Source organism: Arachis hypogaea, chromosome 14, assembly GCF_003086295.3.
Source record: "Arachis hypogaea cultivar Tifrunner chromosome 14, arahy.Tifrunner.gnm2.J5K5, whole genome shotgun sequence".
In the NCBI taxonomy this organism is placed as follows: domain Eukaryota; kingdom Viridiplantae; phylum Streptophyta; class Magnoliopsida; order Fabales; family Fabaceae; genus Arachis; species Arachis hypogaea.
The window spans coordinates 28645482-28717570 of NC_092049.1; the positions used below are offsets into that span (position 1 = coordinate 28645482).

At 34.2% G+C, this 72089-nt stretch overlaps 1 protein-coding gene and 2 long non-coding RNA genes across 3 annotated transcripts; 2 read left to right on the forward strand and 1 right to left on the reverse strand.

Annotated features, from left to right (window-relative positions):
• Positions 1-16053: 16053 nt before the first annotated feature.
• Positions 16054-18328, forward strand: LOC112741880 (uncharacterized). Its single transcript, XR_003171697.2, has 2 exons — positions 16054-17388; positions 17919-18328. It is a non-coding gene; the product is annotated as an uncharacterized lncRNA (long non-coding RNA).
• Positions 18329-21049: 2721 nt separating this feature from the next.
• LOC112741881 (uncharacterized) lies at positions 21050-24005 on the reverse strand. The gene is made up of 4 exons (XR_003171699.3): positions 23713-24005; positions 22551-22696; positions 21852-21919; positions 21050-21300 (listed from the first exon to the last, which is right to left on the reverse strand). It is a non-coding gene; the product is annotated as an uncharacterized lncRNA (long non-coding RNA).
• Positions 24006-42386: 18381 nt separating this feature from the next.
• LOC112741882 (uncharacterized) lies at positions 42387-46779 on the forward strand. The gene is made up of 9 exons (XM_025791048.2): positions 42387-42639; positions 42824-42948; positions 43745-43810; positions 44291-44344; positions 44428-44490; positions 44749-44811; positions 45864-46028; positions 46219-46383; positions 46483-46779. Exons 1-9 carry the CDS (start codon positions 42459-42461, stop codon positions 46618-46620), a joined length of 1020 nt encoding a protein of 339 aa, XP_025646833.1. The 5' UTR covers positions 42387-42458; the 3' UTR covers positions 46621-46779.
• Positions 46780-72089: the final 25310 nt, after the last annotated feature.

The window sequence follows — 72089 nt, forward strand, 5'->3', positions numbered from 1 at the left end:
AAGATTTTGATTAAGGAATCCTAGAGATACTCATTCAATCTAAGGTAGAACGGAAGTGGTTGTCAGGCACGCGTTCATAGTTGGGAATGATGATGACTGTCACGATCATCACATTCATATTGAGGTGCGAATGAATATCTTAGAATCGGAATAAGCTTGAATTAAATAGAAAAATAATAGTACTTTGTATTAATTCATGAGAAACAGCAGAGCTCCACACCTTAATCTATGGTGTGTAGAAACTCTACCATTAAAAATACATAAGTGATGAAGGTTCAGGCATGGCCGAGAGGCCAGCCCCCAAACGTGATCTAAAGATGAGACTAAAAGATAATCCAAAGATGTAAATACAATAGTAAAAAGTCCTACTTATACTAAACTAGTTACTAGGGTTTACAGAAATGAGTAAATGATGTAGAAATCCACTTCCGGGGCCCACTTGGTGTGTGCTTGGGCTGATCATTGAGCTTTACACGTGTAGAGGCTTCTCTTGGAGTTGAACGCCAGTTTGTAACCTGTTTCTGGTGTTTAACTCCACTTTGCAACCTGTTTCTGGCGTTTAACTCCAGAATGTAGCATGGAACTGGCGTTGAACGCCAGTTTGCGTCATCTAAACTCGAGCAAAGTATGGACTATTATATATTACTGGAAAGCCCTAGATGTCTACTTTCCAACGCAATTGAGAGCGCACCATTTGGAGTTCTGTAGCTCCAGAAAATCCACTTTGAGTGCAGGGAGGTCAGAATCCAGCAGCATCTGCAGTCCTTCTTCAACCTCTGAATCTGATTTTTGCTCAAGTACCTCAATTTCAGCCATAAATGTAATTTTTATTTAAAAACTAATAAAAATATACTAAAAACTAACTAAATTATACTGAAAACTATGTAAAAACAATACCAAAAAGCGTATAAATTATCCGCTCATCAGTGGCTACCCCAGTTGCACTCCGTTATGTTGTCCATTCGAAAAATTGGAGCCATGTGGACAGGAGATACTTTGTTTATGGTAGTTGGCAACAAGAACGCCATTTGAATATAGAGGATGAAAATCCTCTTGAACATTAAGCGATCTTGATTGTTGTCAACACCGATATCCATCATCTGATCGGTCAGATTCTTTAATGTTTTCTCCTGGAATCTTTTAAAAATTTATTTGTTCTCTTCAAAAAGTTCTTTAAAACTCACTTTCTTGGGAAATAGGTCTCCTATAAAAAAGAAAACCAATTACAGTTGAAATCACTTGAAATATACCCAAATACCAACCATATACACCTAATTTATTTCTTGATTACATGAGATCAGAATAATATATTACAAAGAATAGATTACAAAGAATGCAAGTATAAAGGTTTTTTTGTAATCAGTTACTTGATGCATTGAGGCCAAGGGCAGCTCCTATTTTTTTGGGTTTAATTTTTAACGAACCATGCCTTGTGTCCAATTTGTTTTTTGTCTAAATTAAAGGAATTAGCCAACTCCTTCAACAGTTTGTGTGGCACATTCATCGGCGGGATGTGCATCAGACCACCAAATCCTAATTCTCGAACGATGGCCTTCTTTGTCTCGCTCATTTTTTCAAACTTTTCATTCAATAGTCGCGTAGAGCATCTCAAATCCTTGGTTTGCTATAAACAAAGCAAAACGAGAGTCATTTAAATAAGCTATATTTATACTACGAAAAATTGACTTGGTCTAAGATACATATATATGTGTGCTTACATTGTATTTTTTTCACCTTCGCTCTTTCTTGTCATTTTTACTGTAAGGAATAAAAAATATTGTTAATAGATAAAAATACCAGCCAAATAACAATCACATATACTCAAATACCAGCCACATACCTACAAATACCAGCAACATACACCCAAATAACTGCCAGATACACCTAAATACCAGCCCCATACACCCAAATTCAGTCCCATACATATTTATTATTTTTTCAATTACACGACATTATTTGAGTTCAAAATGATATTTCAAGTCAACCAAACATGCATACAATGACACTACAAGCTCAAGCACAAGTATAACAGTATGAGTTATACTTGAATACTCTTGATATATATACCAGACAAATACACCTGTATTTTTTTTGGATTACATGATATTATATGAGTTCAAAGTAATATTTAAGTTCAAAATATCACTAGAACCACCATTCACATTCGAATTCGATTGATATACACCCAAAAATTGGTCATATACACCCAAATATGAGTTCACTTGAAATACAGTATAAAGTTTATATGTATACAAACTCACTTCTAAATATGCAAACATGCACAAAAACATATGGAAAAAAACGTTAAACCATTCACAAAAAAGTAAGTAAAACAATATAACTGACTTGAACAATTTCATCAAAAGCATAATATCTACTTTAAACCAAGAACATATAATGAATCTACTTAATAAAAGAGAAATACGATGATATAATACTTCGCCTTCGAAATCAGAAAGAGAAATTTGAAAAACCTAGAAGATTAGTGAAACAGTAGCTTGAATAATGTTTCTTCTTTCTTTTCGGTATTTTTTGATGGAGATTTTGATGTTTGCTTGTTGATTTTGTCGACTGTTAGCGAAGAGTTTGAAAGTTTCTTCAGAGTTTTTGAACGTGCCTTGAATCTCGACGGTTGTGGATTTGATTGAGGAAGAAGAAGAAGAGTTGTTCATAATAGTGAGTAGCGCGCTTGGGAAACGGTTGAGAAATACGCATGTTTAACATGCTTGAGTTGGGTGAGAATAGTTTTTGTTGGGTTTGGCCCAACTTATAAGATTTGTATGTGTAGTATAACTGAATAAATTATTAGAATATTAGTAATTACTTAAGCTAATAATACTTGTTCTTTTGCTAACCGTCCAACTATGGCATGATAGTACCAAAAATTATTAAAATTCATGTTATAATTCAAAACACAAATACAATTTCTCTTATTTTGAATTAAATATTTGTACATTATTAAATCAGGAAGTTTATGCTCGAATCGAGTCTTAAAAGGTCAACAGTTTTATTTTGAACCGACCTAAAATAAATTGGATCAATTCAATATAAAATTAGTATATACAAAGAGCTGACATTGGGGTCTTTCAAAATTTAGATCTTTCAAATTGCGGTACGCTGCCAGAATGTCTTGATCTATCACTAAATTGATGCTGAGTAAATTGTCCTTTACCAGAGTATCGCTGTTGTGACCTGTCATAACTCGAAAATTGCCTTCCTCATCTTGCAAATCTTCCTCTTCCTCTAAAATCTCTCCTAAAATTTTCTCTTTGAACTAGATTTACTTTATACTTAAAATTTTCTTGGGACTTCTCTTGATTTTCTTGAGACACATATTTGGATTCAGCCACATTAGCATACATTAGGTGATCAATTTCTGTTTTTCTAAACCTTTCTAACATACTCTCATGAGCAAATAATATTGCTTCTAATTCTTCTACTGTAATTCCTTGTGATCTTGTCAAAAGTGACGTTAACAGCGACGCATAGTCTTCAGTTAATCCGTAAAGAAGAGCATTCACATAATCACTCTCACTCGCTATCTCTTCTACCGAAACCAATGCAAAAATTGTACCTTTAATTGCTAACACAATCATTCACAGATGTGCCTATTTTAATTACACTTAACTTGTTCCTCAATTGCATAACCCTAACTTTAATTTGAAAAGCAAAATGCGTCTCAAACCTGTTTCAGATCTGATAGGTAAAAATACATCCAACCATACGGGTAGTATAAGGCTTTGTCATGGAAGCTAAGAGCCATGACTTGAGTAGCGCGTCTTGTCTCTTCCATCTCTGAAAATCTAGATTGATTTCTCCATTGATGAGCGTTTGCTGTGGAATCCCCTTTCCAGTGATGTGATTCAGTAGATCATTCCTTTCAATCATCACTTCACCTTGATCTTTTCATTGCAGGAAATTATTACTATCTAATTTCATATAAATTGGTGTTGCTGTAAACCCTGTGTGCTCGCCGTTTGAGCTGAGCTGTAATCTGGTGGTGCGGCCATGGCGTCTTAGCTTGCTTAAAACTCTGATACCATGAAAGATACTAAAGTAGTGAGTGGGAGAGAGTAAGAAAAGCAAGAAATCAAAAAGAGAGAAGAGAGTACTAGAGAGTACTAGCTATTATTTGGAGATGATGAATTGAACCACAGAATCAAGTTATGGTACTTCTCTTACATTATTTATAAACACAGATTAAAAGTCTCTAGAATATAACAAATTCAGCTGGCTCAGTAGAGACTTAACAACACTAGTAAATACTAACAATAATGCTTAACTTGACAGTTATGTGTAATTGATTTTCTCTTGTTCATTCTCTCCATCACAAATAATTGAATTTATTAGTACCTCGTCAATATTGGTTTAATGAGCTTAATCAACTTAAAAGACAATAAATGCCCTAAACAACTAAATATTATATATGTACTCTCGAAATTTGTTTGAGATGGAATTTCAATTTTGCTTTTTTGCAAACATATATATTATTAATTGATTAAAAATAAGATTTTTTATTCTTGAATTTTGATAATTTATTTAAAAAATATTTTTTTAAGTTTTGTTTTTGTTAATAATGAACTAATTAAAAAATTATAAAAAAGGCTATAAATCGAATTTCACTCCATTTTTTGTACACATTTTTTAAATAATTATATAAATATTCACATACACGAGAATTTATGTTAAGTTCACAAATTTCTTAACAAATACAAAATTTATTCGACGTTTATAACATAATTGTTTTTTAGTTATTTTTGTTAGGTTTTTATTTTTAATTGTTTGTATTAATCTTTTAAAGATAATTTGTCATGTTTTCGATAATTTACTCTTTCAAAATTAATATTCAAGTTGGAGACAAAATTCTTTTCTAGCTCCATAGGTACTCCATCCAGTGAATTTGGTATAGTCCAAAATTCTCTCTGAATAGCCAAGAATTTATATTTTAAAACTGTTTTATCAAATAGAGACAGTTTTAAATTACCGCAAATAAATTTATCATTTAGCAAGTAGCAATGGTTAACAGTTGCTGAAAATTGTTTCAAATCTTAATAATCTCCACGTCTTAAAGGATGACATTCACTGTAATTTATTTTACAGCAGTTTGAAGCCGTTGCAAATTGCTAAAAAACCCTTCGCAAATTCCCATATCTCTTGTAGTGATAATCACCATGCATATAGACACTTGGTCAGCATGGAACACGCGCACCTGCCCTTTTTTTATATATATATATAAAATCATTTTAATTATTTATACATTAAAAGAATATATCAGAAAGTATAGTGCGCTCTCAAAATTAATTTTCATTATTATAGTTAGCACTTGAATTTATTGATGTTGATATTAATTAATTACGCTAGAGTTCATTAAAGTGAGGAGTAATTTTGATTTCATAATATAAAAAAGTGAGCGCAACACTTTAGAGAGAAGTTCTCGCAAATATATTACTAGTTTAACCTTGTAATTTCACAGTTGAATAGAATATATCTTATAAATTTATTCAAATAAATCAAACCTATAAAAGATCCCATATGTTCGGAAAAAGTCAAATAAAATAAAATAAAATAAAATTCTAAAGAACAAATTCTTGTTCCACTCTCCTTTTCTTGCTCTATCCCAAAGATTATATATTATTCCCTCGGAAAAGAAATTTCGCACTGAAGTTGATTGATTAAGGGTTAGTTTGTAAAATATTTTTTTTGGAAAGTAGTATATTAAAGTTGATTTGTTGTGAATATAGTTTTTTAAAAGTTATAATACTTGTATTAAATAAATCAAATTAAAATTTATTTTTAATAAATATAAATAATAATATTTGTATTTGGTAAAATAATTTTAAAATTTTAAAAATCATAATAGTTATAATATAAGAATAAATTTATATATTTATTAACATATGAGATTATATTAAATGTTTAAATTTTAATAAATACAAATTAATCTTAAAAAATATTTTTAATATATTTTTAAAAATATTTTTAATTTTTAAAAATTATAAATATAATTATATAATTTTTTTAATTTATTAAATGGAAAATAAAATATTTAATTATTTTTATAAAAAACACAAGCACCTATTAAAAAGTTTAACCTAGTTAAAAAGTTTAACCAAACAAATTCTAAATATATATAGGGAGGAGGTGGATACCATATATTCAAACCTAGTCTATATGCTAGTTATCCATAGTGCCAAATCCAAATATCCAATGTATGTATCTTTATGTGCTTATTATAAAGGAGGGGGAAAGGAGTTCAATAATTACTATTAATACAACTAACTTGGTAAATAATAAAGTTGGTTACACAACCGAAAAAGAAAATTAATAAATTATAGAACCATATAATCTCAGAAGTTGTGGATGCTCCAAAGAATATAATGATTAATGAATGATGATTACTATATACCCTTTTAGTAGGGAAAAAAAAATCTATCATTACGTCTCTAAAGGTATATGATAGTGAAATGTCAAAAGAGTCAAAATGAGATATTGGGGATTTGCACATATGCAAGCATCAAATTCATTGACATAATTACTATTAAGCCCCGGCCCTCCTTCTTGCTATATATTATATATAGAAGGCATCATCAACCAATCATATATTCACCATGTATACAATAACTAAGGGAAACAACATACGATGAAATTTAGAATTGAAGTTTCCGATCTAAGGGTCTTTCATGTAGAGGTCGAAAGCGAAATTAAGCCAAGGATGACTTGCCGGCAATGATTATATTTGCTATAGGAAAGGCAAGCTTCATTATTTGCGAGATTATGCCGGCAAGTTGTTCTTTGGCTATGTTTTGCTTTCTTTTTCTCATGTAAGACTCTAATGATCTCATATAAGAATATTAATTAAGTGTGTGATTTATAAATGCATATGGTATGCTTGGTTGCATGCACATGAAAATTCAATACATAAATTCTGTTAGATTATTTACCTTATGAATATATATATATATATATATATATATATATAATTATTTATGAACAATTTACGTACATCCACAACATTTCTTGTTAATCTTATTAATCTTATTAGTCTTGTATATATGCGGGCTAGTTTAATGTCATATCTATTTCTAATATGTTTCCCCTAAATTTTAAGATTTAAAGGAGATGAATTAAAGAAATTATTTTGAGGTAACTGTTAATTACTAGATATTGTTTTTAAGTGTCTGGTGATTTGTTTATTTTCTTATTTTTTTTATTTAGGATGATTGATTATTCCGGTGGCCAGTCATTGTATATAGAAGTACGTATCTGTTATCTCATAAAAAAAATTTGTTATATCGCTATAAACAAATTTAATTATTTGTCTATTACATGTTTCATTATTCTTCTATTATCACATACACATGTTTGATTATTCCGGTGGCCAGTGATTATTTAATTAAAAAATATAATAATATATATAAATATTCACAAATATATAATAACTAATTTAATAATTGATAAAATATTTTGTCAGAAACATCACTAACTAACTTCTTGATTCTGTTGCTAGTAGGGGGAGTGTTTTGGCGTGGAGATTCCAATTTGTACCAAAAAATGAACATGAGAGCTTATTATGTGAATCAGTGAATGTATCCAGTAGTATAGAGTTAGTTTTTGTCGGTTAGAATTAGTTATTCTTATTAGCTGGATTAGTGTTTTAGAAAGTTAATTAGTTATTGTTTTGTCTATTTTTAGCAAATCGATGGTGGTTTGATTCTAATGGTCTGGAAGTGAAACCTACTCCTCTTTTGCAGGTACTAGTTTTTTCTATAAGTGCATCAAAGGTCCTCGAATTAGATGAGCATTAAAAGAGAATTGAGTTTGAAAAGCGAAAGAACTGAAAAAGTGCAAAATAAAGACTTCGAAAAGTAAAACTGACTGAAATCGAAATTGTTTGAATTGAATTGTAAATAAAGCAATTAAAATGCCTCCGACTGGGTTAACGGACTTTCGACATGAAAAGTAAAAGTACTGAAATGTAAATTTGACAATGAAATTAAAGTTGCTCGAAAGGTAAATTGAACATAAAAAATAAAGTTTTGCAGGAATTATAAATGGAAATTTTAAAAAAGAAACAAGTGGAAGGAACCCTATAGAAATTTGACTCGAAGCAGTCTCAGAAAGTCGCTGGGATGTGAGTGTGCGTGAGTAATTTCTGAAGTAAAGTTCCAACCCCGATCTCCTAAGACCTACTAATATTTATAACTCACTTCCATAACCGACCATTAATTGCACGATGCTGCCTTGTGTGCAGATTTCTAGGTAACCGTTCCCGCTCTTTTGCCTATGAGTGTTACTAACAAATCTTTAACTCAGAGAAAACCTCCGACTTCTCCATTCACGTAACCGCTTATTTCTTCATTCGAGAAACTGTTCGATTCTTCATTCGAGTAACTACTCGATTTGTCTAAGTATTGAAATCGAATCCATGTCAAATAATTTCCATTCAATGCTTGCACATGTGTCCTTTTGGCCTCTACTTCCCTTTCAGCTTAATCTTTCATATTATTCGAGTGCATTTGCCCCTGGCCATTCAGATTATTCGAGTTATCAACTAAAAAATCTGCAATAACCTGGCCTTTCATAGCTCTTGTTGGGACATACTGCAAATCAAATTCTGTCAAAGCTAACATCCATTTCCCCAAACGACCTTGTAACATTGGAAAACTCAACATGTACTTGACAAGATCAGTTTGTGCAACAACTTTGACAGGTTTAGCTACCATGTAACACTTTAATTTCATGCATGCATAGTATAGGGATAAACACAATCTTTCTATTGGGGAATACCTTGCCTCGATTTTAGTCAAAACTCGACTAAGGTAATAAATCGTCCGTTCATATCCATTCTCATCATCTTGGGCTAACATACACCCAATTGTGTTTGTAGATACTGCAATATACAATTTCAAGGGCTCATGTGGGCGAACATTCGCCATTATTGGAGCATTAGATAAATAGCCTTTACGATTCGAATGCCTGTTGATGCTCATGTGTCCATTCGAACTGTGAATCATTCTTTAGTTTTACTAAAGGTGCAAATACTCGAGTTCGATCAGAAAGATTCGAAATAAACATTCGAAGATAATTTACTCTCCCCAGAAACGATTGCACTTCTTTTTTTGATTTAGGAAAAAACAATGCTAAAATTGCATCAGCCTTACTTTTATCGATTGCAATCCCTTTTTTGTGAATAACAAAACCTAGGAAGTTCCCTGCCGACACACCAAAGGTGCATTTTAAAGGATTCATTTTTAATTCCTTTTTCCGCATAGTTACAAATGTCTTTCTTAAGTGATCAATGTGTTGATTCACTGAATTTGACTTAACCATGATATCATCAATATATACCTCCATAAATCTCCCAATATACTGATGAAATATGGCATTCATTGCAAGTTGTAAGTTGCACCAGCGTTTTTTAAACCGAAAGGCATAACTACCCACTCATAAGTACCTAATGCCCCGAGACAACGAAAAGCAATTTTGGACACATCATCTTCCGTAATGAAGATTTGGTTATATCCTAAATAATCGCCCACAAAATTTAAAATGTCGTTCCCTGCTGCAGAATCGATTAACATATCTGCTATGGACATGAAATATTCATCTTTCGGGGTGACATTATTCAAATCTTTAAAATCAATACACACCCATAATTTTTCATTTTTCTTCATCACAGGAACAATATTCGAAACCAATTCAACAGAACGTACGGTTCGAATAAATTTTTCTTTAATCAACCGTTCTATTTTTTTCTTAATCTTTTGATTGATTTCTGGAGCAAAACGTCGAGGAGTTTGCTTCACAAGTCGAGCATTTGATTTCAGTGCTAATCGATGTTCTATGAGAGAACGATCGAGACCAGGCATCTCATGATAATTCCAAGCAAAGCAATCTTTAAATTCATGTAAAAGATGGAAAAGTTCAGTTCGAAAAGGATCCGCAAAATCTTTACAGTATAAGTAATTTGAACATCATCAACAGATCCCAAATTAATTTCCTCTAAGGGATCTTGGGATTCAAATCCTTTTTAAGTGATCTTCATCTTTTACTGGATACTTTTCAAAACCCAAAGATTCTAAATCATAGATGCAATCAAAAGAGAAATCAACAGATTCATTAGGAATAGAATGAACTTGATTATTTGCTGGATTAGCAACAGCTTCATTTTCGATACAATGAACTTCTGCTATTTTATTAGCAGTTTGACAAATAATATCATTTGAATTGCATAATGAAGAAAAACTTAAGTCATGACTAAATTCGATTGAAAACATCGAATTGATGCTACTAAAAGAAGAAATTACGTTCCTAAATGATTCAACTTCATCAGAAGAACCAACTTTATTCTCTACTGAAGGAAAATTACTTATATAATTATTTAAAATTACTAGGTAATCTGAGACATCTTGGGCATGTTCCATCGAACCACGTCTCGAATAAGACAAACAATCTTAACCAGTTGGGGGCACAGTTAGGTGTGGATGGCTTACCAACTTTCATTCGAGTAAACTGTTCGATTCTTCATTCGAGAAACTGTTCGATTTTGTCTAAGTATTGAAATCGAATTCATGTCAAATAATTTCCACTCAATGCTTACAAGTGTATCCTTTTGGCCTTTGCTCCCCTTTTGACACTTCACCAACATTTCGAATCAACTTAATTTTTTGAAAATAAATATTTCGACTAACAGCTGTCTATTTCAAGTTACTACAAGCTTTTCATTATGTAATATATATTTATGTATATAAAAACCATCATTAGTGAATGAATCACTCGCTTTTCACCATAACCACTTGTTCTAGTAATGATAGAATAATGTTAAAGACATTTTTTTCAATAAATTTTGAATCGAACACTTTAGTAATTTTCACTTTTTATAAGTTTTTAAGAATTATTTTTGTAGAATAGATTAGTATCTTTTATTTTAAATCAAATTTTTAATATTTGTATTGAACAAATAAATTTATAACAAATTTTATTATTATAAGACAATTAGAATTCAGAAAATATAATTATAAAATAAATTAATTTTTTTTTTAAAATATCGAAGAATCAATTTAATAGAGATCATTTTCGAAAAAGGAATAAAATATCTAATCTAATTTTTTTTTAAGACTGATTTAAATGTTTATTTTAAAATATCATATTGTGGGGAAAAGCCTTTTTCTAAGGCCTATGTAACTTGTTATTTTCTTTTTAGTTATATAAACAAATAAGATAGAAAGTCACAAAAAAAAAAAACAAATAAGATAGAAAATTTGATTGGTGACATTTGAAGATCACAAGTCTCAAGATTTAACATTGATATCATTTTTTTCTTTTCATTTACTATATGCAATGATGATAAAACATAAAATGAAAATGTCTTGAAGACGTAAGTAGAAGAATAAAATTTGTGTTAGGATTAGATTGGAAAGTGAAAAACAGTGTAAAACACTAGAGACATTAACGAGGTTTTACCCATTGTTTAGACAACAACGCACTCAATGCTTTATAGAGATTTCTTTTGACCATAAATAAGATGCCAAATTATTCGGTTAGATTGGTTTTCTGCATGAGATGCAAAAAATTTTATTCGGCAACTTTATTGATTCCTCTGTACCTTTTTGCTGAAATTGGTGATGATTGGTTCAAGTTATCCCATTAGAGTATCTCATTCTTAATTTGGAAAATATTCCAGAGGGCCACTACTACTGACTCCCACGCACCCCGCATGATCAAATTTTATATCAATCCAACTAGATATCATTTAAATTAGTCCTTCATTCAATTTTTTTATTACATTAATTTAAAAAAATTAAAACAAACACATTAAAATAAATTTATTATTTTTTTAATTTAAAATTCAAATTCAAATTTTAAATTTAAATCTTATAAATTCTAACAAATCCCAAATAAGATCCTTAATATTCCAAATCTAATTTTTATCCCTAATAAAATCTTCCATCCGTACAGATCTAGAACTGCAGCGCTTTCCCCTCCTCATCTGGAACTGCTTTTGTCTTCTCCCGCGTTGCACGATCTCCTCCTTTGGCGACGCACTCCTCCTCGCGACGCGCACCTCCCTCGCGACGTGCGCACATCCCCGCACCTCCTCCATCGATGAGATCCCCTGTCTCTTCCTCTACATCGCACTTCTTCTCTGTTTCTAGTAGTTCTGCTTACAAAATTTTAAAAAAATTTGGTTGAGTTCATTCATGACCTTTTTTTCCAGTTAATAAAAGGTTCTATTTTTTTCAATTTATGTATAATATTGAATATGTCTGTGTTTTATTTTTTTAAATGTGTTTGTGATTATAAATTTTTTTTTGCATTCATATATTTGATTTGGAAGTTGTAATGTTAACTTAATTTAGATGTGTCAATACTTAATTTTGGATGTGTTTATGTTGTTCATTATGTTCTTATGTATATATATATAAATTTTTTTACATGAGTTTTGGATGTGTGGATAAAATATTTATAATGCATTCTTATAATATTAGATGTGTTTATTTTGTTTATTATGTTCTTATGTACATATATAAGTTTTTTTACATGAGTTTTGGATATGTTGATAAAATATTTAGAGTACATTCTTATAATTTTGGATGTGTATTTGAGTTTAGTTTTGTCTGTGTTCAATATGTAATTTAGAACTACAATGACAATAATTTAGATGTATTAATACATAATTTTAAATGTGTTTATGTTGTTTATTTAATTTTAGATGTGTTTTTAACATGAGTTTTGAATGTTTTGAATAAAAAAATAATTGAAATGAGTTTAATTGATTTTGAAAACTTCACTGTTTTTTAAAAATTAGTACACAAAAAGTTGTTACAAATTTTATGGTTTAATTTGTAAAAAATCAATGTATTACAGGTGATTACAAATTTTATGATGAGAAGTATTAAAAATAAGAGTGGTTCCTTAAAAATAAGAAATATAATTAATTAAAAAATTAAAATAATAAAATATTAAATTTAAAAACTGAATAAAGGATAAATTTTATTATACAAGTAGCGTTTTCTATTAGCATTTTGCAACTATCAATTCACAAAAATGATAATTCTAAGTCTCCAAAGTATTTTCATACAATTAAAGTGATATGCTTCATAATATTTTTATTTACAATTTATTATCATGTATATGCATGTGATACTTATCTTATTTTTATTTTTAAAAATATTATTATATTAAAGTGAGTCTCAATAAAACTGATACATTTTAAGAGTATTATCAATATGAATTTTATTTAAAAAAAAATTACTGAAGAGTAAATATTATTTTTGTCTTTGACCTTTACATTTTCTTTTAATTTTAATTTTAATATGTTTAGTTATATCATTGAGTTAGTCAAAAATTGTCATACATAAGTAATACTTTAGCCTATAATTATTACGTCAGTATTTTTATTAACGATATGTTAATTCTCAAGAGTATAATGAAAACATATTTAAAATGTTAGAAGTGAAATTAAAATAAGTTAAACCGTTAAAGATACTTTTAAAATTTTTCGAAAACTTTAAAGATAAAAAAAGCATGCTTTATCCAAATTTTATCAACAAAGTCTCTTCCTATTTTTTTGCCCCTTGTTTTTCTTTTGTTTTATCATAAGACCTAGCACAAAAGAAATTTGTTTGGATTGTTTAAGTCGCATTTCTCGAATTTGATCCTTAAGGATGGCGTGAATGATTTCATGACAGCTCTGATCTCTATCCATTGAAAGGTGGACAAGAACGAAGCTAAGGATTTATTATTAGCTCCCAAATAATGAACACTAGAAGGTTCACGCATATTAACCTTTGACAATCAAGCCAAAAATGTATTTGAACACTTTATTTTTTACAATTAAATAGCTTATAAGAAGGCTTTACTAAAATAATTGTTTTGAAAACTAATGACGAGGTCATTAAAAATGCTAACTTTCTTTGTATATATATTGCGGGTGCGTTAATCGCATTGTAGTTAAATTTTTTAAACGGTCATGAATTTGAACTCTAATACTATAAAGTGGGAAAAAAAAAAAAAAACCTCATGCTAAAATAGGTAGTAATAATTATTCAGATAATATTAGTTAAATTCTTAATAATAAATGTATTATTATTGGCAGACGACAAAGAAGAAAAAGATAATTTGATGTTATTAACTAGGTGTAAAATAAGTGTGTGAATGGACTGACTTATTTTGTTTTAGTTTGTTCAAGGTATAAATAGCAAACTAATTATATATCAAGTATATATAGACGTTTAAAATGAAAGTCTGACCCAATTAAGAGAAACCTGCAGACTAAACAAGTTAATTCATTTATTTTTTATTTTTATTTTTTTTTGTCTAAATAGTTTTAAATTGAAAAAAAACCAAAGAAAATAAACTTTTAGAGTGAAATATATATCAACTTTAAACCAAATTTTTTTTGGTCTTTGTAATAGATTATTGAATTAAAACTTGAGATATTTTAGTTAGAATTTGAGATATTTGGGTTGGATTATTATTAAAAAGTTGTTAAAAAAAAAATTGGACAAACTAAACAGGTCAGCCATTTTATTTCATGGACCATCCCATTTATTTCATCGGTTAATAGATCGAGAATGTTAAACGTTTAATTTTTCATAGACCTATTTTTTGAGACGAAAATCCATCAATTTAAGGTGTTAAACGGAGTAGTCCAACAAATTCAACCCATTTTGACTAACTTGTAATTTTGTAAAGGGCAACCAGAATAATGTTGCTCCAGATAGTGATGACGTGGTGATTTGATATGTCCACTTATCATTATCATTATTATTATTAAGGATAATGACATTTGAATTTATAATCTTAGGCATATATACCTTTTTTTCCCTGAAATTTTTAGTAATCACATCACAAGAAATAATTTTGTTTTAAAACCACTCTTAATTATAAATAGCCTGAGTAGTCAAGTAGAACCATAGCCTAAAATGTATATATGCTAAGCCTTTGACATGTCATTTGAGGATAAGTATTATGATCATAGCAGAGCACAAATCCTCATTCCATACCCTCTCTCTCTCTCTCTCTCTGTTGTTTTCCCCCATAAAAGATTCTATTCCCACATTGAAGGGAATTTAGCACACTACTGAGGCCAGTTGATTGAGGGAAAGGTGGAGACCTCAGAATTATTGTTGTCACTTGTCAGTGCTAGAAAGTGGCCAACCCAAATGATGAAGGAAATCTTTGAGAAGAAGAAATTCAAATAAGTGATGTGATAGGAACATATTAATTGAACATCTAATATAAATCAAAAATATTATTTCTACATCAAAATCAGCTATTAAAATCAGTCACCAATATATTTATGTATAAATATATGTGTAGTTTGATTTACTTTTAATATATATTTATATTTTAATATGTATTTTATACTAATAATTGATTTTAGTAACTGATTTTAGTGTACATGTAATATAACTCAATATAAAACTATAATTCTAATAGAGCACAAAAAACAGTTGTTATTATAATATCTAATTTTTTTAATCATAACTATTTTAATCTAAAGGTAAAAATTGAAAGTTTAAATGCCAATTTGAAAGAACATTCGTATTAAAATCTAAAAATAATAAAATAAATATTGTTAATACACAAATTTAATTTTGATATATTAATAATGTAGAATAATTTTACACATATATCAAATTACGTAATATTATGTGAGACTATTTTTTACATTAACCATTTAAATAGTTATCCTAAAAGAATAAAGAATAAACGTGATTAAACAAATGTGTTAAATATTTTATATTATCATACTATCAGTGTATTAAAATTAAATTATTTATTACATAATATATTATATAATATTGTAAATGTAGGGAAAAAAATTTTTTTTTCAATTCAAATACCTAAATAACAAATGGATGCCCATGCACTAGACAGGGTATTGGATAGCCCTTTTGAGAAGAATAACCATCACTTGCCCTTAAAGAGGAGTGAAGGGTGGTTTGTCAAAAGTGAGAATATTGTACAATGTACAAGTGCATTTGGCACCACTAGTCTCTATACCCCCCTCTTGGCTATAAAATGGCGTTAAGATTGAACATAGTTATATAGTCAACATATCAATGATAATGCATTCATTTTTCGGTCTGAGGGTCTTTCATGAAGTGGTTGAAAGTGAAATTAAGCCAAGGATGACTTGCCGGCAATCACTTGCTACTAAGCAAAATTAATTTTGCTTGATTTAGCCGGCAGGTCATCTTGTGGCTATATTTGACTTTCTTCTTCTCATGTGAGACTCTAATGACCTATCGTTAAACTTATCTAAAGATCAAATTGGTTGAGTTCTTTCTCAAAACTATGGTATATCTCCGGACTGATGAAACAATACTCTTTTTTCTTGATGAGTATGTTTTTTCATAATTTTTATTTTAATATTTAAGTATTATGTAGGACATTTGAACATTAATGCTACAAATAAAAGGATGCATGTCAACATAAAATGTCAGCTCCATTGTATGTGTGTGTATTTTGTATGTGGTAAAATCTCATGGAGATCCTGCTTTAGAGAAGCTTGGAAAAATGAATATCTAGTGTTAGATGCTCTATTATATCTTGTTGTTATGATTTCTGTGGCTGGTAAGATATATAAAGACATGTATATGTCTCTGACCTGATACTAATTGACAAATATTTTGTTACATTATTCATGGCAACAGTAACTAATGCATGATGAAAAATTAAACCTTCATATATTGTTAAACATAAACATCTCTCTCTCTCCAATGTTTTCATAAACATTTGTTTATTTGTGCATATTATTTTATTTGTTTATTATTTTTTCAATTGAAAGCAGCAACAGTTGACGCAAATTATGTAGGAATCTTAAAGAAAAGACTCATTGTGCCTTGTGCTACTTGGTGTTAGGATAAAAGTAAAATATACCTTTGTTTTTGGTAAAGTAAAATTGGATTTGTCTTTCTTTTTTCTTTTGTTAAATCAATAATCTGTTTGGATTTTCAAATGTACAATTCAACGTAACTGTTTGTTGATGATTGTGTAATAATGTTTCTTGTTATATATATCTATTTGTCATTTTTTTTTCTCCAAATTAAAAAGTCATGCTATACATCCATATATAATTTTTTATCCAAATATATCTAAGCTGACCTAATATAAAAAAAACTCAATACCATTAAATGAGCGTGTATATTACACGCGCCTAGAGCACCGAAAATGTTAACATATTCATTTGCGCCTTGAATATGAAACAACGTTTCTTCTTCAACATTGAAACCACTACTGGAGAACTTCGAATCTCTCTCAAAATCTCTCAAACTTTACTCGTGTTCTCTGCGAAAACCGTTACGGGAAAAGAATCACGAGAAGATTTCTAAAGGAAGACGAAAAAACGAATGAAAACAAGAACATTGACTCTGAAAGGTATGATAAAAACTACTGTTCATTTAAAATCTTGCAATCTCGCATTTCTTCTAGTTGCATTTTAGGTTTACTGAATTGAGTTACTTCGTTTAGTGGATTGACTTAATCTGATTCTATATTTTTGGCGTAACTAGGGCATAGGAATGGAAATGTGTTCTTTTTTTTTTTGTTCAGTGGAGTTGCTCATTTTTATTCATTTGATTGTTAGTGTGTTTAATTGAGTCCTTTTGCATGCAGAAATGATTTACTTGATGATTGAATGTTTATCACGTTTTATTCAGCATATGATTGGTGTTCGGTTCACTGGTGTTTGTCATTTAATTCACCTGATTGTTAGTGTGTTCAGTTGACTTCTTTTGCATGTAGAAAAGTTTTTCTCGATCAATGAATGTTTATTACATTTTATTCAGTACATGAATGACGTTCGGTTTAGTTGGGTTGGCCATTTTGATGTACTTGATTAAAATATGCATGCTTGTGCTTATTGGTGTATTGAATGAAGTATCGACCAAATTTTTTTGTCCTTACAGCAAAAATGAAGAAGACAATGGTGACAAAGAAAGAGAAGCCGCGCTATAATGTAAGCATATGTACACATTAAATATATTTATCACAAAAATCAGAGACCAAGTGATTCGAGCATTTGAAGCAATAAGACTCCCAAAGCCATTTGCTGTCATCTCTAGCCCTTATTGTAAATTCACATATGGGAATATAGATAGTAAATAGGATATACTTTGTTTGACTGGTTGTAATTAAAACTATTTTGTTTAATTTGTTTAAAAAAGCAAATACTGCTTCTTTCAGTGTGTGTGTGTGTGTGTGTGTGGATTAGTTCTTGTCCTGTCGGTCTGAGATGTTAATGTATATATCTGTTGGAACTGTCTGACTGCTGTTTTGTTCTAGATTCACAGTGAATGGAATCAGGGTATTTATCAAATATTAAGAGTCCCAAAAAAACAAATGAACCGAAATTAATACACTGGATGAACCGAAAAAGTTTATATATCAATATAGCAGAGAGCTAAATTTAAAAAAAAATGTTGCTATCAGTATTCAGTTTCATAAATACTTGAACTCTTTGACATAACAGAATAAATTGACTATTCAATAAATAAAAAAGTGACCATTCAATAAAGAATTTTAGAAAGCTAATATCAAACACAAAAAAGTGACTATCCAATAAAGACTAACACAAAAAAATGACTATTCAGAGTTGGAGATATCTTGGATTTTCACCTCCCTTATCTGCTGCATACGATTAGTTGATTCTTAATCTCGTCTTCCTTCTGATTCATGTTCCTTATTTTGGTAGAAAAACTGACAAATTTGGAATAATTTTTTTAGAACTTTTCGACTTCTTCTAGTGTCTTGAGAATCATCTCAACCTTTGGGACAAATTGTTCATCCACAACACACCTGGTCTGCAGAATGAACCGAACATGTTATTATGGTGAAACAATTGTATAGTACTATGAATAGAAAATTATCCATTATATATATTCAAATTCAAACAGTTATCTACATAATGAACCGAACACATCATTATGGTGAAACAATTGTATAGTACTAAATGAATAGAACATTGTCCATTATATAAAATCAAATTCAAACAGCTTTTTGCATAATAAACCGAACACGTTATTAAGGTGAAACAATTGTATAGTACTAAATTAAGGTAAAACAATTGTATAGTACTAAATGAACAGAATATTATCCATGATATAAAATCAAATTCAAACAGCTTTCTGCAGAATGAACCGAACGTATTATCATGGTAAAACAATTGTATAGTACTAAATGAACGAAACATTATCCATTATATAAATTCAAAACACCTGTGTCTACAATTGAGAGATTATAAATTCAATTCAATTCAATTCAATTCAGAACACATACGTACATTCAATTCAATTCAATTCAATTTAACAATTGCATTCCATTCAATTCGATTAAAAAAAATCCAAACCTCGTCCACTTAATTCATTTTAGAAGAATAATCCAAAACGCTCTCATTTATCTGATTTGAAGTTGAATCATTCATTGTTTTAATAGAATATGGAAATATGAAAACGAAGAAGATAAATCCACAAAATCAAAGAAGAAAATGAAGAAGAATAGGAAGAAGAAGGACGAGCAACAGAGAAGAAGAACGAGCAAAAGAGAAGAAAAAAAAAAGAAGAAGAAGAATGTTTACGTTGAAGAAAAAGTTTACGTAAATCTATTATGTTGATAGGAGGGAGAGGGAGGCGCGCGTGTATTTCACGTAACTTGGGAAAAGTGGGGAGGCGCGTTAACGAAAAAGGACTCGGATGACTTGGATGGGTTTTTTTATCTGGACGTAGAGCATTATTGATGGAATATATATGATTGGAAAATGACAAAATGTAAAAAGATAAACACTTTAAATAAAAGAAAATAATTAACTAATATTAATTCAAATATAAAATAAATATAAATAAAATATTGACTATCTAATTTTTCTATGAGAATTTAGAGTTTAATCCTCCGAATTTAGAGTTAGTTAATTAACTGTTAGTTAAAAATAATAATTTTTATTGATCATATAACATTGCTTTAAAAATAATTAAAAAATATTGACAAATTTTTTTTAGTATCCTTTTAATTGGTATAAAAATATAGTTAAAAAAAATTATCTTGTAACCAAATATAATAGCAAACAATATAATCTTAACATAAAGATATTATTATTACTTGTTATATACATTAAATAATAAAAGATACTAAAATTATTATTATTCTATATCCACAAATAAATCAAGATATGAGTGAGTAGATTGAGTTATAAAAATATTAAATATGTTAAGTATATATTAAAATTAACTATTAATATATATTAAAATATAAAATATACACTAAATACGAATTAAATCATATATATATATATATATATATATATATATATATATATATAATGACTATTTTTGATATGTAAATAATATTTTTGTAAGAATAAAGATAAACTTTTGCTAATATAAAAATGTATTTGTACTTTTTGGCAAAGCAGCTTAAATAATATAAGAATAGAAAAAAAATATGAAAATGAAACTATATTATACATTTTTGAAGGATTATAGCTTATAAGCGTATTTCAAACTCTCTAATTGATATTATACTACTTTTCATACTACTTTTCACACTACAATAAATTACCGGAATAGCGACTAATTTAGTGATAATTTTTTTTTTGAAAATCAGTCGCTAAATCCTTAGTGACCGATTTAGCGAACTATTTTGGTAGTCACTAAAACCTTGGTCGCTAATGGTTAGTGACTGATTTCTGAACAATGACACCAAACCCTCACCATAGAGTATCGGTCGCTAAATGGTAACCAAATTTTTGGATCGCTAAATCGGTCGCTGAGTATATCAGTTGCTAAATAGCGATCAACTTTTCGGTCGCTAAATTGATCGCTAGTTTGCCACCAGCATTTCGGTCTCTAATTTGCTACCAATGTTTCAGTTTCTAATTCGGTTGCTAAGTGGAGACCTGTATTTTAGCAACCAACATTTCAGTCACTAAATCAGTCGCTAATTAGCAACCAAGCATTATTAGTAACAAAAAAAATTTTCGTTATCTCAGATAGAATGAGATATCTTGCTTTGCATTGAATTAAAACAAAAAACTTGACAACATGAATATTCCCAAATAACCACATTAATTGAAAAGCTTATTTTATGCATCGTATAGCAAATTCTTGATAGTAAGAATTATTTTATTCTTATTCAATTCTAATAAAACTTCATTTATTCTGGAAACACTAACAACTAACATGAAAATATAGAAAATCATTAAAAATAGCAGCTGCTTGAATCTACAATAAGATCATTTGTCTTCCTTCGCAAGTCAACATTACCCACTCCAGCCAGCAGAAATCCAACAACAGTATCCTACATTATATTCCATCAAGTAGTTATTACTTTTTATGATAGAGTGCATCTAAACTATCAAAATCAAAACAAACATCATAGAAACTAGAATGCATCATGATGCTAGATTTCCTATATCAAATATTGCATGTATGCACTAGAAGAGATATAGGCAAATTACATAGGCTAGTATTATATATGGATTACAGTAAATACAAATGCTTCAATAGGCTAATAGAGCTCTAATGTACAGGTCAAGATAGAAATAGGTTTTGCCATCAGAACCTGGTACTCATCAAGACATCAACCTCTAAACTTTCAAATATATATTGGTGGATGAAATAGGGTCATCTTAACAAGAACAATCATAAAAATTAAAGATAAAATGCTACAACTTTGTACCAACAGAAAATATTAAACCTCAATTGTCATTTGAACTCCGACCCAATCACCACATGTCCTAAGCTAAACCAGAAGGTTGAATTGCATATTAAAAAATTGAGAAAGAATCAAAATAAATTACCATACAAACCACTTAAAACCCTCGTCAGTCACAGAAATGCCACGCTTACCTCATCTGCGATCATAGAAATGAGTGTTGAACTTTTTGTGGGAATTTGAGCTCTATTTACTATTTAACCTGAACAATTGCAATGAACAATATTAAGGGGAAAGAAAAAGTAAACGAAATATGACGTACAAAAAAAGATATACAACTTGTAATTTGAAAGATTCAGCCACATACAACAAGGGTAAAAACATGACATTAGGTCCATTCTTTCAAATTTATATTGATCGGTTTTAGCACCATATGCCACAAAAGAATGGGCTGACTTCAAATCTTTAAATATTTATCAATCAACCAGATCCAGAGTCAATGAAATAATCAATTGATTGAAACAAATTGCTGAATTATATTTGATAAACTAGCATCAGCAAACTAAAGAACGTGAGATTTGCTGTAAGCAAGATGCATGAAATCAAATATCATTAGAGAAACAGAAAATTATACTCTAAAATGATAGTAAAAGGAAGAACCAAAATCATAACAAGATATCTTTAATACAATTTAAAACCGCGAAATGGAGAACTTGAAGGTCAAGGGAAAGAAAATTTTGAAATCTGCGTTTATTTAGAGTAGTTATACTGAATAAATCCGAAGCAAAATCGTAAGAGATCGCAGCTTATTGCATTCATCAATCATCAAAACTTTGAAAGCTCAAGGGATGAAAATAAATGGGTGAGAACTGGGAATGGAGATTGAAGCTTACCAAATGAATGGATTGATGAGAGTAAGGCTTGTCGGTCAGTATCCACACATCTACTGCTCTCAGCTCTGTTCTTGCTTCTTCATTTTGATTCAATCCGTATTCTATAAAAATACTCTTTGAGAAGCATCTGCTTGAACACTTCCAACCTACAAAATCATCACATTAATAAGCACAAAATTTTCTATTTTTCTTTTCTTTTCTATTTCTTTAACCGTCATCATTATCTTGTAGTATGGACAGTTCATAAAAAAAATCCCCCAAAGTTGAAATAATAGAAAGCTAAGCTCCAATCCACAAACAGATCCACAACGAGAACGAATTGACACCTAAATTACAAATCCAAATTTAAACTCCCAAGAAACCTAGCACTTAACCAAAATGCAGTGAAACACAAATTTGCAACGGTAGAGCAACACTTGAAGCTTATTATAGAGCTTAGTTATAATACTAGACCCGTTTCTATTCACTGATATCATGATCAAAACTTATTTAGATAATTGTTTGCTCATAATTAATGAAGTTTGGAAGATTTCTCCACTCACAAAACAATTAACTCTGGCTCTTATCATTTTGTTAGCAATTTTGTTAATTAGTTATTGGTAGTTATAGCAGTTGAAAGCTAGAAAAGTCTGCAATGTAAAAAGAGAGTACAACCATCAATTGTATAAATATTCATCACAGTACATAATATCTGCTGAACAAAATCAATATAAGACTTTCATTCATAGTTCAATTTTCTCTTCTACCTTTACTTCATAGTCTAGTTGTTCTTTCTCAATAGATACTCAATGATATGATCCATCCCTATTCATAAAGAAGTCTGGTAAGCTTCAACTCTATATTTTTTTGCTTATGTATATGACATACTTATTAAGAGTAATGATCCTTATGCTATTACATCAACTATTTTACAATTGAACAATATTCTTGATGAGAGTTGTTAGAGAATTTAGCTACTTTCTTGGTATTAAATCAACTAAGCTTTCTTCAGCGTAGCTTCTACCTTCAAGTTTAACTTATTATTGAGTTGTTTTGTGTTGTGTGTTAATTTAACGAAAATAATTAATATTCTAATAGATAAAACCAAATCAAAATCAAAATACAAAAATATTCTCTGGAATTATAGTGAGAAATCAAAATTAGAGATACGAAGTTGAAGTACCTGGACTGAAGAAGAAAATCAGCTTAACTGGAAGATTGTTGTTGTTGTTGTTACCGGAGAAGTTACCACAGGAGGCGATGCTGAGAAAAGAACGACGGAAAGTGACTTCTCTCCACTCCACCGGAGAGTGAGGGAGGCGACGAAAGGGACACTGTGTGGAGAGAGAGCTTAGGGTTATTAGGGTTGAAAAGTGATGGGTTTTTTTAATTTATTTTGAAATCTAGTTTGTTCCCATTATTTAAAACAGTGACCGATTTAGCAACTAATTAATTTGTAACTTTTATTTTTTAGTTGGTCACCAACTGCTCTAATGCTAAGATTTTATAGTTGGTTGATAAAATCGGTCACTATATTAACCCTTAGCAACCGATTTAGTGACTGCTACCTTAGCGACCGACTATTTTATCAACATATTTTTAAGTTGGTTGCTAATTCAGTCGCTAAATTATAAAATAGCAACCATTTAGCGACCGAATGCTTTAAAATCAGCATTTTATAATTGGTCGCTAAATCGATCGCTATCTTAACACTTAGCAACCGATTTAGCGACCAACTTTGTAACGACCGATTTAGCGACCAACCACCATTAAGTTTGTTTTTATATTGGTCGCAAAATCAGTCGCTAAATTAAAAATAGCGACTGATTTAGGTATGTTCAACATACCTTAAAAACTTGTTTTTTGTTTTCGTTGTTAATTCGGTCGCTAAGTTAAAAAAATAGCGACTGATTTTAACGACCAACTAGATTGGCTTTGTCATTAGTAGTTAAATCGGTCACTAATTTTTATTTTAGCAATCAATTTGACAATTAAGAGTGGGTGGTCACTAAATCGGTCGCTAATTAAAATTTAGCAATCGATTTTTTTTAAGTTCTAAAAAAGTTTAATTAATCACAAAATCAATTGCTAATAATGACCGATTTTGTTGATCGCTAAAATTGGTCGCTATTTTAAAACGTTTTTATAATAAAAGCAACCTGGGTATAAACAGCACAGCATAAATTTGTAATCAAATTAAAGAATTTAAGGATGAAAAAATGTAAATTTGTAATTTTTATTTTTATTTTAATTTTAATTTCGTCTCACATTTATTGTACCTATATATATCCAGCTGTCCTCCTCCTTATCATTAAGGCGCGAGAGAATATACACTAGCTATTTACCGAATTTCATGAATGTTCGTTAAGTAAATCACAATAATGAACACTTATTACGATAAAAATACTATATGTATATAAAAATTTAATTGATTTAACTAACATGTATTTCTAAAGATACATGTTAAAATTATTATAATAGAATATTTTAAAAATATTTATTTAATAATTAAAAAATAAATATATTAAAATTTAAATTTTTTATATTTAATTTTTTTTATTTATCATCTTAACATATATTATTAGAGTACGAGACAGATAAATTTAAACTTAATTTACTTGTCTATTTAAATAAGTATTAAATTTCAAATCTCATGTAACATCATATTAACTAATAATAAATACTTAAATAAAACTAAATTCATGACAAATTAATCGTTCATTTGCTTGTCTATTGTTTTTAGTAAAAATCGCAAATAAGTTTTTTACCAAGTAAATAGGACAAATCACAAATATCATGGCTACTAAACATAAATGCATGATTATACTTTTAATGATTAATACAATCTTTCAAAAGAAACAATGCTCTAAAAATAGAGTATTTACTGTTAGAAGTGGTAAACGAGTTGGATTGTCCTGCTTAATTCGTTAACAAGGTGGGTTATGGTAGATTTTTTTGAGCGCCAAAAATAATTGTTTACCTAACTTACATTGCTTGTTCTGTAAGCTTGGGCATAGGCATAGTGCGGACAAGTCCGGCAGGCACTCACCTATTTTTTTTTTTGAACATAGGTAGCTCAACACAGTAAAGTGGAGCAAAAGAACACAGGACTAAAAACATAAACAAAAATGAGAGTTGTAATCCGTTGTCATCTCCGGCATTGTCATCAACAACCAAACGGATCAACTCCACACCAATCCTTGTAGCTCAAACAGGACAGAATCTTTACTCCTTCAACACTTGTCTCTACCCTCTGAAAGACTCTGCTATTCCGCTCTAGCCAGATGTTCCAAATAACCGCACAGAAGCCTATCATCCATTTCCTTTGCTCCGACTTTCCACCTGGTACACTAGTCCAACTCTCAAAGAACTCCTTGACTGATCCCGGTATGGCCCAAGCTCTATCAGTAAACGTCAACCATGCACACCACACCTGCCACGTGAACTCACAAGCAAAAAATAAATGATGCACAAATTCTATGTCTTTTTTACATAATACACAGATATTGTCATGATGATTAATAATGCCAAGTCTACTCAGCCTCTCCTTCGTGTTAACCCTGCCAACAAGCACAAACCAAGTAAAAAGTTCAACTCGTGGAGGAACCAAGCCTCTCCAAATGGAGCTTGTGAAGTTGTAGCTCGTAATATCGGCTGAGAGAGTCTCTTTTTGTAGCACCTGCACAAAAGAATTAGTAGAAAAAACTCCCTTTTTATCAAATTTCCATACAACTGAATCCTGTCTATCAACCGATAACCTTACGACCCGTAATCGATCATGAAGTTGATTGAGAAGCTCTAACTCCCATTGGAAGAGTTCTCTCCTCCATTGGAAGTCCCAAACCCACTCTAGCCCATCCCAAAACCCACAGTCTCCTATTACGGATCCTTGCTGATTTGAAACAGAGAAGAGTCTCGGAAAACAATCTTTCAAAGAGCCATCTTGTAGCCAAACATCCTCCCAAAAACGGACGTTTCTGCCATTTCCCACCTCCATGGACAGACCCCTGATCATCATATCCCGAACATGTTGCTCCTTAATATTAAGCTGGCAAATATCTTTCCACGGCCCCCCTCTATATGGCAACGGTTGGTTAGACAACATAACCGTTGGGTCCAACCGATTACAAGAACAAACAACCTTCTTCCAAAGCGGGCAGTCCTCCTTAGAAAAGCGCCACCACCACTTGAACAGAAGCGACGCATTCCGAATTAGAGCATCTCCCACCCCCAAGCCACCTAGCTTTTTCGGAGCTTGAACTATCTCCCATTTCACCAGTGGTATCCCGTTGTTCCCATCCTCTTTACTCCACAAAAACCTTCTTTGAAGCCCAATGATCTTGTCTGCAACCCCCTTTGGCATCTTATACAAACTTAAGTAGTAAATCGGCAGGCTATTGAGAACAGATTTTATGAGGACCAACTTGCCCGCCTTGTTGAGTGATCTCGCTTTCCAAAGGCTGAGCTTATCTTCCACCTTGTCTATGATTGGTTTCCAAGTCTTCACCAAACGAGGATTTACACCAAGAGAAATTCCTAAGTACCTGACAGGTAAAGCCGCTTCAGCACATCCCAACAGACCACACATATTAGTCACCCATTCCTTCTCACAATTGATGGAAATAAGGCTCGACTTTTCAAAGTTGATACTCAGGCCAGACATTAACTCAAAACATCGCAGGAGTCTCTTGTAATTCAATAACGTCTCTGTTTCCTGTGGACAGAATAATATGGTGTCGTCTGCAAATTGGAGATGCGACAATTCTATATTGTCCCTTCCCACCAGCAGTGGAGAAATTCTACCATTTCTAACCGCCTCTCCCACCATCCTATGCAGAACGTCAACAACAAGAACAAACAGGAAAGGAGAGAGGGGATCGCCTTGTCTGAGACCCCTTTCCATCTTGAACGGCTTGGTAGGTGACCCATTAATCAACACTGACATAGATGCTGTAGTCATACATTCCTTCACCCAGGTCCTCCATCTAAAACCAAAGCCCATCTTCTGAAGCACTATATCCACAAAGCTCCATCTTACTCTGTCATAGGCTTTCTGAAAATCCAATTTAACAATTGTCGCTTCCTTCTTTCGCAACTTGAGCCAGTGGACCGTCTCACAAGCAATGAGTGCACCATCATGAATTTTGCGACCCTTTACAAAAGCAGACTGAGTCTCTCCTACTAGATGTGGCATCACTGATCGCATTCGTCTTACTAGCACTTTGGATATCACCTTGTATAAGCATCCAACCATACTAATCGGTCTTAAGTCTTTGATTTCCTTGGCCCCCACAAATTTTGGAGCTAGCGCCACCCAAGTAACATTTGCGTCTGCTGGTAGCTTTGCATTCTCAAAAAAGCCCAACACAGCTGCAGTAAACTCCTGACCAAGCTCCTCCCAACATTTCTTTATGAAGTTCATGTTATAACCATCACTACCTGGAGCTTTACTAGACTCACAATCCCACACTGCCTCTCGTACTTCCTCCATCGATGGCATTTCCTCTAACACTGTTGCCTCTTCTTCAGAAATCTGCTTGACCAGCCCATCACGGATCCCAATCAAAGGGGCATGCTCCTGCCTATACAGTTCTTTATAAAAACCCATGATCGCCTTTTTTATTCTGGCCTGATTCCGTACCAATCTTCCATCCAACACCAGAGAATTGATTCTGTTGTTTCTTCTTCTTGCCGATGCTAGATTATGGAAGTACCTAGTGTTCTTATCCATATCTCTAGCATGTTTGGACCGGGACATCTGCTTCCAATGCATCTCTTTTCTGACATACCACTTTGCACAGCAAGTCACCAGAGCCTTACGTCTTGCCTCCATTGTTCCGTCATAACTACCAGCACTAACCTTGTCATCAATCTTCTTAATCTCTTCCTCAAACTTCTTAATCCTGTTGTCTATGTCCCCAAAATTATCCATATGCCATCTCCTGAGCGGACCTGTCAACGCCTTCAACTTATTTGTAAATATGTCACCTCCCAATTTCCTCCACTCATCCTTTACCAATTCCAGGAACCCTTCATGGGTAAACCAGGAGTCCAAACTGCGAAAAGGCCTTGGACCCGCACGGATTCTAGAATCTTCTAAAACCAAAGGGCAATGGTCTGACAGGCCTCACGGGCCTCCTTTCAAGCGAGTATCTGGGAACTCCTCAAGCCACTCCAAGCTGACCAGAACCCTATCAATACGGCTACAAGAACTACCTCGAAACCATGTGAACTTTCGGTCAGTTAGCGGTAAGTCGACTAGCTGTAAATCTTGTACCCATTCCTTGAAATCCTCAGCAGATGCCGGTATGCTAGTAGCGCCTTTCCTCTCTTCCAGATGTAGAATCTCATTAAAGTCTCCCATGAAGCAGAACGGAACCTGACATAGACCCACCATGTAGCTTAACTCCTCCCACATCACCAGCTTCTCACTCCGAACATGTGCACCATACACCAAGCAGAACGCACATTTGAAATTATTATTTAACAGAAAACCTTCAACACACAGCCAGCCATCCCCTTTATAGCAGTTCAATCTTTTAAATAAAAAATTATCCCACATTAACAATAAACCCCCAGATGCACCGACCGATTCCACAAAATCCCAATCCACTGAATCACCACCCCACAAGCGTGCTACATCAAACCTAGACACAGCCTCCCTCTTGGTTTCAATCAACCCTAGCATGTTCAATCTAAATTTTTTCTTAAACTCTTTTACCATACTCCATTTACCAAGCCCTCCTAGGCCTCTAACATTCCAACAGCTATAAATCATTTAAAATAATTTTTACACACCTTGTGATGTTGTTTGGGTCTGCACCTCCTAGCTTTCTCCTTTTGTTTTGCTATCTTTCTCCTTGCTGCGATTACTTCATTTTGCCTTTGTAAAATCGCCATAATATCTTCTTCATCATCATAAAGAACTGCACCTGACTCCACTGCTAATTTCAACATTTCCTTATTCTCTACTAGCTGTCCTGGCTGTAAACCTCTCTGGACAGAATCTGGTGGTGCATTATCATTATCTGTCTCGGAACCAGCATTCTCGTTATCCCGTTTATTCCCATTGCCCTTACCCACTTCCTCACCTTTCCCTACTACCTCTTCCAATTGTGCAGACTGGCCGCTTCCCTCTTTAGCCAGACTCTCCACTTCCGGTTCATCATCAACGGTAGCCGGCGGTTTTCGTCCAACCGTTCTCACCTCTCCTTCACCGGCGCACTTTACCAGGGCAAGGCTACGGTTCTCTGCTTCCCCGCCAGGCCAGCTAGGCACGCCGCCAGGGCAGTCGGCAACGCTTCCCCTCAACGCAGAGATAAGCGCACGCTCTTGGTTATCCACCCCTTCCACCACGGGAAGCGTCGCACAGTCAGCCTCACTGAGTATGACCCTGGTTGAGTCACCGTCATGCATCTTCGAACCGGGAGTGCAGAGGGGCATCTGATCCTGTCCAGACCCGCGGCATTGTTGCTGATCAGCTCTTCCCCCCTTCCTCGACCCGGATCCACAAGCCCGCAACCTACCCGGTTCGTCTTTATCGCCACAATCCAGAACATGGCTCGTCTCATCCTGGTCTACAGGCCCAGATCCGCTAGCCCGCATGGGACCCAGCTCAATCTCTTTTTCGCCTCCTTGTTGGAGCTCCATGCCACTCAACTCTTCTTGGGCCCCGCCAGCATGCACCCTATGGACTCCACTCAGCGGCCCATCACACCAATATTCCTTCTCAAGCCCATTTCTTGAATGCCCCAGCAGCTGTTTGGTGTTATTACTAATCTTGTGGGACCCTCTCTCTTTCAAAAATCCATTTACCTGAACTCCACCGTGACTAATGTTTCTTATCTGGTTGGACCCACTCCTTCTTCCGGTGCAAATCTGTGTAACAGTTTTCTCTGATTCACTTTCATCAAATCCCCCCAATTCAGCATTGTCATTAACCCCTTTAACTTTGAATTGATCCGTCGTCCGTTGTGTCATCATGGCCATTAAATTTTTTTGATTGTAGTCATTCAAAAAAATGTCTGTTGTGACCATTGTACCCTTGCTTTCATCACTATCATTAGCTCGTGTTTTGATTAGGTCTGCCGCCGGATCCCACATTGCCGTCGTCAACGACATTTCCCCGGCTTGTGAATTAGCGTTTGCACATATAGACTTCACGCTTGTATCTTCCAAACAGCATTCGTCTCCGTACATTTCACGCCCTATCTCCTTCACAAAAACATCAAAACCACTAGTCCCAACCGTTATATGAATCCTTTCCTTGATATCGTCAAAGACACAGGTATCAATTAACACTCTCCCAACACTGAATGATAATGCAGACTTCGTCACTTCATCACACTTGACTACTTTGCCCCATAAACCGCCTATTGTGCTGAATGTTCCCACTGACCAGACATGTAAAGGCACCCCATGACATTCTAACCACACTCTTCTAGTCTCACTACGTTCGGAATCCTCCCATCTCCAAACCCTGTAAAAGAATTGTAGTAAACTATTCATTTTGAAGGTAAACGCTTCCTCCGCGTTTTTCACCGAATCAAACACTAGTAAGGCTTTGTAAGCACCAAGCTCTCTGACTTCAACAATCTGAGAAAAGTTGTTAACGATGGCTCTCCGTAAAGCTTTGAAATCCATTGGTCTTGTGGTACCGCCTATTAAACTCCTCAGTAGCCAATCAAAATTCTCTTTTGCCACTGGCACTTCAATCTTTTTCGTCCAACCCTTTCCTTGGTTATCCTCAACTGGTGTTATCTTCCTGCTTTCTTCCACCCTTGTAGAACTGTCACCCTTCTCTAGCTGCCTGATCTCCGCCTCAGAACTTTCCAAAACCCCCTCACGGGCCCCATTGTTCCCTCCTCCCATAGCCCTTCTGTATTTGGCCTCACCTACGTAGATGACCTTTCCCCTTATTCTTGTATGATGCATCTCGGCTATGGCCTTCATCGCTCCCCCTTTTGTTGTGTAACGTATAAACGCAAACATATACACAAAACCATTTTTCAGCTTCCGGCTCAGATAGATGTCGTTAATCCGTCCTGTCCAATGGAACAAGTGAAATAATTCCTTCTTCGAAACATCATTCGGTAGATTGTTGACAAAAACCGAAAAAGACACGTTTTCCAAACGTTGGTACTCTTCTCGATTCCAAATCCTAGGCACTCACCTATTTATGTTTTAGTTTTTTTTCCATTTACCAACACAATCTCATCATACCCTTTTTAAATTAAAAAAAATCCCTAATTTCAAAAATAATTTAGATTAGTCAAATAATTAGTTTACTTATCTTTTTTTGTTTTAAAGTAAGATAATTTCATTCATAAAATGAAAGAAACATATAAGTGTTTATATATGGGATAAAAAAAATAGGAGACTCCCAACGCTCTACTATAAAGATAACATCATATCATAATCTAATAAAAGAAATAAAAGAAGGGTTAAGTACTAAAATCGTCCCTAAGGTAAGGGGCAAAAATCAAAATCATCCCCCAACCTTTTTTCCTTATTAAAATCATCCTCAATGTTCAAAAACACTTTAAAATCATCTTTTTTACCAATTTTATTTTTTTATTACCAAACTACCCCTCATTAAAAAAATTATAAAATAAAATAAATAAAAAAGAAAGGAAAGAGAGAAACGGCTTCAGGAAACAAAAAGAAAGAAAGAAACGGTGAGGGCTTGAGGGAGAGAGTGACGGAGAGCTGAGAAGGGAAGAGAGGGAGGCTGTGTCCAACGCCGCCGCCGCCATGCCCAGCTGCCTTGCTTGTCATCGTCGGCATCAAAGGGAAGAGGGAGAGAGAGTGCCGTCGCGAATCAGAGTTGAGCCGAGAAGAGAGACAGCGCGAGAGAGGGAGTGAACCACCGAGGGGAGCGTCACCACCGCCAGGGCCGCCGTTGAGGGGGTGGGGGGTGGGGGGAGGGGGAGGGAAGGGAAGGGAAGCCGCACCGCCACACCGCTATACCGCTGCCCCGTCGCACGCCGCACCGCCGTCCTGCCGCCTGTGATCTGCCACTTCTCATTCTTCTTCTTTGAATTGGATTTTTGTTGTAGAATTTCTGAATTTTTAGTGAAATTTGTTATGAAATATCTATAATTTAATTTTTTGTGATTTGACTTAAATTTGAAATATTGTTGTTGCTGAATTTGTTGATTATTGTTCAAAGTGAATTTGTTGATTATTATGAGTTATGATTTTTTGAGGTGGGGGTGGTGGTGGGTTCTGGTATTGATGATGATAGTGGGGGTGGTGGTGGGATGAGGAAGGTGAAGAGGAGAATGATGAGGCTTCTATTATATATGAATGGTGATGGTGTCTATTCTTGATGTTGCGTTGTTTGGTAGCAACTTGAATTCTGATTTGATCACCAAGACTACGTTACTTGATCTTTCTGAAGTGAAGAAGCTGAAGGCTATTTCTGAAGTGAAGAAGCTCAAGGCTATTTTTGAGTTCTTGTTCCCAGTTTCTTCGCATTGTTCTCTTTCTCTCTTCTTCTTCTTCTTTTTTTTTTGTGAAGAACATATGAGTTCTTCTTTTTTAAATTTTTTAATTTATGTTGTTGCTAATTTTGGATCTGAAATTGTAGTTGATGATTGCTGAATTGTTTAATTTGAAATTTTGTTGATTTGTTTTTTATTGTTGTTGTTGGTGTTGCTAGATTGTTGGTGGTTATGGTGTAGCGATGGTGATGGTGATGATAATGCAGAGGGTAGTGGTGAAGGTGGAGAGACTTTTTAATTTTTGTTTAAGGGCAAAATTGTCTGAAAAAATTTATTTATGGACAAAAGGACGATTTTATAACGTTTTGTACATTGGGGATGATTTTAATAACAAAAAAAGGTTGGAGACGATTTTGATTTTCACCCCAGACCTTAGGGACGATTTCAGTACTTAACCCATAAAAGAAAGCAAAGTGCTCATCAATTAGAAATTGAGGATTTGTTGAAGCTTTTTCTGCAGCTTTAAAGTTGACGCCATTATCTCTTCCACACTAGTTGTTACATTATCAAAGATGAACCTGTTCCTAACCTTCTATAAAGACCAGCTCAAAATTATCATCATCATCCTTTGAGAGGAGCTATTGATTTGGGTACGCAAGACCTCCATTTTCGAGTTTCACTCAACATAGAAATTAGAATCTTCGATGCCCCTTCTAGCAACCGGTAAACCCATTTTTGACTAAATATCCTTTGATTTCTCACACTGGAAGATGCAATGATTGATTATTTTTAGGAATTATAAGCATATTCAGCAGGTAGGTTGAATCGATGAGATGTGATGATGAAACTTTTGTAGCACTGAAAGCTTTTTATAGAAGCCCCTCTAGAGAAAAATCTTAATTTTCGCTGGGATTTTCAACTTCCACAATTCTCGCCACAAATTTTGTTGTCTCATAATCTCTGGGCAAAATTCAATGGGAGGATGCGAGAACCCATAAGCCACACGGTACCCAGTACTCACTTCATACAAACCACTTTTATTAAGGCCCTAATAATTTTATCTTCTCCACTCCCAATTGTTGTTGCTAGCACACGCTGACTAGTGCCCTCAGAAATTAGAGTTTGATTCCACAGACTATTAGAAAGTATTAAGTCCTTGACCATCAACAGTGGTTGATTTTGTAGATTGAAAGTTTCAGATGGAGGGACAACGCAAGGATGTGGAGGAACAAGTCAAAGATCGCTAAAGATTCAGATACTAGACCCATCACCCACTACAAGAAACATCATTAAAATCAACAGCCAAATCGACGGCTAGACCGTCGATAATATTAAAAATCACTGGCAAAATCGACGGCGATGGTGGTCGCTATTAAACTTGTCAATTTTTCAAAATTCTAATAAAATCGATGGCTTGCCAGACCGTCGATAATAATTCAATAAAATCGACTACCTTTCCGTCTATAATATGAGTTTGAGAATTTTACCTGTTTAATAAAATCGACAGGTTTACCGTCGATATTATTATAAATAATCGACAACCTTTTCGTCGATATTTGATTCATTAAAATTGACAAAACAGCTGTCGATTTAATTATTAAACTATCGACAAGCATGTCGTCGATTTTTTATTTTTCTTTGTCTATTTTAAATTTAAAAAGCAACAAGAGTGTCGTCAATTTTAATAGCCATATTTTTTATTTTTTTTATTGGAAAAATAGTTGATAATTAATACAAATAAATTTTTAAATATAGAAATAAAATTTATACTAAATATTAGATAACGAGACAACGAAACTTTTAAATATAAAAATAAAATTTGTACTAAATATTAGATAATCAATTTACAAACTTATCAAAAAAAATAAATAATCCTCTAACATAAAGATTCAAGACAACATAAATATGATAGTCCTATAGGCTATAGTATATAAACAGAATTACTTCTCCATTCTTAGTTGAGATTAGACATAATTTTATTTATTTTCATTTGTATTTCTCAAAAGCTTGTTCTACAACTTCACACTTCTCAGCACTATCCCGTATCCAATTCTTGTCTCTCTCTCAAACTCTCTAAGGAGTTATGTCGATGTTGTTGCTGCTTTTTCTTTTGGCTTGCACCATTCTTTATTTTCTCCATTATCAAAATGTAAGAAGCAGCAAAGCAAGCTACAAGCTACAAGCTTCTACCAGGACCTTCTCCTCTTCCCATCATTGGAAACCTACACCAACTTGAAAAGTCAGATTACAAAGAAAATAAATTCAATGCAAGTATACCTTATCTTCTGATATAGATACACTATTGTGTTGTGAACTATACCGAAGGCGGAATATACATTATAAGCACTATCACAAGCAAAGGTTTACATTGGAGATCTTGCAAATGGAAGCTTCAGGGAATTGTCTATATTGTATGCTATCATATGAAAAAATTTCACAAAGTATCTATGGATCAAGAAACAGTATCTATATTGTAAAATTCAGATACGAAAAATCTAATCGTCGATTTTTGGCGTCGATAATTACACTATTTCTTGTAGTGACCAACTCGCCAAACCAGCCCCTTTCAACAACCTTACGCCCTTCCAATATGCTATGCCACCCCACGAAGGTACTGTATTCATTATAGAACTGTATCAAAAATATTTACCTTTGACGAGTCTAGATAGGAGTGATTGTGCTGAGAGACAACTTTCCAACATTATTTTGCTAATAGCGCCAAATTCTAACCCCCTAGGTCCTTAAAACCTAGTCCACCTTCTAATTTCGGTCTTGTTATAATATCCCAACTAACCCATGACATTTTCACTTTGTACCTTTTTGACCCACCAAAATTTGGAGAGTATGTTGTGAATCTCCCTAATTAAAGTGTCAGAAAGATGGAAACATGATAATGAATAAATTGAGATAGACTCCCCAATAGTTTTGATTAGAACATGCTTGCCTGCAGAGGAGAGAAGTTTCCTTTTTCACCCTTGAACTCGCTTTCTCACCTTGTCTTTGATTTCTCCGAAGGTGGCCTTTTTTATTTTTGGATTGTAGATGGATGACCCAAATATTTATCTTATGTACCCATATGAGCAATTTTCAATTTCCGAGCCAATAGTAATTGAGAAGCAGGAGGAGTATTATTACTAAAGAATAGAGCTGATTTATACAAATTAACTTTTTGTCCACTGAACCCCTCGTATGACTGAAGAAGGCTGAGAATATTTTTACAACTATTTTCTGACACTTTGCAAAAAAGGATTGAGTCATCCGCAAATAATAAATGATTAACAGTAGGACATCTTCGATTGATCTGAATACCTTCAATGAGACCATTTTGCTCTGCCTTGTTTAGAAAAACCAAAAGGTTGACCTTCAACAACGAAAGAGTAAGAAACTGTAGTCACCACCTCCTATATCCAACCAATCCACTTAGATTCAAATCCCAGTTTCTCCAAAATGAACCAAAGAAAATGCCACTCAACACGATCATAGGCTTTGCTCATATCCAATTTAACAGCCATTTCAGTCGATAGGCCCTTCTTCTTTGTCTTTAGATAGTGCATATATTCATGAGCGACTAGGACATTGTCTAAAATTAATCTACCCTTAACGAAGACACTCTGATTAGGGCTGATCAGCAAAGTCATAAATTTCTATAGTCGATGGACTAGTACTTTAGATACAATCTTACACACAACTGAGGAAAGACTGATGGGTCTAACCTGTATCATATTCTTTGCATAAGAAATTTTAGGAATGAGACAAATTTGTGTATGGTTGAAGCTCTTGAGTAGTCTACCACTGACAAAAAAATTGCGGACAACCTTAAAAAATTCTTCCCTACTAATCTCCAATAGAATTGAAAGAATTTAGCCATAAATCCATCATCAACAGGGAAGCTCTGGGGTGAACACTAAAGACCGCATGTTTTACCTCATTAAAACTGACCGGTCTAGTTAATTTTCTGTTCATGGTTGCTGAAACTTTGGTTTCAAAATTTTTGAATGCATGTGCCAAATTAGCTTGGTCAATCGATGTGAAGATATCCTTGAAGTATGTTTCAGCTACTTGTGCAATTTCTTCACGGGTGGTAGCATACGTACCATCATTCTTTTCCAGTTTTTAAATTTTATTTCTCAGGATTCTAGATTTGAATGATTGGTGAAAGAAACTTGTATTTCTGTCCCCTTCTTTTAGCCATTTTACACGAGATTTCTCCTTCCAATAGCTTTTCTCCCTAAAGTAAGCATCCTTAAGTTTATTTTCCAAGTCTTCAATCTGTTATCCCCTTGTAATACCCTCCTCCCTGAGGATTTTAAGTTGAGATGTGAGTTCATCAATGTCCTTCTTCGAATTAAATTTGTTCTGTTGCTGCCATTGAACAATACGGTGCCTATAATGCTTAAATTTTTTAGCCAAAACAAACATTGCTGAGCCATCCACTTGTTCCTTCCAAGCTTTAGTGATAATTATCCAAGTTTCTTCTGAACCACATCACCTCTCCTGAAACTTAAACCTCCTTTTTAGATTTTTCCATGGCCAGATTTGTATTAAGGAGAATAGGCACATGATCTGAACCGTTTTCTGCAAGACGAGACAGCAAGGCTGACGAAAAATGATCCATCCACTCACCGTTTGCAAGTATACGGTCAAGCCACTCCCTGATCTGGTCCTACCCTCCTCGCCTATTAGTCCAGATGAACCTTCTCTCAATCATACCCAAGTCCTTCAGTCCACCACCATCAATAAAATTCACAAATTCAGAAATAGATGAAGCTGATTTTAACCCCGCTCCTTCCTTCTCATCGAGGCTCACTATACCATTAAAATCACCTATAATGATAACCTTTTCAAAAAAATTGTACAAAAGAGGAAAGCTATATGTAATGGGTAGACCGAATCCCATCTAAGCTATTTAAATGTATCCCAATCAGCCCCTAAGAGTAGTTGAAAGCAGGATCAGTTATCTTGACAGTTATGAAAAACTCTTTTTCAAAGTGAATCTCAACTGTCGTGTCTTCCTTCCATGCTAAAGCCAATCCATCAACTGTATCCGTCGAACTAACAATCCTCTAATCCATAAAATGACAAGATCTCAACTTACTTTTCACCAGACGAGATTGGTTTTCTGTTTCATATATAAATACAATCTCGAGAGAGTGGGGTTGGCACATTCCTTTAAAGAACTCTCATGGCGAATTAAAGGAAAGGAATAAAGAAGGGAATAAAAAAGGAATAAAAAAGGAATTGACAAAAGTCAAACATTGACTAGACGGCACAAGAACTCTGTTTTAGGAAAATTCTAGCAGAGCAATTTGAAAGAGTACGTACTCCACGTATATATATGCATCAAACCATTAACGATAAATCTTTAAATAGAATTTAGATCCGCAATAGATTAGCCCTTGACTTGCCAAATGGAAGAATACTGTAGAGAAGAAGGGAAAAAAAACTGATCCTTAGCTTATTCTCACTTTCAAACTTTTTCCCACAAGAGTAAAGAAGGGTGTTCTCCACCATACTCCACTCCTTGTCTTTGGTACCTTCCAGTTTTGTTGCCAGTATCACTTGCCAGCACACACGTGTCACTAACACCACTGTCAATCCAGCATCCCAGCACGCGTCTACTCTTCCTTCGACACCATCTACTCTCTCCAGCCTCTCTCATATGTGCATTAGGAAATCAAAACAAATTTTAATGAGTAAATGTCCAATTTGGTCCCCAAAATTCAAATCGCATATCAATTAAAACCCTCACTTTCATAAATGACCAACTACGTTCCTTAAATTGAGAAATCTGAGTGAACGGTCATCTTAACGGAGCTGATGTATACTGTTAAGTGCCAACTTGATATTCCAATTGTATGCTAACATGGACAAATGTTGAATCTGGCTCAAATTGATCCCCAAATTTGTTTTCTAATACCCAAATTAACCCATCTTAAATTATAAAACCCTAACCATCTTAAATTTTAAGAAGAGATGATAAAAATTGGAGGCGAATGAGGGTTACGATTTTGTAATTTAAGATGGACTAATTTAGTATTAGAAAACAAATTTGGGGGCCAATTTGAGCATATTAATGTACAGCTAGAATGTCAAACTAGCGCTTCACAGTATATATAAGCTCCGTTAAAACGACAGTCCACTCAGGGACGAACGTAGATTCATATTTCTCCATTTAAGGAACGTAGCTGATCATTTACAGAAGTTAAGAATTTAATTAATACGTGATTTGGATTTAAAAGAGCAAATTGGACATTTACTCAAATTTTAATACTAAGCGTAAAATTTAATTTGCCTTTATTCAAAACAAAAATGATCGAACCTTAATTTTTTAAAAATTTATTTAAACTAAAAACTCTCCTAATGACCATTGATTCAAAGAATTAATGTTATTCACTAACAATGTTCCTTTTCAGGATAATGATTCTTCTGACCTTGTTAATTTTTATGTAAATATTGTATATTGAAATTGATTCCTACGAATTATTTGTATGAGTTTTGGACTTATTGGGTTGATACTTTGTACGTTTAATTTGTATCATATTCTTTCTCCATAATGCGTAACATTTAGATTAAGGGACAAGGAAGAGAGAAACGAAAATAGAACGGAAAGAAAAAAAGAAGGAAACTCTAATGACGAAATAGCTTTGTTCACTTGTGTTCATGTATCCAGATTATTTGTGTATTCATTTTTTTTTTTTTGGACAGGATTTGTGTATTCATTTATTTATTTATTTGTTTCCTAGTATTTTTTCTTTGACTATTGTTCATGAATTCACATACGAGTTTTGGTTTATTGTTAGCAACTTTTTCATAATTGTTTATTTTTCTAGGTAAGAATGAGGGAAAAAAAGTAAAAAACACACATGCACTGTGACAGGCTTGGACCGTCAGCCCAGCCACCATTAGAACCATTAGACAAGGCGGACATGCATTTTTGGACCATTGAAATAAGTGAGGCCGAGCGAAAACCCCGTTTTATGATTAATTTCCTCTGTTGCGAATAAAAGTAAAAAATGGGCCAGTTTATTCAAAGTTGATAGCTTAATTGTTAGTTCTTGACTAATATTGTACACAAATCACAATACTAATGGCCTGTTGGATGTTTTATTAGAATTTTAAGTGATAATCTTCTTAAAAGATATTTTTTTGGGCTTATATTAAGGTTACTAATGAAAACTTTTTACAGAAAGCATAAAAAAATTTAAATTTTCAAAACACTTATTTTATATTTATTAAAGTAAAAGTTTTAAATTTTCTCCTATACAGATAAATAATTGCATTTAATTTTTTTTTGAATTGGATATAATCGAATTAAATGATTCTAGATAAAAAGATTTTTTATCGTTCTAGTCAAATACATATATAGTCTCATCATATGAGTAGTATTTATCGAATTAGATTAGTTTTATAATGATTTGAATGCTTCTTTTATTAGTTACGTATAACATATTGATTGTGGAATAATAATTGTGATGTAGTAGACTCGTTTATATAAATGTTGAACCTCTTAATAAATCGGTTTAAGTTGAATTAATTTATTTATGTTTTTTAGTCCTAATAAATCGGTTTAAGATAAACTGAATTACTATAGAAATGTATTTTCCTACTCGATCAATTTATCTTAGAATAATTTAGTAGGATATAACAAATCAATTTAACTCAAACGATTTAATCATTTTAAGTTACATCGATTTATATAAAGACAATTTAAAAATGATAATTAAAATAGGATAATCTGATAATATTAAATACCAATCATTTTAAAAGCATATTTTTTGGAGTAAATTATAAATGATCAAATTTGTCTTGAATAATTATTTATTTTTTAAATTGGTCTCTAAAAATTTTTTTAATTAAATTCATCTTTCAAAAATTTTAAATTGGTCATATTAGTACTTTCGTTATTTTTACTAATGACGTCAAAATTTATTGATGTGATACGTTAAGTGACATAATACTAACTACAACACATACTTGACAATTTTAATTAGCTGCTAACATGATAAATTTATGAGATTATATCAAATCAACCTCAAATTTAATAGGACCTTGAGGAATTAAAATTTCTCAATTTAGAATTAATTTGATTTAATTTTATAAACTTATCATGTTAGAAGCCAATTAAGATTTCAAGTATATGTTGTAGTGTCATTTAACATATTATATCAGCAAATTCTGACGCTATCAATAACAGAAGTGACAAACGGGTTAACGTGTCTAACTTAAAATCTTTGAAGTATAAATTTAATTAAAAAAATTAGAGAGACTAATTTAGAGAACAAATACTTTTTAGGGATGAATTTAACTATTTATTCATATTTTGCGAGATCATTATTCTTTAAGAGAAATACTAAAAAAATAATCAAAATTTATTATTTTTATTATTATTTTTAATCATCAATCTAATTTATTTAGTCCAATAATTTAATAATATATTTTAATTTATATTTTTAAATATTAATAATTAATTATTGACTAACTAATAAATTTTAATGGGATGCCAACGTTTTTTATTTTTTTAATTATTCTTATACAAAAGGGAGCAAACACCCATGCCGTCGTGAAATTTGATTAAGTCTCACATACATTCATTATTCAGATAGTCTTAGAAATAAATTAAGTCAATAAATTTTAATTCAAATACGCTGCCTCTTAATATTTTACCATATTTTGTTCTAATCTTTTTTATCCTTTGAAGAATTTTTTTTATCAATTTCTTAATACAGCCTTCTAAAAGCTTTACTATTGATTTAGTCATTTAATTCTCTTGTTTAACCAAAAAAAAAAAATATTGCATACATGTTTCTCCATTTAATTTGTTTTGACTAACAATAATGCTTGTCCCTTCAATTTAATTTACAAGAAAGTCTAATTTGCTCGAGGTGAAATGACAAATATTTTAAATATTCAACAAATAATATGCACCAAAAGGTAGGTAATGTTAATTTTTGTCGTATGAAATTATTTTTTTTGGTTGCTTTTTATTATATTTTTAAAATTATTACATATTTTTTAAAATATTTTTTCTCATAAATTTAAGAAAAAAAAATTGATCTTTAGCATTTTGGCCTGCCAACATTTAAATTTATGAAAATTTAAAAATATATTTAAATTTTTGACCTCTTCAAAATTTAAATATATGAATCCCTGAGTTTAATGTATCCAATTTTAAAAATTCTCTCATATACATTCGTATCAATAGTAAAAATGAAAGTCACATTTAATTTTTCTATTGTGTCTCACAGACCCACATGATTAATATGTCAAGATTTTAAAAAACTTAAAAATTTAAATATATTTTCAAATTTTTAAAAAATTAAATATATGCGAATTAAAACGTCAGTAACCTATTTAAATTCTCAAATACCACTTTGATATTTATAAAAAGAAAAAAAATTTAAATTTTAAAAGATTGGTTCATCTTTGCCTGTTCCTCTGCCTCATTGCTCTGTTTCTTCGTCTTCTGGTTCGTCTTCACATCATAATGAAAAAGAAAATTTGTTCTTCTTCAACGCCCTCGTTCATGCTCTCAATAATCTTCATTGTGTTCTTCGTCTCCTTCGTACTCATCACAATGTTACTCCACAGAGAGCGTCAGCACCAACAGCATCTTTTCTCTCTCACCACTCAGCTTCATCAACTCAACTCAAAGCTTTCACTTTTAGGTCAATCTTTTCCCCTCTTTTGCAGATTTTGTCACCCGAGCAACGATAATATGTGAATGCCAAAGAATTTTTTTAAGCACTTTAAAAACAAATAGTATATGCATTCTTCTTAATTTTTTTTTCTATTGCATGCTTAATTGTGGTTGTTGTTTTGATATCTATTCTTCATTTTACATCATGGAAGAATCCTCCATTGAGAAGATTAACCATGAATTGCAGAGTAAGGAGGATGATGTTGCTCAAATGGAGAATGTGATTTTGGAGCAAGAAAATATTGCACCCATAAAGAATACGATGGATTCTATTCAGGTGAGCTTTGTATATTTATCAGATTAAGTAATGTTCTAGAGCCCTAAAAATATTATTAAACATTGGTGAAAACTCACATGCATGCAGTTGGAAGTTGACAGATGAGAAGCTTTAGACGGCATTTTAGTCAAACCTGTCAACTTCATAGGAAGACAATACAGTAAAATGTGGATATTTTCAATGTAAATAATGATTATACATACTCAATTTATATTTCTTTTGTAATCCAAAGACAGGAAAACATAAGGTATATATTTCAGAGAAATAGGCAAACTGGTGAGAAATATGGCCAGAGTGTTTAGAGAATGGAAGGAAAACTGAAGAATGTGATTTTTAATTTTACTGATAATAGAAGAAGTAATGCAAGTGAAGAGCATGCTTAGATAGATTGAGTGTGAAACTAACTTTGTACAAATGGTTAAGTCATTTCATCAAATCTCTAAGTTAAGAAAACTCTAATCAATCTTCAATAGCATAGACAAAAAAATTTCTCACTTGCACTAGATTTATTCAAAAACCACCGATAGCGTGAGTCAAAGAATCAGAGATAGGTTACTACCTAACCAGAACTTCAGGGTTAAGAAGGGGAATTGCTATGGTATACCAATCTCAAGGATATCAACTGAATCAAATCTAATAATTAGCTGAGTTTATCATTGAAAGAAAGTTGTAAGGTTTTGTTGTGATGATAATGAAAAAACAAATTTTATGAGCATGATTTTGAGAGTGTACTGGTTTATCTTTCTGTAGAGAAATTGGATAACTTACGTTGCTAATCATCTTTGCTAATTTTTAGCCAAAAGGTTCTGAAGAAGGCGAGATGAGGGGACCAGATTCTCCAGATATTGAGCCTGAGAAGCAGGTTTGTTGTGTATTACAATCACTTATTTTTGCACCATTTTATAAATTAAAATGTAAAAAGAATAAAGTAGTCAAGTAGCCACTTGAGAATGTTCTAGAATGTCTAAGGCGACATGAAGAGAAGAAAATTTTTAACGAATCAGTGTAGTTTAGGTTAGTTGTAGCTCAAGGAGGTCTGATTCTCACGAAGAACGAATTATTGTCTAATTTTCCCTGTCAGTTTGGGTTGACAGACATATGATGAATCCTTGTAAACGGATGAAAAAAAAAAAAAAAAACAGGAATGCAACTATGAAAGTTTATACATAGATTAAAGAGGGCTTAAAGTATATCAATGTGTTAAACACATTTGACCTTTTGAGCTACTTTAACTGACTAGTGATTGCTTATTTAAGCATTACTATCAGCATCATATCTTCAAGAAGAGTTTCTTCTGTATGCAACTTTGTTCCAATTTAATCATGATTTATATATTAATCAGGATTTTCAAGGTTGGCTTCCTGAGTATCAAGATGTCAACTTAAGTCATTTTCAGGTAGCTTTTTAGCTTGTAGTGTATGCATAGCCATGAAGAAATAGAGTTTACTTCCATTGACTAATTAATCGTTTAAGCTGCAGTCTTTCATATTGGCTGAGTGGAACAACTATTGGAGGCCAAACTTGGACAAGTGCTTTCAAATGGTTTGTTTATTTATTTAATTACAACTTGAAAAGGGCATGATTTGAGAGGAAGACCTAAAAAGACCATACATAAGGTGGTCCAAGGAAATCTATGAGTCAATAGTCTCACCGTAGACATGATACATGATAGGGTGTAATAGCATCGTTTGATCCATGTAGCCGACCCCACTTAGTGGGATAAGGCTTTGTTGTTATTGTTGTTGTTGAAAACTGCATGATTTGATGATGTTTCGTCTTTTCCATTTGGTTAACTCCCAGATCTTCTTGAAAATGTCTCAAGTGCTAAGGGATGCTGGCCTTTGCATTGAAATGGTTAAGACTGTAAGTAATTTATGGCTTAATACTTGTTAGTTACTTGCTCCACATATGAATTGTCCGAGTGAAGTTTTTATTCATTTCAAGCTTGGAAAAACTGGTATTTGTCATAACATAATGTCTAGAATGAAGACCATATAATGCATCACCAACATTTTTATGGTGATGGAAGTTAAAAGGATTTGATCTCACTCAATTAAATTCCTTCATCTTTTTGTTCCTTCGTCAAGGTCAACTAATAGGCAACACTGAGTATGTTAGTTTCTGTTTGATTTTTTTGGGATATGATTATCCTTCTTGAATGAACTACTTGGTTTGATGGTAATGATTTTCATAGCATTCATAGTATATGTAGGGTCCAAGAAAAACCGCATCCAAAAGGTGTAATGTAAACAGCCTAACCTGATGCAAGTATTAATGGCTAATTTCACAACTTGAAATCCGGCGTGACATTGAGGTCACATTGAAACAACACAATTGTTGCTCTGAGATTCCTCCCTTCATAAGATGTTTGGAATAATATGTGATAACAGGCTAACAGCGAAGAGGAAAACACTAACATATTTCAAATTTGTAGCCAGGACTAACCAATCTATTGTCTAAGTTTACTTTAGAATAGATGTAGTATTTTTATCCAAATTATATCAAGTTAGAAGACTTCAATCAGAAGAGTTCTTCAACTTAGTCATTGAAAGATATGTGACATCAATTTAGTTAGATTTAGTCCAAAAGTTTAAAAATGTTAAAATTAATTTATAATGAATTTTAATCATTCAACAACTAAAAAATGATGTCACAAATACTTAGAGAACTAAATTAATGTTTTAGCAACCCTTTCGAAAACCGAATCGATCTCCTAAACTTTTCAATAGCACCAGGATTTTTTGAGGAAAAATTTGGGGTTTTGCTCATTGTAGTTAGAACCAGGTTGACCAAACCAACTTAATGTTTCCAAACCTTCATGATATATGAGTTTGTGGTCAACGACTTGTAAATTGCAATAAATTCCAATACTAAAATAATCACTGCTTAATTTTTTTTTATTGGTTTATCTGAAGGAGTGGATGCCATTCTTGAAGAATCAAGTGTACACGTTCAAATCCAATCTTAAGTCTCACTATGATATTCTAAGTGCTGAAACTGTTGAGGCCTATAAAGCGTCCAAGAACCTTTTACTATCAAATTTTGTCAAGTTGCAAAGATCAGCCACCCCCTTCATGCAGGTATGAATAAATCTAAATTATACCTCTTTTCTTGTACAATTTTTCTATAGCTAAGCATGATGCAGTAGTAATGAACTAAAAATCTTATTTACCCTTGTAAGCCTTCGTTAAGAACTAAAAATCTAAACGCACTGTATATGCTTGATTAAAACACTTTATTTATTTATTTAACATTTTTTTTTCTTGGAAGGAACTGATACCAGTTTTGAAGCATCATGTGCTGAATTTCATATATAATCTCAAGTTTCACTTTGACTTTATAAGTTCTGAAGCTGTTGAAGCCTATTATGCATCCAAGAAGTTTTTCCCTACAGATATTAACAAGTTAAAGAGATCAGCAACATCATTCATGCTGGTATAGATAAATTTACATACAAATATTTGCCCCCTTTTTTTTGTATATAATTATTATATGGTGGAAATTTTACCAATATTGTCTTGTAAATCTTGACAGGAGATGTACAATTATGCTAAGCCTTATATGAATCAAATTGCAACCATGGCAAAGATTTACTTTGATACAACACTTGTGATCCTTGGAATTATAGTCAAGAAAATCATTATACTATTTCATGACTTGTGGAATGGCTGAAAGGCTCTCATTCTATGGTGTTTGGAGGGTATATATCTAGCTAGATTTTGTTATAATGCATATAACATGATACATTAAAAGAATCTTGATTACATGGATGAGCCATTATATATTTTGGTTGCCAAGTGATGGGTACTTTCTCTCATTTTATTAGACAAAGATTCATGAATTGACCCTATGGTTGATACACTTGAATTGATCATCCAAATTTGTGTGAAGCTAAAATTTTAGGATCATTCCTTAAGTGTTGAGATATTGATTTAAGATGATGAATTGGCATGTTATAAGTTAATGCAATATATTATGCCTTAGGACTTGTTTGGGTGAGCTTCTAAGAAAAAAATTTTTTAGAATTATTTTTTTTTAAAAGATCTTATATAGAAGTAAAAGTAAAAAAGTATATATTTTTATCTATCAATTATGTTTGGGTATAACAATATAAAAATATTTTTTTATTTAGTTATTACGTAAAAAAGTATTTTTGTTTTGAAGAAAAAAATTTTTTATAAAAAGATGTAAATTGTAACTTCTTAAAAAAGATGTTTTTTTTTTTAAATTTTTCTAATATTTTTTTTACTACTAGAAATTTACTGAATACGTTAAAAAATTTTCATTGAAAAAAATATTTTTTTATCAACGTAATGCATCTAAACAAACACTTAATTTTAACGAAAAAATTATATTGGTTAAAATATCTATTAAAAGTTTACTAATACATGAATAATTGAACAGAATATCCTCAACCAAGATATCCAGGACCATTTGATTGCGATGATAAGTTTCCAGCCAGTTTTATGGCGATTAGTTTTTGTTTAGTTTGCTTGTTCGATCAAATCAATTTGTAATCTTAGTCAAGCTGTTGATCTAAACCAAAAAGATGCCTTATTTGTCAAAATTAACAGTCCTTGTTAAATTTTTTCATCATACTGAAAATATAAGGGGTTTGAAAATGTTGTGTAACACTGAAAAATAACAGGCAAATATAAAATTTAATTTGATACACAAAGTAAAATGGATAGCAAACAATAAATATTAAAATGCAGACTAAACATTATAACTAGAAAACTTGGAATCCAATTATTTCATCTCAAAAACACTTTCTTCTTCCATGCTTCTTCACATTGAATTTGGTGTTCTTTACTCTTGTATGCAATCTTTGATTTTTCGCAATTTCCAATATGGCATCTATTTCCTCCCCATATTCTTCTTCATAACACATAGCTCTCATTTCATCCCTTTTGATCCTAGCTTGATTTATTATTTGTTCATCCCATGTATTACAACGAACTGATCATCATCATAATAATAATCTATTAGCTCATGTGGAAGTCTTAAGTCCATCACACTCGCACAAATCTAGAGTTTGCAAATGGGGCCATCCATCGAGAATGGCGCGCAAACCGTGCATATCCAATCGAGTCATATGTAAAAAGAATTGTTGGTTAAACTTGAAGGATTTTAAGAGAGGAGTGTGCCGAGAGATAGCTTGTAATGCACGAAAAGAAACACGGTCGCAAAAGGTAAGATTAAGTTCCTCCAACAAAGGTAGCTTTTTAGTCATTTTAGACAATCCTTTGACTGTTATCTTGTGGTAGCCGTCGCACAGAACATCCACTGTAAAGCAATGATACAAAAATAAAATTGGACCATGCAAATAAAGGCTAATTTTTTATAAAATGAAAACATTGGCGTTTTAGTTAGAAATTGGCGTAGTTAGTGTATTTGCAAATTGGTGGACGTGTCAGAGGAAAGCTTCAACAGGCAGGGGAGTGTTGCCAACACGAGGGGGCGTGCTGCCGTGCGGGACGTGTTGCCACGTGTCTCGGTTTGCTTGCGTGGTGATGCAACACGTGGGGCATGTTGAGTCAGCACGTGGGGATGTGTTGCCATGTGTCTCAGTCTGGTTGGTTGGTAAAGCAACACGTGGCGGAGGGCGTATTGAGTGCTCTCCCTATATAAAGCAAAGTTCGGTACCATTTTATTACGAAGAAGAGAGTTGTTTGAGTGTGTTATTAGTGTAATGGAGGGTACCGCAAATTTGGTGGTGTATCAAAACGGTGAGATTATACAAAATATTCATGAGGGAGTGAGTTTTGTGTGTGAGAATCTGTTTTTGTTTGTGATTCGATTTACCATGACGTTCATTGAGCTTCAGAACGGTCTCTGTCAAAGCATGGAGAACGATATGTTCGGGAGAGTGAGCAATATTCTGTATCGGAATTCTGTTATAATTTTTGGTGGTCTAATACAGTTTGATATTATACTGATCATTGACGAAGCAAGTATACAGAATATGTTCCATATTCACCGGCAGACTCAAGTGCGATAGCCAAAGATTGAGCTTTATGTTGAGTTTGAAAATGTAGAAGAAGATGGGATTTACATGATTTAGATATAGAGGATGATAGAGTTGAAGTGTACGAAGGAATGAACAGTGATAACGAAGAGGTCTTTGAAGCTACTTATAAAGCCGGCGATGAAGACAAGGATGGTGCTGTGGGAGATGAGGCAGCAGTGGAGAATGTAGTGGTTCCTCCCGCAGTAAGTCAACCGATGGACATTCCACCTTTTATGCGTATCTTGGATCTTAACTCCATGCATACATCGGAATTTCCCGAATATGCAAACATAGGTACGTGATGAGTGAATAATACGTTTGTCTTCATTTATATTTTGGATGGATCAATTAGTAATGATTTCTGTTTTGCGTAGGTGTTGCTGATCCTGAGGACGGGGAGTTTAGGATCGAAATGGAATATAGTTCTAAAAAGTCTGTCGTCGCAGCAATCAGAAGTTACACTATCTCTGGAGGAGTCAACTACAATGTTTATGAGTCCAAGCCACAGACATTCTATGCAAAATGCAAGACGTATGTGTATGGGTGCGAATGGCTTATCCGAGCCAGCTTGATACAGAAAAAAGGTTGTTGGGAGATACAGAAATACAACAGTAGGCACATGTGCACCATGGGAACGATTTTACAGGATCATTCCAAGTTGGACTCGGACACAGTTGCTGAGGCTATAAGACCATTGGTTGAGACTGACCCGTCTATCAAGGTCAAATCTATAATTGCGGAAGTCCAGTTAAGGTTCAACTATACCATCAGTTATCCAAAGGCTTGGTTGGCAAAGTAAAAGTCCATAGCCAAAGTTTACGGTGGTTGGGAGGATTCTTACCAAGTTTTTCCATAGTGGCTCTCGGTCATGGTTCAGAAGATGATTGGCTCAATTGTCCAAATAGAAACACGACTGCTGTACAATGGGAGTGAGGAGGCGGACGGTGTCAGAATACTTTACTGCATATTTTGGAGTTACAATCCATGCATTAGGGCGTTCAAGCATTGCAAGCCTCTACTTTAGGTTGACGGCACACACCTTTACGGAAAATACAACGGTACACTTCTGGTTGCTGTTTCACAATATGGGAACCAGAACATTGTGCCTATCGCTTTTGTCCTGGTGGAGGGGGAGTGATGCGGATTTTTGAATACCACAAATTAATCGGCAAATGCACCGGGTCGTACCAAGTAATAACTCAGGTGAGTGAGGGTCGATCCCTCGAGGATTGATGGATCAAACAACAATTATTGAGTGATTTACTTAGTCAGACAAGCAGAAAATGATGTTTTGAGAGTTTAATTGTATTAAACAGTAAATTCAGAGAATTAGAAGGCAAACAGTAAACTTGATGTGAAAACTATTAGAGAAAATAGTTAAGGTTTCAGAGTTGTTTCTTTTCCAGATTTCTATTTCTTACTAATTGTTTTAATCATGCAAGATTCAATTCATGAAAAACTATATTTGACTAAACCCTAATTCCTTAGTAATTTAGTCTCCTCTAACCTAGTTAACTGTCAATTCCTTTGTCACTTAATTTCGATTAGAGGTTTAAGTCCAACTCTAGTTTATTAACCAATAAAACCCTAATTACTCAAATATAAGAGGATTATATATCACGTATCCCGTTAAGTCTAGATAATCAGTGATTTAGGAGGAATTATTTTCAAGCAATTGTTCAAGTAAATTGCTTTTCCAAGATTTAACAAGAACACAATTAGAACAAGAGTTATTCTTTCGATTTACCCAAATCCTTGAGATGAAGAACAAAAATAAATCCTTAAAATTGAAATTAGTACATTAATCAAAATAGAAGACTAATAGTATTAATCCATAGAATAAACAGACCTCCTAACCTTAACAGTGGAGGTTTAGTTGCTCATGATTCAGAGAGAAAACTAGGGTTCTAAAAAGTGTGAACTATAGAATGAGGTGCGTAAAACAGAAGAGAATCCGAAGGGCTGAATCTTTTCCTTTTTATATCTAACCTAATTAATGTAAAATATATTTTCTAAAACTAAATAATATCTTTTCTTATTGTAAATAAAATAAAGTTTTAATCAATAATCATTGAAGATCTCATTGCTGGCCTTCTTGGAAGCGTGGGGACCATCCTGGATACTAGAGCTGGCGCCAAACTTGGGCTGCACCAAGTTTGGTGCCACTCTACCCGTGTGTCTCACTATTTCATAAGTTGATCTTGGCGCCAAACTTGGAATTCCCAAGTTTGGCACCACCATGCCAGCGTGAAAGGAAGCTTTTTTTTTATGCTCATGGCGCCAAACTTGGAGATTGCCAAGTTTGGCGCCACCTCCTGGGGTTGTATGGCTCCGTTTCTTCCTTCTAAACTCTGTCAAATCCATCTGAATGCTACCTGAAATAAACCAAAGTGCACACAACTCAAAGTAGCATTCATAGTGGCTTAAAATACTTAAATCTTGATTAAACTTAATAAATTCAAATGCAAATTCTCTAAGAAAAGATAAGAAATATGCTCACGTATCACAACACCATAAGGGCATGTGAATGCCGTTTTCTCTCGGTCCTGAGGGTCCACTATAATTTGGTTATAGCCATATTATCCATCAAGAAAATTATAAAAAGCATGACCGACTAACCTCTCAAGCATCTGATCAATGAAAGGTTAGGAAAAGTGATCCTTTCTTGTTGTAGTGTTGAGCCTTCTGTAATCAATACACATTCACCACCTAGTGACGGTCCTTGTGGGAATCAACTCGTTCTTTTCATTCTTGATCACTATTATCCCACCTTTCTTGGGAACCACCTGCACAGGACTCACCCATGGGTTGTCTGAAATAGGGTATATAATCCCGGCTTCTCAAAGTTTCATTACCTCTTTTTAAACCACCTCTTTCATGGTTAGATTTAGTCGCCTTTGTGGTTGCACAACTGGTTTAGCATCATCTTCAAGCAGGATCTTGTTCATACAATTGGTTGGACTAATTCCCTTCAGATCACTGATGGTCCACCCAAGAGTTATTTTATGACTCTTGAGCACTATAAGTAGCTCCTCTTCCTCCTCAGGTCTCAAGGAAGAGCTAATAATCACCGGATATGACTCATACTTGCCTAGGAATTCATATTTCAGAGAAGGAGACAAGGGCTTCAACTTAAGCTTTGGAGCTCCTTCCTCAGTACTAGGTGTGTGGGATGCCTTCTTTTGAGGTGGTGAATCATCAATCTAAAGCATCATCAAGTTTTTCAACTTCAAATACCTCTTGAACAAGTGGTTCAACAAGATCTACTCTCATACACGTCAGAATCACTAGGGTGTTTAAGAGCCTTAAGCACATTAAGGACAACTTCCTCTTCATTGACCCTCAAGGTTAGTTCACCCTTTTGTACATCAATCAAAGCTCTACCTGTAGCTAAAAAAAGTCTTCCAAGAATAATAGAGGCATTTTTATCCTCTTCCATATCCAGTATAACAAAATAAGTAGGAAAAATAAATGGACCCACTTTCACAAGCAAATTCTCAACAACTCCCAAAGGAAATTTAATTGAACGGTCAGCAAGTTGAAGAGATATGCGAGTAGATTTTACCTCATCAATTTAGAGCTTTCTCATAAGTGAAAGTGGCATGAGGTTGATACTCGCTCCAAGGTCACATAAGGCTCTCTGAATAGTGATATCTTTAATGGGGCAAGGAATAAAAAAGCTTCCTGGATCCTGCATTATTTTCTTAGGAAGGTCCTGCTGAATAATTGCACTGCATTCCTTTGTCAACACCACTGTCTCACTTTCTTTTCAATTCTTCTTATTGGTCAACAACTCCTTCATAAACTTGGCATAAAGAGGCATTTGCTTAAGGGCCTCTGCAAAAGGGATGTTGATTTGAAGCTTCCTGAAGACCTTTAAAAATCTTGAAAATTGCTTGTCTTTGGAAGCCTTCTGAAGCCTCTAAGGATATGGCATTTTGGGCTTGTACTCAGGCGCCTTAGGCAATGTCAGATGTATGTCAAGAGTGACCATAAAGGGATTGTCTGCACGCCAAAGAGGTGCGTGTTCAACCTCCTCTTTTTTCTCCTCTGGAGCTTCTTTTTTAACTGGCTCCTCATCACCCTTGGTCTTAAAACCTGTCACTTTACCACTTCTCAAGTGAATGTCCTTGCAATCTTCTCTTGGATTTATCACTGTATCACCAGGAAGGGTATTAGAAGGCCTCTTAGATACTTTCTTGCTCAACTGACCCACTTACATCTCCATGTTTCTGAGTAAAGCTCTGATTTTCTGCATAAAACTATTGATTTTTGGAGAGTTCTGCAACAATAGCCTCCAAGTCAGGAGTATTCTGAGGCTAAGCCTATGGTTATTGTGGTTGAGAGGACTAGAATTGGCAGTTATTGAAATTGTTCTAATTAAAATTGCCCTGCGAATTATTGAAATTTTGCTGCCTCTGAGATTAATCTCTCCACCCAAAGTTTGGGTGATTTCTCCATCCCTGATTAAAGGTCTAAGAATATGAATCATTATTGGGGTTTCTAGGAGCATTCCCTGTAAAATTAACCTATTCAGGAGGGAATTGAGCATAGTCATAAGTCTCATCTTGGGTGAAGCTGCCACTCATGTCATAAGAAGCATCTTGAGGAGTATTTTGAGTATTAACAGTTGAAACTTGCATCCTACTCAAGTGTTGAGTAATAACACTCATTTGCTGAGACAAACCCTTCTTCTAAGCAAGAAGAGCATCCAATGTATCTAGTTCTATGACTCCCTTCCTTACAAAGGTCCTCTCAGAAGAATATAAGTGCTGGTTGTTAGCAACCATCTCAATCAACTTCATAGCTTCATCAAGGATCTTTTTCATGTAGAGTGACCCTCCTGCAGAATTATCCAGAGACATTCTCGTGGTCTCAGAGACTCCATCATAAAATATCTGCAGTTGAATCCAGTTTGAGAACATATCAGGGGGACACTTCCGAGCATCAACTTATATCTCTCTCGGGCTTCATAGAGAGACTTACCTTCTCTCTGCCTAAAATTCTGGACATCCATCCTCAACTTAGCCAGTCTCTGAGGTGAAAAGAACTTGGTCAGAAACTTACTAACCACCTTATCCCAAGTATCCAAGCTCTCCTTGGGCTCAGTGTCAAGCCACTGCTTTGCTCTGTCCCTTACAGTAAATGGGAAGAGAAGTAGCTTGTAGACATCAGAATTCACTCCATTAGTCTTTCCAGTATCACAGATCTACAGGAAATTAGATATGAACAAGTTTGGATCTTCCTGCGGGAGTCCGTGAAACTGACAATTCTGTTGCACTAGAGAGATCAATTGAGGTTTCAAATCAGTTATTAGCAGCAACAGGGGGTACAACAATACTATTCTCATAGAAATATGAGCTAGGTGCAGTGTATGAGCCAAGTGTCCATCTAGGTTGCCCATTTGCATTTGGATTAACAACATTGGCATTAACCGCATTGTTGTTATTAGGATCCATGGTGAACTCTTCAGCTTCCTTCTCAAGATTACCTCTGAGATTTTTACCGGCTTTGTAAGCTTTAGCTTGCTGCTCAGGATCAAATTTAAGAAGAGGTTCTTTGTTCCTGTTCCTGTTCATAAACAAACAGAAAACAAGAAAATGTGTGAATCTCTACATTAGAGTAAAGAGAATTCCCAGTGAGGCAACCTGAGTAAAATAAATGAAATAATATAAAGTAAACTAAATAAATAAAGCAGAAAAAATTCGAAAATCACTAAGCAAAAAATGGAGCCAAATTTTTTAAATTTAAAGAAAAAAATTAATAGGGAAAATAAAATAAAATAACTAGGGGACACTAAAATTAATTTCATAAATTAAGAAAAATTAAAATAAGCTAATTTATAAAATTAAAAGAAGAGAAATTAAGTAAAACCAAAGCAAATGCCTAATCCAAGCAATCAAACAACTAATAGAACAAGGGTTATTCTTTCAATCTACCCAAATTATTGAGATGAAGAATAAAAACAAATCCTTGAAATTGAAATCAGTACATTAATCAAAATAGAAGAGTAATAGTATTAATCCATAGAATAAACAGAGCTCCTAACCTTAACAGTGGAGGTTTAGTTGCTCATGGCTCAGAGAGAAAACTAGGATGCTAAAAAGTGTGAACTATAGAATGAGGTGTGTAAAAGAGAAGAGAACCCAAAGGGCTGAATCTTTTCCCTTTATATCTAACCTAAATAATATAAAATATATTTTCTAAAACTAAATAATATCTTTTCTTATTGTAAATAAAATAAAGTTTTAATCAATAATCATTGAAGATCTCGTTGTTAGCCTTCCTGGAAGCGTGGGGACCACCCTGGATACTAGAGCTGGCGCCAAACTTGGGCTGCAACAAGTTTGGCACCACCCTACCCGTGCGTCTCACTATTCCATAAGTTGATCTTGGCACCAAACTTGGAATTCCCAAGTTTGGAGCCACCATGCCAGCGTGAAGGGAAGCTTTTTTTTTATGCGCATGGCGCTAAACTTGGAGATTGACAAGTTTGGAGCCACCTCCTGGGGTTGCTACGGCTCCGTTTCTTCCATCTAAACTCTGTCAAATCCATTCGAATGCTACCTGAAATAAGCTAAATTGCACACAATTCAAAGTAGCATTCATAGTGGCTTAAAATACTTAAATCTTGATTAAACTTAACAAATTCAAATGCAAATTCACCAAGAAAATATAAGAAAGATGCTCACGCATCAAGGAGACAGCTGATGCATGGCACTTTTTTCTGAGAAATCTACAAAGGTAGGTTGTTAGAAGAGACAGTGTGGGTATGATCTCAGACCAACATGAGTCAATCCGGGCAGTAGTAAATTATTCTGGAGGTAATTGGCAACCTCCAAGAGCATGGTGGATGTTTTGCATAAAGCACATCGGTAGCAACTTCTTAAGGGCATTCAAAGTCCCGCACTTAAAAAAACTTGTTGTCAATATAGGGTATTCAAGGACGGTGGAGGAGTATAACATCAACTATAAGAGGTTGGAAGAGCAAGGCAAGGCATATTCCTGGTGGTGTGATGCCATTGGACTTAGACACTGGTTATTGGCATTCGACGAGGGACATCGATGGGGCCATATGACGACGAACCTTGTCGAGTGCATTAATTCAGTGTTGAAGGGTGCCTGAAACCTCCTTATGTTAGAGCTCGTCCGAGCAACATATTATCAGTTAAACGAACTATTTACGCAGAAGAGTGACGAGACTCACAAACGCAAGCGTGCTGGATTTACTTACTATGTATTTGCACAATAGTGGATAGAAGAAAATATGCAACGGGCTGGGAATATAGTTGTGCATCGGTTTGATAGACGAAATAAGGTGTTTGAGGTGCGCAAAATGCCAAGCGAAAAGGTGTTTGTAGTTGATCTTGCGCGATGGACGTGTGACTGTGGGCACTTTCAGGTGGAACAACTACTATGTCGCCATGTTATTACTTGCTGTGCTAACCAGCGTCTTGATTGACAATTGTATGTGCATGATGTGTACAAGATGACAGAGGTTCGTAAGGTCTATAGATTTGAGTTTATACCATTAGGCGATCCAAAGACATGGCCTGCTTATCCGGTCGCTAATCCCACCTTGAGGCGAACGTCGAAAGGTCGTCCCAAATTGACCCGATACCTGACTAAAATGGACTAACGCGACATGCATGGTCCTCGGATATGTCGTCTCTGTGGCAGACAGGGTTATAGTCGGAGTCGATGTCCTCAGCGTGCTGGACCGAGTGGTACTGGTGACGATGATAGTTCCAAGATCTTTGTTAGTCTTTGTGTTTGTATGTTTAGGTTAATTTTATCAGTTAATGTTTTTTATGTTCGTCGTGTTTGTATTTTTAAATTAGGGTTTATCTATTAATATTTTTGATGTTCGTCGTGTTTGTATTGTTAGGTTAATATTATCATTTAATGCCTTTCTGAGTTAAACATGCAAAAGATTAACTAAGAATTACATTAACTCAATTCTGAAACCATAATTTAAAATTCGATTAGGTAAACATATAAAAGATTAACTAAGAATTACATTAACTTAATTCTAAAATCATAATTTAAAATTCGATTAGGTAAACATACAAAAGATTAATTAAGAATCACATTAACTTAATTCTTAATATTAAACTTAATTACTAAATCCCTGCTCACTTCTTTTGAACCATCTAGTTCAATCCCTTTCGCATGATGCCTTGAATGAATTGCGATGGAGTAAACCTATCAGGTGAATTTCATTCTGTCCGTAGTTCATATGGGTGACCCCGAACTGAATCATTGACAGCCGGAGTGGCCGACTCACCTGCCTCTGCCACTGTAGATGCACCGAGGTTGTACTCGTCAACAACCTCGAATCCCACATACAGCTCAATGAAACCATTATGACATGACACCCGCCCTGAAGTGTGATTAGAAGCAAGCCCCCGCATACTCGAGGCCATATCTATTGATGTCTGATGTGGATGAGCCAACTCAGACGATGAAGGGATAGTGGTTAAATCTGGACAACCACCCAAACCAACGTTGACCCGTTGCTGTATTTGGTCATCCCCATGACCGTCAACAGGAATCTGCGATGGGATAGACAGAAAGTCAACCCATTCCTGTCCGGGCTGAATGTGATGTATGTTCTGATTATGCTGGCTGGACTGACCCTGTTGGCTGTGCTGAGAGTGCTGGCTGTGCTGACTGTGCCCACTGTGCTGAGAGTGTCGATTGTGTCCACGGTGCTGACTGTGTCCACTATGCTGACTTATTTTAAAGATAAAAATTACCAAATTTTAAGGATAAAAATATCTCGTTTTTCTAATCATGCTTGCAAAAAATCGCATCAAAATTCAATCTCTAAAGTATTCATTTGGAAATAAATGTTTAATGTTGGATATTTTTGTTTCATTTTAAAATTATTTGAGGATATTTTTGTCGATAGCAAAATTTGAGTGTATTTTTATTAGCAACAAAACTATTCGAATGCATTTTTTGTAGTTTACTCTAAATAAAATAAAACCACATAAATGGTAAAACTTACAATTGAGCAATGTAATGGAGGAGATCATCACTGGCAAAATACTGAATAGTAATGTCGACCAAGTGGCCGCAGTTTAGGCAGATTGCATGGTGGAAGAGCCTATCCAAGTGTTATGCCATGTGTACGGATCCATGGATATGGTCTGCCAGAATGTGCAGACTTGACTGGCAATTGTGAGTACTTCTATTGCCCCATTTTGGCAAATATCATTTGAATCACGTCTTTTGGAAGATCCGCCCACTTCCTCAAGTAATTAGGGGTGGCAAACAGTTCAAAATCTGTCGGATCGACTCGCGTAACTCCCCAAAAGAAGACAAGTTAGACTAGAAATTTGAGACCGCTATAATAAAAAAGTCCGCTTAACTTGAACCGCCTAATTCATGAATTTTGGTGGGTTTCAGTGGAACAGGATTATCCGCTGGGCCCGCCATTCAATGATTTTGTTTCAAAAAAATTGGTTAATAATTATGTTTATTAGATATTTAGAATTATAAAAATTTTAGTAGTTGTGAATTTAAAAATTATAATTTTTTGTTTAAAAATTATAAATTTATTAAAATATTTATGAAATTATATTTTTTTTAGTATTTAATTATTTTTAAAAAATTGGCGGGCTTGAGTGGCCAACTCGCCAATCCACTATTAAATAGAGTAGAGTAAAAATTTAAGATCGTTCAATTAAGCGGAGTGGGGCGGACTAACTCGTTTGTCACTCCTACCAATAACGGGGCTTTCATTTTATTGAATGAAACGAAGATTCAATTTGGCTTTGATTATTATACTCATCATCACTTTTATGATTCCTTTCTTTTATATTTGCCCTAGGATTTTGATTTTGATAAAAAGTGTCTTTGTATGATAGTTATCATTTTAATAATTTTTAGTTATTAATTTTACATAAAAATAACTACACATGAATTTTTACTTTGAAAAAGTCTAATTTGATATTTGGATTTGATGTTTGGTTTTTTAGTGAATTTTTAAGGTTTGAATATTAAAAATAACTATGTTACATGTATACTAAAATTAATCACTAATATAAAATATATATTAGAATATAAAATACATTAAAAATCATATAAATAATACATGTATTTATACACAAATATAAGATAACTAATTTTAGTGACAGATTTTAGTATATAAATAGTAATTTTTATTAAAAAATAAGAATAGCTTAAGTAAATAAAAAAAGATTATACATAAATAACACAAATTATTTAATAAATAAAAAGTAAAATGATCATATTATATGTAAAAACAAAAACTTAACAAGAAAAATTCTTTATATATACTATAGTAGTATTGTTTAAGAATGTTTTTATTAATCGAGGAAACAATATTTTAATTTTTCTAATTAATCATTGTGCTAAACTATATTAATAATTGGATAATTTGTAATAAAATAAATAATTTCTATGAATAATATTGTCCAAATTTTTTTTTATGAAATTTAAATTTTGAAATTATAACTATTTCACTCATTTTAGGGGATTTTGGTGAATAAAAGATATAAGAAAGAGAATATAAAAATATTTTAAATCTTTGGAGCTGATATCGTAGTTAATTTATTTTGGAGGTTAAGTTTCTACTTTGTACGCTTCAACCCTTAGAAGAAAGGTAAAGTTCATATGTAGTATTGTTTTTATATAAAGTTGCTGGTTGAGTATATTAGATAATTTAACATATTTGACTAAATTATTATCTAATAACTCTCAATTATCAACTTCACATAAAGATAAGTATATGCGAGTATTCACCTAAAAAAATATTACACTTGCTCAATTTCTAGCGCCTCAACAATACAATGCAAATACAGTCAAGAAAATGGTATGATGCTTGTGCCTTTGGCACAATTTCTATTTATTCTCAGTTGTTAGATTATAGTTTTGATTTGATAAAATTTTTACTTTTTAAAAGTAATTTATAATAATTAGCTTTCAAAATATAGTTTTTTAAATATTGTAGCATCTATGTTTGGTAATTTAAATTAAAAATAGCTTTCACTAATTACAAGCAATAACAATTGTATTTGGTAGAATAATTTTTAAACTTTAAAAATATTATAATAGACATTAATATAAGAATTAAATTTAGATATTAATTAATGTATTACCTTATATTAGACTTTTTTTATTTTGATAAACACAACAAAATGTGGCAGTATAAAGCTTATTAGAAAGCCTTTTAGGGTTAAAAAAAAATGCTCTGCTAGAGTTTCTCTGATAAGATTTCTTATCACGGTTGATCTCATATCAATTACCAAAATTTAAATTTCATTGTACTCCATAGGGAGTAATAGATGCTCATAGAAGAGGAAAGAATGCGGAGAGAGATGATACTATAGGAGAAGATGAGGAAGGGGTTAGCTTCTTTGATAAAAATAAGGTAGAAGAGAGTTAAAAAATCTGTGCCAAAAGTTTAGTAGGTAGAGTCCTAGCTAATAGGTCATTTAGTGAAGATACAATTAAAGGAGCAATGAGAGCAATTTGGTCTCAATCAGAGAGCTTTGAGGTACTGGATTTAGGGAGGAATGTCTTTCAATACATTTCTGAAAAAGAAACTGAATTATTAAGCATTGAAAGAGGAGCTCTCTGGTTATTTAATAATTATTTGATTAATCTGAAGAGATGGTCTGAAGACTTTGATGTAGAACACAATGACATTTTTAGTTTCGATATGGGTACAACTATGGAAGATTCCAGAGCAATATAAAACAAAAGAGCTTGGGAGAAAAATAGGAGAAAATATGGGAAATGTGATCAAAGTGGATTTTTTCTCAATAAAAAAAAGAAAAATCAAATTCTAAAAGTGAAAATCAGGTTGGATGTCACCAAGCCACTTAAAAGGTCGTTGAGGATAGCAATCTAAAAAAAGTTATTAAATTATCTGCCATGTATGAAAGAATAGGATATTTCTGCAATTATTATGGATATTTAGTCCACAAAATAAGGAGTTGTGGGAGGTTTCTGGAGGATTCGGTGAAGGGGGTGGTTATGGAGGAAAGGTGGGGGTAGCTGGCTGAAAGTAGAACAAACAGGTTGGAGAATAATGGGTCAAAAGGAAAACTCAAATTCTAATAGGCCAAGAATTGAGACTAGCCTAAAAGAAAAGTCTTATAGACCTATACGAGTTAATCTGTTAAAAGAATTTGCTAATTTATCTTTGTAGAAGAGTAAAGGAAGAGAAGAAGTTGAATCATGCTTATCAACTGGTCGAATAGGAGGTGCAGGAAAAATGGGGAGTGGAGGAGAAGATGGTTCTAATGAAAGTCAAATTCTAAGAAAGCGTAATGAACTGAATGAAACAACCAACAAGAAAATTGTGGCTCCGCCAATCCCAAAAAAAGTATAATGCAGGCGGTGATAGATCTAGAAGCTGCAGCAAGCCCTGATTTTCACATTGGCAAAAAATCCAATGAAAAACATCAGAAATGTAGAACAATGAAACTAAAACATTTAGCGAGAAAGTCAGGTGAGGGAAGTAGTAGTAAATTGAGTGGTGAAAAAAGAAAAAATGCTGTCGTGAAAGAGGAAGCAAGGCTGAAGAAACAATCCAATAAAGATGAGAATCAGCTGTAACCCAAATGGGGGCACTCTAAGGCATATGAAGACAGTGATGTGGAACTGTCAGAGCTTGAAAAATTCTCTGATAGTTTACAACATACAAGAGATCTAAAGATCTCATTTTTCCGAGATTTTATTTCTATGTGAAACTAAAAATATTTTGCCATTTGTGACTAGTCATTGTAAGAAATGGCGTTTTGAATTATGCATTGTGTGGAACCACAAGGGACTACGAGAGGCTTAGTATCAACTTGGAAGAATAATGCCGACATAGTGTTGTAGAGGTATGAAAACTACTTTATTCATTGTGTAAACTCCGGGTAATTAGTATATAAGTAACCCATAAATTAATTATTATCTTAAAAAATTAGAAAATTAAATTTGATCATTTAGAAAGGTAGAAACAATTAAAATATGAATTTTAACACTAATTTTAAAGGTTTTGACCTAAAATTGAGCCAAACAGACCCAACCTTTTAGACCAGGCCCTAACCAGGCCCAAGGCCCAACATACAAAACATGTAACTCAGTTCACTTTCCTCCATTCTTTCATTTTCCACGCTGATCAAAGGGGGAAGGGGGAGGAGTATGAACTCAAACCCTTGCTCCAAAAACTCAATTTCACATAACTTTCAATCCGGAGTTCCGATTGACGAGCCGTCAGCGACCACGCATTCGAGTCGGAATTCTCTACAAAATCCACTAAACAATTTTGTAAGAAAATTGTATTTTCTCACCCAGTCTTCTCCTTTTCAGTTTCAAAATTCTTAGGTTTTGGTATTGAGAAATTGAATAATTTTTATGGTTTAGGTGAACTCTAACAGGGGGTAATCACTGGATTTTGCCCGTTTGACTCATGAATAAGGTAAGAACTTGTTAACCCTAGTGAATAATTGGATTAGTGAGCCCTATAATGATTGTCATGATGTTGTGGTAGATTGTATTCTTGTTGAATTGGAGTTCAATTTGGTGGTTTGGAACGACCTTCGGGTGTTTGGGCTTGCGGCATTGGAAATTGTGACTTGGCACTTGTGAAGGAGAGGCAATTTGAGGTGTTTTTGGCTAGGGAGGAATTAGCCAGGATATTGTTTTTCTTACTCGTAGATAAAGTGTAACGTTACGTGAAAACTTAGGCTAGTTGACCGTATGATAAGTTGGATTATGTGAACTTGTTAATGTTTAGTAACCCTGGTGGTAATGTTTAGTTTATTATAAAAATGTGTTATCGGATGATGGTTATGATGATGATAGATTGATGTATATGAAATATAGTTGATTGTTTAATTGGGTGAGGAAATTGTTGAATGTATATATGGAATTGTTGAATGATTAAAAGAATAAAATTTGGTATTAGGGTGAGGTGAGGTGGTTTGAAGGTGTATGTGTATGTTTGGGGAGTTTTGGTGTTGTTTTGATTATAAAACGTTGATTTGAAATTGAAAATGTGGAAAGATTAGAGGTTTTGGGATTTTTGGTAAAACTTGATTTTTGACCAACTTCGGCGCCCCACAACTCGGCTTCCGGACCCCTAAATTTTGTCAAACTTATTTCAAATAAAAATTGGGTCCGTGAAGTTTATGCCATTCGAAGAAAAAATGAAAAATAATTTAAAACAAAAGAATTATGCGTGTTTGAAGTTTGGTGTCAAATTTTGAAGTTCTGCAACTTAGCAGCTTTTTTAGGAAAATGGGGGGGGGGGGTCGCGTACGCGAGCATGCACACGCAATGCGAACATAGTCCCGCATACGCGAACCTGCTAAATTGAATGCTCGTGTACGTGGGCGGCACACGCTACGCGAGAAGTTCCTTTTGTTTTGCCCTCTCGCGTACGCGGCTATAAACTCGCATACGCGAGACCCCTGTTTTGGCTAAAAGTAAGATTTTTTTCAAACTAAACCAATTCTCTAACTTTCCAAACTTCTTTTACACTTGTTTAAGGTCTGTTAGTGAGCCTTTAAGCCTTAGAATGAGGATGAATCTGTTAAATAAATTGAGGAGATATTTGGAAGGGTTTTGCGAAGTGTTAACTGAATTAATGAGGCAGTGGCATTATCCACCTACTCCAGGTAAGAGATGAGAAAGAAAAATGATGAAAACTGAGTTAATTATAAATTTTGAATGAATATGAAAGAATTGAAATGATATTGAGAATGAAGGATGACGAAGATTGAATTTGAATGAAGGATGATGAGGATTGATATTGAAGTATGATATTTGAATGAATTGAATGATATTGAGATATATGTGACCGGGTAAGAGGTGGTGGCATTGTCCATTCGCTCTAGGTATAAGTTGAGACTCCAGGTAAGATACAGTGGTGTTATCCACTTGCTTCGGGTAAGAGTTCAAGACTACGAGTAAGATGCAAGGGTTGAGTTCTGTCACCACTTGCTCCGAGTTGAGAACTGTAACACCTCCTGGGTAAGAGGCAAGAGTGAGGTTGTCCTCTGCTCCGGGTACGCGGGTAAGATGCAAGAGTTGCGGTTTGATCCAACTTGCTTCGTGTTTGGTGTTCTGTCCAAGGTTAACTACTGGACATGTCGGGTTTGGCTTTATAACCGATAGATGAGACGCATTGGCCATAGGACAGACATGCATAATGTGCATTTGTGTGATTTGTTTAAGTATGCTTTGTTCTAGCTTACTTAATTATTTAACTGTAATTAATTGCTACTTGTCCTATCTGTTGTAACTGCTACCTATACTTGTGTTTTCTTTTATTGCATTGTATGTGTTTACAACTGAGAGATCTCTCATGCTGGTGGAGGTGACGCTGAGGGTAGTTCCACCGATGTTTCGGAGGGTTAGAAGAGACAAAAAGTAAAGTATTAGGTTAGAAATGGATTTAGAACTTGAATACCTTATATATCTTACCTAATTTATGATTTAGAATACTTTCTTAAGTTTAATTCTGAGTGTCGGAGTTCTAGGAATGCCTCTGACTTTCTCGGGACCTTATATATTATATATGTGGACATCTTTACCATACTAAGAACCTCTGGTTCTCATTCTATACGTATTTTTTATTTTTCAGATGTAGAACGTGAGACACCTCGTTGAGCATGCTGGACAACTCTTTCATAAGCGAAGATCTACTTTTTTGGGCTGTTTATATCATGTATTTAGATATATATGTGTACCTTCTCCGATCTTATATAAAAACATGTTTTGTCCCTCCTAGAGGTTGACTTTGGAGAATTAGGATTTATATTTTTGTCTGTTGGATTACTATTGGGTTGTATATGTATATATATTCTAGTCGGCCTTTGCTTTCCAGGTCGAGTGTAGATCTTGATTATATAACTATTTTTTGGAGCTTTACTTATATATATATATATATATATATATATATATATATATATATATATATGTCTCTTGGTTCTCTGTATAAGCTTTCTGTCTTTTCATTTCTCGTGAGCGTTGTATTTTTTGTTTTGTTTTGATCGTACACTTCTTTTTCAAGAATCCTAGTTATAATTCTTTTCAACTATATTATATAAGCATTTTTATTTTTAGAGGTCGTAGCGCCTTGTCACCTCTGTTTTACGTCCTAGGCGTAAAGCTCTGTGTGGTAGAGTGTTACACATTGGAGGTGGGAGGATCGAATAGGAGGGAAGGTTTGGAATATGGTTGGAATACACTTCCATAGTGATAAAGGACAGCGAAACCAACAATATGAGTTGTTAAATCTATTGACAACCTTAGAAGGTAACTATGTGGTTTTAGGAACCTTAAACGCTATAACAGCGTACCATGAAAATGAGGGTGGGTGAATGAAAGTGAGACTGTCTATTGAAGGATTTAATAATTTCATAAACATGGGAGGAATGATGGATATGGGGTTTGAAGGCTATAGATTTACCTGGAATAATCAACAGTATGGAGAAAATTTAGTCAGAGAACAGCCGGACAAATGTTTAGCCATCCCAAGCTAGTTGGAAGCCTTCTCCAGAGCTGTTGTCATCCATTTAAATAATCAAAGATCCGATCATAGACTGATCATGTTAATCACAGAGGAGGAGCAGCGAAAAATAAAAGGGTGTTTTAGGTTTTAGGAGAGGAGGTGTGAGGAAGAGGAAGTGGGGCAGATTGTCCAAAATGGGTGATAAACCACTATTTTATGGTTTATATTGTGTTTAATTGTGTGGTTTTATCAAATTCTTACCCACTTATTCATATGATTAGCGTGCATTTATAATTCCTTCCCGAAATTACTTCATGGTTAAAAACTTACTTCCTAGAGACTTTTAATTTTGTATTTTAATTCTCCTTTATTCCATTCAATGCCGTGATCTGTGTGTCAAGTGTTTCAGGTTTTATAGGGCATGAATGACTTGGAGATTGGAAAGGAAGCTTGTAAAAAATGGAAGGAAAACAAGAAATTAAGGAGATGACCAGCGAGAAGTGACGCAGACGCATGGCTCACGCAACCGCGCGGATTGGAAACTGCACACGTGACGCGAATGCGTGGACAACGCGCACGCGTGGCAAGGCAAAACGCTGGATGACGCAAACGCATGAATGACGCAATCGCGTGACATGCGCGATCTGCAGAATCTGCAGAATTCGCCGGGGGCAATTTTGGGCCCTGTTTTGACCCAGTTTTCGGCCTAGAAAAGCAGATTAGAGCCAGGGAACATGTTGAGACAGAAGACAACATTCATTCGGCATAATTTTAGTTTTAGATCTAATTTTACTCCTCCTTTAGGTTTTCTCTCTACACATTCATAGTTCTTAGGATTTTAATTTTATTGTTTTTTGGACTGGGATATTGAGAAGAGTTATTACTTCCGTCAAGACTTCGTCATTCCAGTTTGTTTCCTTACTTGTTACTTACTCTTCTATATCCTTCATTTACTCAGAATTATTACTGGATTATTTTTAGAATTTATTAATACAAGAACTATTTCTATTTTAATTGATCCTTTTGATTATTATTTATCATGTCTTTTAATATTTTCCTTTCTTATTTCGTGGATTTTACAATCATAATGAGCGAGTAGTTCTATAACTTGATTGGGAGTTGATTGACAGGAGGACCTTGAGTTGGATGCTCAAGAGTAAAATTATAGTTGGGTTTCGCGTTAGGTCGCCCTCTAATCACTGACACTAGTCCTTCCCAAGAGAGAGGATTAGAACTTGTGAATAGAAATTGACTTCCAACTTGCTTAACTTTCCTTTACCTGGTAAAGGATAACTGAGCCAGCAACCTTTAATTATCACTTTTATCTTGAGAGAACTCCATCAAGGATAGGGCTTCCAACTAATCTACTCCCGGTCAAGGTTTTTATTTAAATTACATAACTTCTCTGATTTAATTTCCTGTTTATCAACTCAAACCATTTTTAGAAAATATTTGATTAATAAAATAGCACATCTTTCTACAACTCGTTGGGAGACGACCTGGGATTCATACTCCCAGTATTTTAATTTTAATTTTGTGACAACCCCTTCTAAATTGATAAGCGAATTTTTGGTTGGTTAAGAACTGTACTTGCAACGTATCTCTCATAACAATTTCTTAACTCGCCAGTTTCGGCCACGTCAATTTTTGGCGCCGTTGCCGGGGAGTTGCAATAGAGTGCTAAGTTATTGATTGGAATTTATTTATTTGCATTTTATTTTATTTTGCTACTATGAGCTGCATGTTTCTTTCATTAAATGACGCGTTCACTTCCTGATCCAAGCTTTCCAGTATTTGATCCTGAGATTGAAAGAACTATTTCACGTATAAGGCAAGCTCGGCGTAGGTTAGTCCTCTCTGGGGGCGGATCTGAAACGTCACTTGAGGAAGAAACAAGCCCCCATTCTACTGATTCGGTTGATTCACGCGCAGGTGACATGGCAGCACCTAGGAGAGTTACTATCCAGGAGGTTGGAGCCCCTGATTTTACAATGCAACCATTTCAAGCGCATCACCCAGCAGTGGCTACAGATTTTGAAATAAAGACTGCACTGCTCAACTTGATGCCTAAGTTTCATGGCTTACCTGCTCAAGAGCCTATCAAGAGGGATTTCCAAGCAGCCTGTTCCACTGTCAGGCGTGACGGTGCAAATGAAATTTCTATTTCGTTAAAAGCTTTCCCATTTTCTCTTGAGGGAAAGGCGAGAGAGTGGTACTACACTCAACCCACAGCAACTGTTTCTGACTGGAATACGCTCAGAAGAGAATTTTTGGAAAAATTCTTTCCAGCTGAAGTTACTGACAAACTGAGGAAAGACATTTCCATGATTGTTCAGGACGAATTTGAGACTCTCTACGAATACTGGGAGCGCTTCAACAACCTTTTGGAAGAATGCCCCCACCATATGATTGACAAGATAGTGTTGCTCGGCTACGTCACACAGGGCATGAGGCCCCAAGATAAGATCACATTGGAAAGTGCTAGCAATGGTTCTATGAAAAAGTACAAGATCACTGAGGAGGCATGGCAATTATCAGCGACTTGGCTGAATCTACTAGGAATCACAGGCAAAAACAAGGCCGGTCAAAAGCTGTTGCAGAGGTATCTTCTAGCAAGGAAACTACTGCTCTGACTCAGAGTATATGTGAAATGACCAACTTACTGAAGCAGATGTAGTTGAGTCAACAACAAGCACAGCAAAGCCAACAGTTAGTCCCACAGAGAGTGTGTGGGATTTGTGCTGATTATAGCCATTATACTGATGAATGTCTGCAGCTCCAGCAGGAAGACAACACTATGGTAGGCACTCATAACTTCTATGACCGCCCCAACCAAGGGTACAATCAAGGTGGCAGTTACAAGCATGGATGGCAGGACAATTCTAACCAAGGTTGGAGAGATAATTCTAACCAGAATTGGAGGGACAACAATAACAGAGGAGGCAGAGACAATCAAGGATATTAGAGGTGGAATAATAACAACAACAGGCAGCAGAACTAGAACCAGCCTTACAGAGCACCTCACCTGAGGCAGTCCCAAGGACCACAGCACAACCAACAACAAGTTCTGCAGATCGCTCAATCTAATTCCTCTCTGAGTGAAGAGGCGCTTCAATCCATTGTGCAAGGACAAAAGAATGTGGAAAGTTCAGTTAATGGCCTCGCAGCCGCTATACAAGCTCTCATCTCTCAGCTAGCTTCACCCAACACTTCAAACACTCAACATGCAAGCTCCAGTGGAATTCCTTCTCAACCCTTACCCAATCCAAAGGGTGGCATCAATGCCATCACCCTAAGGTCTGGAACCACATTGCAAGAGAGGAATCAGGAGGAGCCAATCCCATCAGAACACGCCTCAGCTGAAAAGGTGGTGGAAGTAGAGGATACTGAAGAGGAAGAGGACATGGTTGAAGAGGTAGAGGCTCAACCACAGAAAGAAGCACCAAAGGATTCAGACACTGCAGAAAACACCCTCCCTATTCCATTTCCACAAATTGCTAGGAAGCCCAGGAAGCAGATGGAACTTGATCCCAAAATGGTAGAAATATTCAAAAAGGTTGAGGTAACTGTTCCCCTTTTTGATGTTATTCAGCAAGTACCTAAATATGCAAAGTTTCTAAAAGATTTATGTATACATAAAGACAAAATTAATGAATTAGAAACTATTCCTTTAGGTAGTTCTATATCTGCTTTAATGGGAGGTATACCTGAAAAGTATAGTGATCCACGTCCATGTATGGTTAATTGTACTATTGGTGGTGCGATATTTTCTGACTGCATGTGTGATCTAGGAGCATGTGTTAGTATAATGCCTTTGTCTATATATGATACTTTGAGGCTCCCTCCCTTAAAAAGGTTGGCAGCTCGTTTTGTGTTAGCAGATAAAAGTATTATTACAGTGGTTGGAGTTGCTGAAGATGTATTAATGAGCATTAAGGGACTCACATTTCCCATTGACTTCTACATTCTGGAAATGCCCCCTAATGACTTAGGAAGGCCATCATCAATCCTGCTTGGAAGACCATTCCTGAAGACTTCAAAATTCAAGCTGAACGCATTTTCTGGAACTTATTCTTTTGAAATAGATGGCAGAATAGTGAAATTCAGTTTAAATGGAGCTATGAAGCACCCTCCGGATGACCTTTCTATCTCCCAGTGTGACATCATAGATGAAACCGTGGCTGAAGTCCACCAGGAGGAGTTAGAAGAGAAGTACACAGGACAAGGTCCAAGTGTGGGGACACTCTTGGAGGACAATGAGGGCACTTTACCATTATCACCAGCCCCAGATAATCCAGAACCTGACCATGAGCAGAAATTGGAATTAAAGCCCCTCCCTCCACACCTCAAGTATGCTTACCTTGAGGACAAGCAGAGGTTTTCAATAATTATTGCAAGAGAACTCACTCCCTAACAAGAAGAACAGCTACTCAATGTGCTGAGGAAACACAAGAAAGCAATTGGATGGAGCCTGGCGGATATAGTAGGCATCAGCCCTGAAGTCTGTGAGCACAGAATATTCCTAGAAGAGGGAGAAAAGCCTGTCTGTCAACCTCAGAGAAGACTGAATCCCACCATCTTAGAAGTTGTCAAGAAAGAAGTGACCAGGTTACTTGAAGCATATATTATTTACCCCATCTCAGATAGCGAATGGGTCAGTCCAGTACAAGTGGTGCCCAAGAAGTCTGGAATTACAACAGTAAGAAATGAGCATGGAGAGCTTCTGACAACTAGAGTGCAAAATTCATGGAGAGTTTGCATTGACTATAGGCGTCTCAACCAAGCCACTCGCAAGGATCATTATCCCTTGCCATTCATTGATCAGATGCTTGATCGCCTGCTAGGTAAATCCCATTATTGTTTTTTAGATGGTTATACAGGCTATTTTCAAATCCATATAGCTCCTGAAGATCAGGAAAAAACTACTTTTACATGTCCTTTTGGAACTTATGCTTATAAGAGAATGCCCTTTGGCTTGTGCAATGCACCAGCTACTTTCCAAAGGTGCATGATGAGTCTTTTCTCTGACCTTATTGAGGACTGTATGGAGGTTTTTATGGATGATTTTAGCGTTTATGGTGATTTATTTAGCCTTTGCTTGGATAGTTTATCTAGAGTATTAGATAGATGTATCAGTATGAATCTTGTATTGAATTTTGAAAAATGTCACTTTATGGTTAAACAAGGGATTGTACTAGGACATGTTGTGTCTAATACTGGAATTTCTGTAGATCCAGCAAAGGTGGATGTTATTTCTAGTTTGCCTTACCCCTCCTCTGTGAGGGAAGTCCGTTCGTTCTTTGGCCATGCAGGTTTTTACCGAAGATTCATTAAGGACTTTAGTAAGGTAGCACTTCCCTTATCCAGGCTACTGCAGAAAGATATTGAGTTCGAGTTCAGTGAGGATTGCAAACAAGCGTTTGATAAGCTGAAGACTGCCCTGACTCAAGCTCCAATTGTTAGAGGACCTGACTGGAGCCAGCCATTTGAAATCATGTGCGATGCTTCCAACCATGCAGTATGAGCAGCGCTGGCTCAGCGTGAAAGTAAGGACCCTTTTGTAATTGCTTATGCGTCTAAGACTTTAGACACTGCTCAGTCTAACTACACTACTACTGAAAAAGAGCTTCTTGCTATTGTTTTTGCTATGGATAAATTCTGAGCCTATTTACTTGGTACTAAAGTAGTAGTGTACTCTGACCACGCAGCTCTAAAGTATTTATTAGCTAAAAAGGAGTCCAAACCAAGGCTTATACGTTGGATACTGCTACTACAAGAATTTGATTTAGAATTTAAGGATAGGAGTGGTAACCAGAATCTAGTGGCAGACCACTTGAGTTGCCTTGAGCATATTAAGGATACCGCTACTCCTATAAATGATAATTTCCCGTTTGATGGCTTACAAGCAGTATCTGAAGTAGTCCCTTGGTATGCGCCTGTAGCTAATTATCTAGTTAGCCGCACCTTTCCTCCAAACTTTACTAAGCATCAAAGAGACAAGCTGAAAAGCGAGTCCAAATATTATATATGGGATGACCCATATTTATGGAGATGTGGCACTGACCAGGTAATTAGATGGTGTGTGCCTCAATTAGAATTCCAGTCCATTTTAGAGGCCTGTCACTCATCTGAGAGTGGAGGACATTTTGGCCCTCAAAGAACAGCTAGAAAAAATTTAGACTATGGATTCTGGTGGCCTACCCTTTTTAAAGACGCTGTTGAGTTTTGTAAATCTTGTTCCCCATGCCAAAGGTTTGGTAATATATCCAAGAGGGATGAGATGCCTCAATAGACTATACTTTTCTGTGAAATTTTTGATGTTTGGGGTATTGACTTCATGGGTCCATTCCCGAATTCTAATGGTTATTTTTATATATTGTTAGCTGTAGATTATATTTCTAAATGGGTGGAAGCAATTCCTACCCGCACTGATGATGCTGACACTGTTGTTTTCTTTGTTAGAAACCACATTATTTGTCGCTTTGGATCACCACGAGCAATCGTGAGCGATCAAGGCACCCATTTCTATAACAGGAGACTAACATGTTTACTGAAGAAGCATGGAATAGTTCATAAAGTGGCAATAGCCTACCATCCCCAGACTAATGGGCAAGCTGAGGTGTCCAATAGAGAGATAAAAAGTATATT

Bases quoted from the DNA above. Each gene is read 5' to 3' on its own strand.
- LOC112741882 (XM_025791048.2), top strand. From the start codon at position 42,459: ATGAAAAAGAAAATTTGTTCTTCTTCAACGCCCTCGTTCATGCTCTCA. The intron at 43,811-44,290 runs GTTTGTTGTGTA...TATATTAATCAG, and splicing joins ATATTGAGCCTGAGAAGCAG to GATTTTCAAGGTTGGCTTCC. The intron at 46,029-46,218 runs GTATGAATAAAT...TTTTCTTGGAAG, and splicing joins CAGCCACCCCCTTCATGCAG to GAACTGATACCAGTTTTGAA.